Genomic DNA, 64,528 nt, shown 5'->3' on the forward strand with positions numbered 1-64,528 from the left:
CAACACTTTTACGATCTTAACATCCTTAGTTCGAGTGCTACGCACTTTGCTATCAAGTATCTTGACAGGTATTTCCTCAAAGGTCAAACTTTGGTCTAACTCTATGGTCTCCGATTGCAGTACATGAGACTTATCCGGGACATACTTCCTCAATTGGGACACGTGAAACACATTATGCACTCTATGCAAATCCATGGGCAAGGCTAGTCTATACGCTACCTTCCCTATCCGTTCTAAGATCTCATATGGGCCTGTATATTTTGGGCTAAGCTTTCCCTTCTTCCCAAATCTCATCACTCCTTTCATTGGTGAAACCTTTAACAACACTTTGTCACCTACTTGGAACTCTTTATCCCTACGCTTTAAATCTGCGTAGCTCTTTTGGCGATCTTGCGCGGCTTGGATTTTGGATTGAATAGTCCTAACCTGATTCATAGTGTCCTCTATCAATTGGGGACCTAGTACAAAGGTTTCACTAATGTCACTCCAACATAGTAGACTTCTACATTTTCGTCCATACAGGGCTTCGAATGGTGTCATTCCAATACTGGCATGATAGCTATTGTTGTATGAAAACTCAATTAGATCTAGGCTGTCTTCCCATCCACCTTGAAAATCAATCACACAAGCTCTTAGCATATCTTCTAGGGTTTGGATAGTCCTTTCGGTTTGTCCATCTGTAGCTAGGTGGAATGTTGTACTCATTTTCAATGTGGTACCAAAGTTCTTCTGCACACTTTTCCAGAAATTCGAAAGGAACCTAGAATCTCTATCTGATACGATATCCTTAGGAACTCCATGTAATCTCACTACATGTTTGATGTAAGCTTTGGAAAGTTGTTCCATTTTCCAGGTTTCTTTCATTGGTATGAACACTGCTGACTTAGTCAACCTATCGACCACTACCCAAATGGTGTCATTTCCACTTTTCGACTTGGGTAAGCAAGTAACAAAGTCCATTGAGATACAGTCCCACTTCCAACTCGGAATTTCTAAAGGTTGAACCTTTCCCTGAGGTCTCCTATGCTCAATTTTAACCTTCTGACAAGTCAAACACCTTGTCACGAATTCAGCCACTTTGTTTTTCATCCTTGTCCACCAATAGACCTTTTTCAGATCCTTATACAGCTTGTCATTTCCCGGGTGAACAGAATATGGCGTATTGTGACCTTCTCTCATCAACTTCTCCTTTAGTTCATCACACTTTTGAGGTACGCACCATCGTCCTTTATACCTCAAACTTCCATCCTCATGGATCTTAAAATCAACCTCCTTTCCTTGCGAAATCTTCTCCTTGATCCGCTCTAGCTTAACATCACCAGCCTAATTCTCCCTGATTTCATCAAATACTGACGACTGGATGGTTAAGGCATTCATCATACTCTCAAGGAATTCTCCACTTACTATTTCTAGATTTAGCCGTTGCATGTCCTTACACAGCTCGTTAGCAACTACTAACGCATTCACACCATGACTTGATTTCCTACTCAAGGCATCTGCAACTACATTGGCTTTTCCCTCATGGTACTGAATATCTAGATCATAGTCCTTGATCAGCTCCAACCACCTTCGTTGGCGCATATTTAAGTCTTTCTGTGTGAAAATGTACTTCAGGCTCTTATGGTCCGTAAATATCCTACATTTCACACCATACAGATAGTGTCTCCATATCTTCAATGCAAACACTATGGCGGCTAACTCTAAATCATGGGTAGGGTAATTGGATTCATATGGCTTCAACTACCTAGATGCATACGCAATCACTTTCCCGTTCTGCATCAACACACACCCTAAACCATTCTTAGAGGCATCACTATACACATCATAAGTACCGCTCTCATCTGGCAAAGTTAACACTAGAGCGGTTGTTAATCGCGTCTTTAAGGCTTGGAACGCTTCCTCACACTGGTCATTCCATTCAAACTTCGCTTCTTTCTTCATCAAGGTTGTCATTGGTTTGGCGATTCTAGAAAAGTCTTGCACAAAGCGTCTATAATAACCCGCTAAACCAAGAAAACTTCGAATATCGGTGACACTCTTAGGTGTAGGCCACTCACTGACAGCTTTTATCTTTGCAGGGTCCACTGCAACTCCTTCCTTAGATACAAAATGTCCTAAGAACGCAACTCTTTCTAGCCAGAATTCACACTTCGAGAATTTGGCATACAACTGATTGTCTCTAAGGGTACTCAACATTGACCTTAAGTGTTCCGCATGATCCTCCTCATTCTTAGAGTAGACCAGAATATCATCTATGAAAACCACTACAAACTTGTCCAAGAATGCATGGAATACTCGGTTCATTAAGTCCATAAAGATTGCAGGTGCATTGGTTAACCCAAAAGGCATAACAGTGAACTCATAATGACCGTATCTAGTCCTAAATGCAGTCTTTGGTATATCGTGATCTGCGATTCTCAATTGATGATAACCTGACCTCAAGTCAATCTTTGAAAACATTCCCGCTCCTTTCAACTGGTCAAATAGATCATCTATCCTAGGTAAAGGATACTTATTCTTGATTGACCTTATTGAGTTCCCTGTAGTCTATACAGAGTCTCATACTACCGTCCTTCTTCTTCACAAAAAAGACTGGCGCTCCCCAAGGCGATGCACTTGGTCTAATATAACCTTTCTCTAGCAATTCCTCAAGTTGACCTTTCAACTCACTCATTTCTGCTGGAGCCATTCGGCATGGGGCTTTCGAGATAGGTGCAGTTCCGGGTGCTAAATCTATGGTAAAATCGATTGGTCGACTGGGCGGCATTCCCGGGATCTCCTCCGAAAACACGTCCAAGAATTCACTCACCACTGCAATATCCCCTGGTTGCTCTTTCATTATATGGTCTAGGTCTCTCACATTGCATAAGAAGACAGGGTTCCCCTTGTGTATTAACTTCACGAGCTCCATTGCCGTGACGATTCCTACACTCCTAGGCTTCCCAAAACGGCGATACGATACCACCTTTCCTAGACTAGACTTCAAGTGAATCTTCTGCTTCTCACAGTCAATCTTAGCTTTAAACATGGCCAACCAGTCCATTCCCAAAATCACATCTAAATCTCCTAACTCAAACTCAATTAGGCTAGACAAGAATATGATCTTGGCTATGGTTAAAGGTACGCTCCTATGGATCTTGGTGCATTTCACGATCTCACTGGTTGGTATCACTATGGGTACTTCTATTTCTTCAGGTTCTTTCAGTTCTAACTTCTCTAAGATACCCTTTCACATAAATGAATAAGTCGTACTAGAATCAAATAGTACTTTAACTAAAACGGAGTTAATAGAAAAAGTACCAGCTATGATGTCAGACGAGTTTTCGGCTTCCTGCCTAGTGATCACATTCAGCTTTCCTTGGGCAACTCCCTTGTTATAGCCACTTCCATTGGCATTTCCATTGGCATTTAGGTTCCCATTTGGTTGATAGTTCCCTCCGAGCTTTCCATTACCCTGGCCACTATTGCCATTGTTTCCACTCTGGTTACCCCTTTTGTTTCCACCATTATTTCCTCCATTCCGATTTTGGTTATTCCGGTTGTTGTTCTGGCGGTTGCCTTGGTTACCTTGGTTGGGTTTCCCATTCTTGGCCCAACACTCAAATTCTATATGGCCTAGCTTCTCACTAAACCTACAGACAACTTGGTTTCCATTACAGTCTCGGCCTGGGTGATTAGTATGGCAACGTCTACACTCATAGACTCTCGTTCCATTCCCTGCAGACTGATTCTTATCTCCATTGTTATTGTGGAAGTTGTTCCTATTTCCACCATCGCTTCCCTTGAACTGGAAATGGTTGTTTCCCTTGTTTTTCTTAAAATTCCCTTGGTTTTGCTGACCACCACCTTGGTTATGGTTGCCAACATCCTTCCTCTTTTCACCAATCCCATTCTTTCTTTGCTGCAGACCATACAGATGGGCAGCTTTTCCATATAGGGTGTCAAGAGATGTAAAGGTCTCTCCAGCAAGCATTAGTTGCAAGTCCATAGTCAATCCACTCTCAAATCTCTGGGCTCTAAGCTCCTCCGTTGCCACCACTTCCGGTGCAAACCTAGACAACTCGATGAACTTCGAATAATACTTTGTCACAGGCATACCATCCATTTTCAACTCGATGAACTATTGAGCTTTCTGCTTCTTCAGGTATGGTGGGTAAAACTTGTTCCTTAAGGCTACCTTGAATGATTCCCATCCAAATCCAGGTGTAGCTCTCAAAGCATTCTCACATCTTTGCCACCATGGATCGGCTTCTCCCCTAAGGTAATAAACAACACTATTAACCCTAAGGTTCTCTGGGCAATTGACAGCTATGATAAACTTATCAAACTCCCTTAGCCAGTTCTCAAGTACAGTTGGGTCTATCTCCCCTTGGTACAAAGGAGGCTTACTTTGGGCCACCTTCTTAAACATCTCACCAGCTGGATCCACTCCCTGGTTATTCCTATTCTGTGCTAAGTTCTGCACTACTTCAGCCAGTTGCCTGACCACGTCAGCAATTCCTTGGGTAGTCATTTCCCTTCTCCTGGATAAAACAAAAGACTAACTTTAACAACTGAGGTTGGACACTGCCTTACTAACACATTGCACTAGCTAGTCATTCAATTGGTGCACATACACAAAGATTTTCGGACGCTAAGCCGGATAGGCGCCTGTTTATGGGCCGCTTTTCCCTTTAGTCCGCATCACAAAATTCAAGTGGTGAAAGATTGGACCACCTTGCAAGTACAATTTCATTGAAGAAATGCATAAAATTCCTTTCGCGATAATCGCTCAAAGATAGTATAGACTTAGAATTAAGGATATAAGAAAGAATTCTAGATTTTATTACTTCAAAAAAAAATACATCCTTTGGATCGTACTTTATTCGGAACCCACAAAACTGAACTACTAAAGACATTAGTGTGCTACTTTATTGCTTCACTAAATCTAGGCACTAGCTATTACAAGAGATTAAAATGCTACTCAACTATCCAGCCACCCTTACAAACAGGTGAAGAGGGCTCATGGTCTTCAAAATCATCAAAGTCTTCCTCTGGATCAGACTCATACTCCATATCCTCATTGTTTTGCTGTAACACACTGTTCACTTCATCACTGTTGATTTCAGGCTCAATTTCTGTGTCACTAGAGATCTCAATAGTGGGTTCAGGAATGATAGGGTTAGGGTTCTCAATCTCAACAACATCATCATCACTATCCTCATCCATCTGAGTCTCTGTATCATGATCTAATCATGTAAGGTTGATGTTCTCTACCGTCTTACCATCATCAAAACATTCCTCTGCGAGCTCTATAATCATAGTCATAATCTCCAAATCGTATCTCCATCTACCATCTGGAGTACCATACTTGTAGTAATTAGGAATACCATTTTCCATATGCATATCCCGAAATCGGTTCTTAAGCTGTATGTATGGGTTCTTGGAAGGTAAGCAATGAATAACCATCTCTGCCATAACATCTTTCTTTCTCAATTCAGGTAGGTTCTTCACTGAAGCAAAGTAATTGCAGGCAAACTCAATCTTCTTGACATAAATGTGTGGGGTCTCACAGTCTAGCTTCTCTAGGTTTCCTAGATTTGCGTACTTTGAAATCAACATCTTAATCCTGAAAGTTAACAACTACAAAGTCTTACTAAAAGTGTTCCAAAATAAAGTAAGTTCGTTGAGCCATACAATTTCAATGCACAAGTACATGCTTAATCATGAATCGTGATGCAATTAATCACATAAAGCAAAACAAAACATGATCAAACTTTAATTAAAAGATCGCAACATCAAGGCATAATCATATAAACACTTGATTAGAAAGGCATACTTAAACAACACATACTTAGACTAATTATACCCTTCTTATTCTACCCATTCCTCACTCAGAAAAGGAATAAAAATTTCGAAATTAATTTAAATAAATAACTTCAAATATACGCGAAATTATTAGAAATTAAAATCAAAAATTTAAAATAATGACTCGAATAATCTAATTAATTCGATTACTTTCAAAAATAATTAAAAGAATTAAGTAAATAAATAAATAATTTGGGATTTTCGAAAAAATTAGTATTATTATTATTTTTTTCGAAAATTCGGAAAAATCCGAAAATAAAATAAGTTCCTTTTTTTTTGAAAAATCCGAAAATATTTCGGAAATTCGAAAAATAATTCGAAATTTAAAATAATTTTCAAATACTAGAAATAATTGGTATTTGGCTTTTCAAAATTTTGAGTACTCATAAATAACGTTTTGACTTTAGGAAAATAGTTTTCAAAAATCCTAAAGTTCCGCAATCGTAGTTTAAGGAGTTACGACTTTGCACTATTAATTAATGCAAAGCAGCTCTCAAACTAGAGCTCTGCAAATACCACTTTGTAGTATTACTTACTACAAAGAAGGACTGGAACTAAGCTCCAGTATACCACTTTGTAACACCCTAATAATTCCTTGCTTTTTATAAAATATTTTCCGACTTAAAACACAGGAATTACCAAGATATTACTGCCACCGTGATAACGGCTAAGGCTATTTACCAGAATTACGCAGCGGAATTAACTAACTTTCAAAACATATATAATAAATAAATAGTTAATGGTAATTAAAACAAGTTGGAACCGTTGAGGCCCAAACTAAAACAAACCGTTTGAAATCCATTAACTGAAAATAGCAATATTAGTAGTAGTCATGACTAAATAAAAGTAGAGTTTATAAATTACAGAAGATTAAACTCTCGACATGAATCCCATGATAACTTCTCCCGCAATTTATCTCTACAAACCTTCTTTATTAAAAATCTACTCCCCAACAACGCAAATGAAATTGATGGATCATCATAGGGTCATTAAGGCAAAGGCCATGACCAGAAGACATGAAGCACGAAGTCAGCAAAAGCTGAGTACGAACAAGCTAGAATAACATTCTATCCTAACATGCTTCACTCGACAATTAAATAATCAACATGAAAAAGCCATGTAATAAACAAACAAACATGGAGGCAAGACTCGACACATGACATGACTCTTGACTCACAGATTAATAAAAAGTAGCTTCGAACAGGTAAAGTAAAGTATCCTCAAAAGGAAAGAAAGGGTGATGGGAGCCAACCATACACCAAAATAATTCGGGCTACTACCGACAGTCGGGCCATACCGACAAGAATTCCAATGCACAACGGCATAAAAGAGAATGAAACAACGTCTTGTATCATTCTAGGAGTACAAGTTTTCCGGCAAGACTCCCCCCATTGTTCATACTCAAGGTATATACGTTCCAAGAGTTTTGAAGCTCTTTGGGTTACACTTTACGTTAATTAATATATTATGTTCAAGGTGACTCATGACACAACATACAAACAATTGAACAATTAAACACTTCAACAATGACTCTTTAATATTTTACTTCTTTAGTGAAGGAAATAATGCCCTTGGTCCAAGTATGCATTCTATGTTAAGTCTAATAAATGCGGTTCAGTATTAATTAACAAGTTAATAATTCAGTGAGATCAAGTGAGCTGAATGCCTAGCTAGAGGCCGCTTCAGTTCAAGTGGAATTAATGATATTAATCCACAGCTTACTCTTGACTAAACCCGTAGGGTCACACAAATAGTACGTAAACGGATCAAGTATTTAATGGCATTAGATACTCCATCTATGGATATTCGGAATCGACGGATCTTGGTTTCAGTGGGAGCTGAGATCGTCACAGGCAAGAAATGAATACTCCGGAAACGATGATATTGCCGGAAACGGAAATATGGATCGTATCGGAAATATAAATATTATCCAAGTCGTAGATGTTGCCGGAAACGGAAACATGGTACGTATCGGAAAATATTATCGGAAATAGAAATATTACCAGAATCGGAAATATTGCCGGAAACGGAAATATTGTCAGAATCGGAAATATTATCGGAATCGGAAAATAATTCCGGAAACGGAAATATTAAATATTTGTTCGAAACGGAAATTGATTCCGGAATCGGAAATATTAAATATTGTTCGTATCGGAAATGAATTCCGGAACCGGGAATTTAATCGGAAGCGTATCGTACGAATTAGCATCGGACGAGGCCTGCCGGACGAAGGCCCAGCACGAAGTCGGGCCATCGCCCAGCAAGCCAAACGCGCGCCCAGCCAAGGCAGCGCCCAGGCCCACCGCAAGGCAGGCCCAGCGCGCGCCTAAGGCCATGGGCCTCGCTGCGTGGGCTGCTGCTCGCACGCACGCATGGGCGGCCCTCGTGGCTGCCGTGTGTGTGTGTGAGTTTGTGTTCATGCACGATTCCTAAAACTATTAGAATTAGTATATGATTAAATTCCTATTCCTAAAAGGATAAATTAATTAATTAGAGTTCTTGTAGGATTCTAAGTTTAATTAATTCGTATCCTACTAGGATTCCAATTCCCTTTCCATAACTCTATAAATACGTGCCTAGGGTCACATATTTTAGAGATTAATTCAAGTATTCAAAGTGAGTTTTGAGAGAAAAATTCAGTCATATTTCTTACCTAAGAGTGCCGAAAATTCTAGTACCTTAAGGGCGGCTTCTAGTTGGTCAATCTTAAGGCGGATCCGGACGTGCTGTGGACTATCTACGGAGGGACGACACTTGGAGTCCTAAAGACTTGTTCTTGTTCGGTTCGGGCGCAGCTAGGGAAGGCACGCAACAAAGAGTATGCATCTAAATTATGCTATATGATTATGTGTAAATAATATGTATTCCTGGCTAATTGGTTGTTTCCGCATGATTTATGAATTGTCATATGTATCATAACCTAACAGTGGTATCACGAGCCCCTTATTATTTTCATAATCTAAATTGCATGAACATGGTTAAATATTACAAATTTGCATGAATTAAAAGGGGTGATTAATTTTCGTAATTGTTAATTAATTGCAAATTGCGTTTATTTAATTATACGTACGCAGTTTTTCGGCAGTTTCTTCGTTACTCATCCAAATCGAGTGATTTTTGTGTCAATTCCGCATGTAAAAGGCATTCTAAAATTTTGACAAAAATAATATTTTTTTGCCGAACCCAGAATTCTCAAATTCGAAGCCTAACTATGACTTTTCGAAGGTTTTAGTTTTTCGAATGCAAAATTTCGTAAATTTAAGATGTTAAATTAAATATTTGCGATTCTTGTTGATAAATCTTGAATTTTTGATTGACCTACTCTATATGTTTAACAAGTTTGAATGCCTAGCCTTGTTAATTATGCAATCTAATTTGTAATTATGATTAATTTGTTGAAAATTAGAATAATTTAGAATTAATTTGATTTTCATAATTAATTATAATTTAATTAGAAACCTATGATTAAAAACCACCATAAAAATTGTAAATTTATGATAAATTTTAAATTTTTATGACCTAGACTTGAATCCATAACAATCGGAAATCAATTGAATAATAAATTTTCGATTTTTCGCCCTAAAATTATGAAATTAATATTATTTATTAATTTGTCATTAATTTAAATATAAATTTTAAATTTTTATGCGATTCGTTCATATAACTTGCACGCACAAAGCAATGGACGCTTCGTGTTACCCTTAAGGGGTGTTGTATAGTGCGGGCATGCGACGACGAGCAAGGGAGCTCGTCGCCCGTGCGGCACGAATGCAATGAGCAAGGGCATGGTGCACGAGCACAAGGCAGCAGCCCTGCCTTGTGTCGTGGGCCACGAGCTATGAACAAATGGGCATGGGCGAAAGGCAAGCCAAGGCAGTCGCGTGTGGGCAGCAAGCGAGCTGCGCCACGACGCGCACTGCCTCGCGCAAGAGCGCGCAGCCTCGCGCAGCGAGCGCAAGCTCGCGTGCCACGAGCGCTGCGCCCAGCGTTGATCGCGCGCGATGGCTCGCGCGCACAGCGAGCGATGTCGCGCGCACAGCGAGCAATGGCTCGCGCGCAAAGCGAGCGATGTCGCGCGCACAGCGAGCAATGGCTCGCGCGCACAGCAAGCGATGTCGCGCGCACAGCGAGCAATGGCTCGCGCGCACAGCGAGCAATGGCTCGCGCGCACAGCGAGCGATGGAGCGCGCGCAGCGAGCACCAAAGCGTGCGATGGCTTGTGATGGTAGATGCAGCAGCTATGCGACGAGCGCATGGGCTGCGCGCACATGGCCAGCGATGGCTGTGTGCGTGCGTCCCATGGGCGTGCAATGCGTAGGGTGTTTGCGTAGCGATTAAATCGTTTTGAATGTTTAAATTGAAATTTTTCAGTTTACGTAATTTTAATTAATTTTAAAATTAATAATTTAAATTATTTTCTAGGATTTTAATTTTGAATATTGTAATTATAATAAATTTTATTTATTCTAATTATTTTACTAAAATTAAAATCATGAATTAATTTAAATACGACTGAAATTAAATTAAACTTTTTGGATTCAATTATAAATTTATATGAGCTTTAAATTTTAATTAAATTTGTATGTTTCCGGTTAGACTAGAAATACATTTTTATGTTTAAAATTAGTAAAGCATATGAATTTATTGGTTTAAGTGGGAGCCCTTTTAGTCATAAACTCTTGATTAGGTCTACAAATCCTTAAGGTTAAAACAACTTGATTAGAATTAATAAGGACTGAATAATTGGTAGATTATTGGTGCCCTTGATTAATTGCAGCAAATGTTTACGTGATGCATAATGTGTTTTACTAACCAGCTATGTGGGCCATTCATGATAATGAATGGGTGAATGGTATATATTGTATATGTACTGTTTTGCAGGTTATGAAGTGACTAGTATGGCCCAAATAGGATAGAAAATATGGTTTGCGTACCATTAATTTGAATGTAATTGGTCTAAAGTACCAAAGTCATTTCTCAATTCAAATATGGTCTGCGTACCATCAAATAGTTGTAATTAGTTATAGCTTATCCTATTTGAAGAAAATGGTGCCTCCCACGGAGATTTTCAAGACGGACTTTGAAGTCAAAGCTTCAAGATGAAGTCGGGCCATACTAGATCACATTTATCTTATGCATGTTTTAAGTTATTTATTGCTTTTAAATATGTCTTAAAATGCATGAGATCAAAAGCTTGATTATGTTGCATGATTAAGGATTTTAGTTCACTTAAAATCTAACCAACATAGTAAGAGCCTTAAGTTCCAAACTTAAAAATTGAGTTAAAAGGTGCCATGCCAAAATATACACTTGCTTGGATATCCTTTACATCAATCTAGTAATAGTTTTCGCTCAGCGAGGTGTTACTTATTGGTCCTAAAGGGGCAAGGTACACAAATAATTGTGAGTACATGTTAGTTTTGGTGAAACTCAACGATATAAGTAAGGAGTCCTTTTATGTCGTGGCAAAATCGATAGGTTTACCTAACAAGTTCTTAGACGTACCTATCAACCAAGAATAGTTTCTAGACTATTAGCAAAAGGCTTTTGCTTACCTAAGATGTTCTAGGATTAAGTCGACAAACTGTGCTTAGTTCTTCAATGATTTTAGGATCTTGGAATCATTTTATTCACACTTGCCGGAACACATAACTTGAATAAAATGCTTAATAAACATTGAATTATGCATGTATGCTAGAATTTAAGTTTATTAAGAGAAACTGTGAATGATTATTTATTTGTTTATTCTTTTCAATTGTAGTTTTTAATATGGCAAACAACAATTCATTCAACATTCGATCAATTCTCGAAAAGGAGAAGTTGAACGGGAAAAACTTCCTTGACTGGCAAAGGAACTTGCAAATAGTTCTTATGCAGGAAGAAAAGGAGTATGTCCTAGATGAGGCGATGCCCGAAGCCGCAGGCGACAGGGTCACTCAGGCAGCCCTCAATCGTTGGATTGATGCCAACAAGGATGTGAAATGTCTAATGCTCGCCACCATGAGTGCGGATCTGCAGAAAACGTTCATCAACTCAGATGCTTTCACAATCATCAGTGAGTTGAAGAACATGTTCCAAGATCTGGCTCGAGTCGAAAGATTCGAGACTCATAGGCAAATTCTTGAGACCAAGCTTAAGAAAGGCGAGCCCGTAAGTCCACATGTTCTCAAAATGATTGGACTCATTGAGAATATGAGTCGGCTGGATCAGCAGTTTTCTCAGGAAATGGCTATAGACACCATCCTCCATTCTCTTCATAGCGGGTATGATCAGTTCAAACTGAACTACAGTATGAATAGTCTGGACAAAACGCTCACTGAGCTTCACGGTATGCTGAAGACCGCTGAAAAGACGCTCAAAAGTGATAAGCAGGATGTGCTTATGGTGCGTGGGGGCAAGTTCAAGAAATCTGGAAAGAAGAGGAATGCTAAGAAAGGTGGCAACAAGGCCAGCCCAACTAAGCAAACTGGCGCCAAATCTGTAAAGAGGAAGGTCAGTCAACCCACTTCTGAATCCGAATGCTTCTACTGCAAGAAGAAGGGGCATTGGAAGAGAGATTGCTTGAAGTTAAAGGAAGATCAGAAGAACGGAATAGTCGTTCCATCTTCAGGTATTTTCGTTATAGACTGTATACTTGCTAATTCAACTTCTTGGGTATTAGATACAGGTTGTGGCTCACACTTATGTTCCAATCCACAGGGACTAAGAAGAAGTAGAAAGTTAAGCAAGGGTGAAGTCGACCTACGAGTGGGAAATGGAGCACGGATTGCTGCATTAGCTGTAGGAACTTACTATTTGTCGTTGCCCTCCGGGCTAGTTTTGGAACTGGAAGATTGTTTCCATGTTCCAAGTCTTACTAAAAACATCATTTCAGTTTCTTGCTTAGATGCTAAGGGATTTACCTTTTTAATAAAAGACAATAGTTGTTCGTTTTATTTTAAAGAGATGTTTTATGGATCTGCTAGATTAGTCAATGGACTTTATTTATTAGATCACGACAAACAAGTATATAACATAAATACCAAAAAGGCCAAAAAGGATGATTCAGATCTCACCTATCTGTGGCATTGTCGATTAGGCCATATAAACTTGAAACGCTTAGAAAGACTTCAAAAGGAAGGAATTCTAGAACCATTTGACTTAGAGGATTATGGTAAATGCGAATCATGTTTACTTGGCAAAATGACAAAGAAAACTTTCTCTAAAGTTGGAAAAAGAGCAAATGAACTATTGGGTTTAATCCATACAGATGTATGTGGACCAATGAGTACAAATGCTAAAGGTGGTTTCAGCTACTTTATCACTTTCACTGATGACTTCAGTAGGTTTGGTTATGTCTACCTAATGAAGCATAAGTCTGAATCCTTTGACAAATTCAAGGAATTTCAGAGTGAAGTAGAGAATCAATTAGGCAAGAAGATTAAGGCACTACGGTCTGATAGAGGCGGTGAATATCTGAGCTATGAATTTGATGACCATCTGAAAGAATGTGGAATTCTATCAGAATTGACTCCTCCTGGAACACCACAATGGAACGGTGTGTCGGAACGGAGGAACAGAACCTTGCTAGACATGGTCAGGTCAATGATGGGTCAGGCCGAACTTCCATTAGAATTTTGGGGACATGCACTAAATACAGCTGCACTCACTATAAATAGAGCTCCGTCTAAAGCTGTCGAAAAGACTCCATACGTATTATGGTTTGGAAAGCCTCCAAATGTGTCTTTTCTTAAGATTTGGGGATGTGAAGTATACGTCAAACGATTAATTTCAGACAAACTTCATCCAAAATCTGACAAATGTATCCTTGTGGGCTATCCAAAGGAAACAAAGGGGTATTACTTCTACAATACATCTGAGAACAAGGTGTTTGTTGCTCGAGATGGTGTCTTTTTGGAGAAAGATCACATTTCCAAAATGACAAGTGGGAGAAAAGTAGACCTCGAAGAAATTCGAGTCGAACAACAAACTCTAGAGAATGCTCAAGATGACATTCAGGATGAAACTCAGAGATCTTTAGAAGAATCTGGTGAGAATCATGGTCAATCTAGAAATGTTACCCCGCGTAGATCGCAAAGATATAGATCTCAACCGGAAAGGTACTTAGGTATTTTGACGAACGAGAGCTATGACGTTCTATTACTTGAAAGTGATGAACCTGCGACTTACAAACAAGCTATGACGAGCCCTAGCTCCAAGCAATGGCAAGAAGCCATGCAATCTGAATTGGACTCCATGTCTGAAAACCAAGTATGGGATTTGGTCGATTTGCCAGATGGCTACCAAGCCATTGGAAGCAAATGGGTTTTCAAACTGAAAAAGGACAAGGATGGGAAACTTGAAGTTTTCAAAGCTAGATTGGTTGCAAAAGGTTACAGGCAAGTCCACGGTGTGGACTACGATGAAACCTTTTCACCAGTTGCAATGCTAAAGTCTATTCGGATAATGTTAGCAATCGCTGCATATTACGATTACGAAATATGGCAGATGGATGTCAAAACTGCTTTCTTAAACGGCGTTTTAACAGAAACCGTGTTTATGACACAACCTGAAGGTTTTGAGGATCCAAAGAATGCTAAAAAGGTATGCAAGCTAAAGAAATCAATCTACGGATTGAAGCAGGCATCCAGGAGCTGGAATATACGTTTTGATGAAGCAGTCAGTGACTTTGGTTTCATCAAGAACGCAGACGAATCTTGTGTATACAAGAAGGTCAGTGGAAGCAAAATCGCTTTCCTAGTATTATATGTCGACGACATATTACTTATCGGAAATGACATTCCTATGTTGAACTCTGTCAAGATTTGGCTTGGGAAATGTTTTTCGATGAAGGATCTAGGAGAAGCACAGTACATATTGGGCATCAAGATTTACAGAGATAGATCTAAAAGGATGATTGGACTTAGTCAAAGCACTTATATCAATAAGGTGCTTGATAGGTTCAAGATGGCGGACTCCAAGCGAGGCTACCTACCCATGTCTCATGGAATGACTCTAAGCAAGACTCAGTGCCCAAAAACACTTGATGAGCGTAGACGAATGAATGGGATTCCATATGCATCATTGATTGGTTCAATAATGTATGCTATGATATGTACACGCCCGGATGTTGCGTACGCACTCAGTGCTACGAGCAGATACCAGTCAGACCCAGGAGAGGCGATTTGGACTGCTGCCAAGAACATTCTGAAGTACCTAAAAAGGCACAAAGATGACTTCCTGGTCTATGGTGGAGATGATGAATTAATTGTTAAAGGCTATACGGACGCAAGTTTCCAAACCGACAAAGATGATTTCAGATCACAGTCTGGGTTTGTCTTCTGCCTCAACGGAGGAGCAGTAAGCTGGAAAAGTGCTAAGCAAAGCACCATTGCGGATTCTACAACTGAAGCGGAGTACATTGCTGCACATGAAGCAGCAAAGGAAGCTATATGGCTAAGGAAGTTCATAGGTGAACTTGGTGTAGTCCCCTCCATTAAAGGACCAATAGCCCTGTATTGTGACAATAACGGAGCTATTGCACAGGCAAAAGAGCCTAGACACCACCAGAGAGTCAAGCATGTACTTCGTAGATTTCACCTTCTACGAGAGTTCGTTGAAAGAAAAGAAGTCGAGATAAGCAAAATTGGAACTGATGACAACATATCAGATCCATTAACTAAACCTCTGCCGCAGGCGAAGCACAACTCGCACACTGCAGCTATGGGAATCAAGCATATTGGAGAATGGCTTTGATGTCTCTATTTAATGTTTTAAAGTTTTAGAGTTTAAATCTTTGTAAAACATTATTGGTTAATCATTCACAATAAATGAAAAGAATTCATTTTTCCATTTAATTTGTGGTTTATTAAATGATGAGTCCCTTCAATTTGACGATATATTCAAGATAGACTGTCAGGACCAGTCCTGTGACTAAGAAATGTCTATCAAGTGAACTTGAATGTCAAAGGTTGAAAATGGTCCCTAGTCGGAGTTTTCTATAAAATTGGACGCATAGAAAACATTAGACGACTAGAATGCAAGATGACTAGTAGTTCTGTTTCTTGAACTATGTGGACATGGCAATGTCATAATCATTTGCATAGATACTTACTTTGGGAAGACTAGTATCGGACAAGACCTATGAAACTTTACTGTAAGATATGAAAGTCTGTCATAAGTAAATTTCATTAAATTATTAGACACTAAATCCTCAATACCTGAGTGATTTGAGATTACTTGTTTGAGAACTGGTTGCTTTGACGTTGACCAACCGTCGCACCGTAAAAGGAGACTATAAAGGCAACGCTCAGGTAATCACCTATCAAACGAAGTCTAATCTCAAGATCGCAAGATTGGGATTGTCCTCCCATAAATCGGGATGAGATGCTTAAAAGTTGTACAAGGCCACTCGGAGAGCTAGAAACTGTGAAATGCATGGCCGTGCTCGGATGAATCATAGGCTATGATTATCTGTTTATTTGATCAGTTGAACTCTGAAACCGAGGAACACCTCTGGACATAATAAGGATGACAACTCTTACCTTATGTTCAAGAGCAAGCATCGAGCGACAAAGGAATTAGGAAATGCACACTTGTCCCTAAGGACAAGTGGGAGACTGAAGGAAAGAATGCCCTTGGTCCAAGTATGCATTCTATGTTAAGTCTAATAAATGCGGTTCAGTATTAATTAACAAGTTAATAATTCAGTGAGATCAAGTGAGCTGAATGCCTAGCTAGAGGCCGCTTCAGTTCAAGTGGAATTAATGATATTAATCCACAGCTTACTCTTGACTGAACCCGTAGGGTCACACAAATAGTACGTAAACGGATCAAGTATTTAATGGCATTAGATACTCCATCTATGGATATTCGGAATCGACGGATCTTGGTTTCAGTGGGAGCTGAGATCGTCACAGGCAAGAAATGAATACTCCGGAAACGATGATATTGCCGGAAACGAAAATATGGATCGTATCGGAAATATAAATATTATCCAAGTCGTAGATGTTGCCGGAAACGGAAACATGGTACGTATCGGAAAATATTATCGGAAATAGAAATATTACCAGAATCGGAAATATAGCCGGAAACGGAAATATTGTCAGAATCGGAAATATTATCGGAATCGGAAAATAATTCCGGAAACGGAAATATTAAATATTTGTTCGAAACGGAAATTGATTCCGGAATCGGAAATATTAAATATTGTTCGTATCGGAAATGAATTCCGGAACCGGGAATTTAATCGGAAGCGTATCGTACGAATTAGCATCGGACGAGGCCTGCCGGACGAAGGCCCAGCACGAAGTCGGGCCATCGCCCAGCAAGCCAAACGCGCGCCCAGCCAAGGCAGCGCCCAGGCCCACCGCAAGGCAGGCCCAGCGCGCGCCTAAGGCCATGGGCCTCGCTGCGTGGGCTGCTGCTCGCACGCACGCATGGGCGGCCCTCGTGGCTGCCGTGTGTGTGTGTGAGTTTGTGTTCATGCACGATTCCTAAAACTATTAGAATTAGTATATGATTAAATTCCTATTCCTAAAAGGATAAATTAATTAATTAGAGTTCTTGTAGGATTCTAAGTTTAATTAATTCGTATCCTACTAGGATTCCAATTCCCTTTCCATAACTCTATAAATACGTGCCTAGGGTCACATATTTTAGAGATTAATTCAAGTATTCAAAGTGAGTTTTGAGAGAAAAATTCAGTCATATTTCTTACCTAAGAGTGCCGAAAATTCTAGTACCTTAAGGGCGATTCTAGTTGGTCAATCTTAAGGCGGATCCGGACGTGCTGTGGACTATCTACGGAGGGACGACACTTGGAGTCCTAAAGACTTGTTCTTGTTCGGTTCGGGCGCAGCTAGGGAAGGCACGCAACAAAGAGTATGCATCTAAATTATGCTATATGATTATGTGTAAATAATATGTATTCCTGGCTAAATGGTTGTTTCCGCATGATTTATGAATTGTCATATGTATCATAACCTAACATTTAGGACTTGTGATCAAACAAGACTCAAGTGAAATTACTCCCATTGTTCCTTCTCAAAACACTGTTTGAGATAACCCGACATTGCCTATTAACAAGATGGGTGTGCCCTTAGCACGAATTGTCCTTAATTCAATTCACATAGACTCTCTAACATATTCTACCCCTTTGGTAGAATATATATTGCTCAATGGCAATATTCGACTGGCTCAATAATTATGCTAGACATCTTGTACTATAGCATAATAATAATAACAACTTGCATGCGCACTACTCATACATGCAAACCAACTTGAACAACATGCTTGACATAATTCAACGATTATAAAAGTCCATAACATGATAGTTCAATAGAATCTATAAAGCATAATTCAATTCATAACATGCCCGATCACATAGATTCAACAATAATAATAACATACTTGTTTCTCAACATTAAACATGAATCCATAATGACATATTCATTCCCAATCATCAAACATGAATTCATAATAACATACAAGTTCACATGATTCGCATTCAATACACTTCACAAAGTCCTCAAGGGATGGGTGGTCACCCTAGTCTTGTACTTACCTGGAATACCTAAATACGGGGGCCACTGTGCGAATCACGACTCACTAGAAATCAACTCCTATAAAACAAAATAAGAGAACTAAATTATTATCCATGTTTACTAAATTTCCAGAAACTATTTAAGAAACTAAAACGCTTAGTTTAATTAGAATTCAATCATTAATTGGTAATTTAATAGTCTCAAATAGTCAACTCAAGTCCTAGCATAAAAACATTGACTTTTTAACTTTAAAACCCTTAAAACCAACCTTTAAAAGCTTATAAACATTCTGAAAATTTTTATTGATTCCCAAAATTTAAATTGTCATTAAATTATGTAAATCAATTACTCAATTAATTTGAAACCAAAACCCTAGCAATAGTTTAATCCGAAAACATGTTTTGACTTCAAAAATCCACACTTTATAAACATATACAATCTGGAAATCATAATTTAAATCATCAAAACCAATCTCTTTAATTAAAACACAATACTAACCCAATACGGTGTTCATAACCGTTTCATTTAATCCAAACAATCCAATAATTAAATTTAATCACAATACTTAAATCAATTTAAAACTGAAAATTAATATTTTTGAAAACAAAATTTGATCTTTCCAATTGGCAACACACACACACACAACAATTATTTGTGTTGTGTGCGTGTGCGTCGCACGAACAATGCAACAACAACACACGCAACACGCACCGCAAGCAGCAGTGGCGCGCGCGCAAGGGGCGAGAGGGGCGACGAGGGCGCTGGGCACAGCAAGGCACACACACGCGGCACAGCGTGCGCGCAAGGGTAGGCGAGAGGTGCTGGGCATAGGCGGGACACAGCGCGCGCGCACACAGCACTGCTGTTGTGCTGCGACGCGACGCTGGACGAGGGCGAGCAAGGGACGAGTGGGCGCGCAAGGGACGAGGGGCGCACAAGCAAGGCACCACCGCACGGCACACAGGCACAATGTGCTACGCTGCGGCTGCGGGAGGCGAAAGGGATTGCTGCCTTGCGCCGCAAGCAAGGGCGACGAAGAGAGGGAGTGTGGTTGAGTGTGCCGCAAGGAGAGGGGAAGAGGAGAGAGAGAGAGATTTCTGAATTTTTGATTTTGGGGGTTTGATATGAGGTCTATTTATAGGTTTTCTCTCCCTTGTGGGCTAGGTTAGGGTAATTTTGAGTTGGGCTTGCTTTCGGGCTTAGTTCATTAATTTCCTTGGAAGCTTTGTTGGGTTTAATTGAAACAAAACGACCAGGCTTTAAGTTTATTAAATTCGTTTTTGAAATACGACCCAACAATTCCCGACTAAATAAATTCCTTGAATTTATTTAATAAAATACGGTTTTTGAAATAATTAATATTTAAATTAATTAAAATAAAAGCGCATTTAATTCTCATTAAATGAAATTAATTTGTAAAAATACAACGAAATGCTTTATAAATATAATAAAATATATTTATAATAATAGAAAAATACGAGGTATTACACCAGGCCCAACGCGCCAAGGCTGCGAGCATGGGCTGCGAGGCAGCGAGCTCGTGTGGGCTGCCAGCGATGGGCTTCGCGCGCGCGGGGGTTTCGGCTGCTCGCATGTGGGTCGTGCTCGTGTGCATGTTGGAGTTTGTGCATACTTCGAATCCTTAAGTGATTAGGATTAGATTAATTTTCTGAATTACTAGTTTTAATGGAATTCTAATTCTAATAGAGTTAGAATTCTTGAGTCCTAGTAAAATTCTAATTCCATATTCCTACTCTATAAATATGTGATGGCATTCAAAAATTTATGACAACATAATTAATTATACAACTAGTTTTAAGGATTAAAACTAAAGTATTTATTTGCCATAATATCCGAAAATTACATAGAACCTTAGGTGCAATTCTAGTTAATTAAATCTAAGGCGGATCCGAACGTGCTGTGGACTATCTACGGAGGGACGAAATTTGGAGTCCTAGGCTTGTTCTTGTTCGGTTCGGGCGCAGTTAGGGAGGGCACGCTACAAAGTGTATGTGTCCTAAATTATGCTAATTGTTATGTGGCAATTAATTTGGATTCCTGGCTTTATGGTTTTTCCGCATGATTTATATTCATTTATATGTATCATAACCTAACAGTAATCGTTCTTGCTTTGGCGGATTCTGAGCCACGTCACATGCGCCAGGCGCAGGGCCCTGCGCCAGGCGCAGGTGGCTTTTGGATTTTAGCCGGTTAATTATCTATTTAAGCCCTCATTTCCTAAACATTTGGGGAAGCAAATCAAAAACACAACGTCGTAATTTCAAAATCTTCTCTCAAAATCAAAATACAAAATCCAATTCTAAACTACAAATTCCTATACAATTTCAAGTATTTAAGCAATTGGGAGCACTAATCGGAAATCCAACCTAATCCTAACTAGGTAATTCCGAATCCCTACTTAAATCTACAATGTTTTCTACTCTTCTACCTTTCTAAATCCCAAATCCTATGATGTTATCATTAGGGTTCATACCCTTGATTAACTAGGAAAAACAATGCCAAAGGTGTAATCTTTGGGAGGTTTCACTCTTGAAACCCTCTCCAAATGATTGTCCAAAAACACCACTTCCATTATGCCATACAAGATTCAATCTTTATTTCAAAAATGATTAGTAAAGTTGACACTTTTACTCTTAAAAGTGTTACTTACAACAATCACACATTTTTACAGAATCAAAACCCTTTTATGATTTCAAATACAAGTTATGGATTCCATGATGTTTAAGGTTGTTTGTAATCACTTCCTTAGACTAGAATCAATGTCAAAGTTATGGAGCACATTAAAGTTGAGATCTTTTTCATATTAAAAGATTTGGACTTTAAGCGTTTAGCCTCCTAAGTTCAAGATTCAATATTCAAGATTCAATATTCAAAGTTCAATATTCAAAGTTCAATTTCAATAATCAAAATCTAAGACACCTTGGGATGAGCAACTTATCCTAAAGTTGATATTTTTAGAATTGAATCCGTGTCAGACGCACTTATTATTAAGTAGTCGTTTGGCGTTCGGATCTCAAATACAATAGTACAATTTCAATTTCGCAATTTCAATATCGTCATTTCAATACCGCATTTCAATATCGTACCTTTCAATATCGCACCTTTCAATAACGAATTTCAATATCGCACCTTTCAATATCGCAATTCAATATTGCACCTTTATTCTTGCTATTTCAATTCCGCACTCTTTACTCACCTTATTTTAAGGTGATGTGGTTTTGTACGCAATTTCAATAATTCCTTTACTTATTATGATGATGCTTTACTTTTTTATTGCTTTCATCACCTAACATGCTAAATTCAACAAATATACAAAAGGTCACATCACGCTTAACAAAGATAATTCTTGGACAAACCGGCCTTAGGTTCCTTTAATTAACTTTAAAGCAAGTGATCACATACAAGTAGCAATATTCATGTTCTAAATGCATGTTCAAACCAACATAGTGTCATGACTAGGGTTATCCGAAAATGCTTCTTGTCATGTACTCGAATACAATTTTAAAATCTCGAAAATTAAGCATCTCGTTTCCTTGCCCGGATCTCAACCATCCGTTTCTAAGATTCAATGCCTTATCCACAAAGAGTCAACCTTGGTCTTTCCAAACCAGACCCTTAAACATTGTTTGGTGGAGACTCCTTTGAAATTCAAAAACTTACAAAACCCCGTAGGGAGTATACAAAAAAACACCCCTACACCTTGATCAAGGAATTTACCTTGATGGGATGGAGGTTGATGGAGGTCGATCATCGTAGAAAAATTTGGATCCAAATCTAGGGTAAAATTAATTTTGCAATGACGAAGTTTAAGGTAATCTCAATTTCGCTAGTATGGCCGCTGCCATGAATTGAGGTCGATGGAGAAGGAGAGGGATTAGAGAAGGGGTAGAAGAGAGAGAAAATTAGGTTGAAAATTACCCAGGGCAAACGATCGTCTTTGTGAGTTACAAGAGATCGAAAAATAAGGTAATAGGATAGATAGCATGTGGCACAATCTTAGATGGAGGGTAAAATAGTCTCTATACTATTTATAAGGAAAATGACAAAAAAAACATGAAGGAAAAGGAGGGAATTTCGGTCATTTCACTATTGGATGAATAGTATACTTCCACTCCTTTCTTTTTAAAGGGTGTAAGATATTAAGTTTCACATTTTTTTTTGTCCCTATACCTTTAAAAACATGGGCCACGCTTTATTGTTTCGCACATGGGCCACCAAAACGTTAGGGACGACCCTGCTTGGGTAAACACAATTTATCCCAAGCTACCAATGCTCTTCTTGATTGTTCTGTTCCTCCGGTCCGGAGGTAGGTTATACAAACTTTCTGAACCTCTTTCAACACTTTTTTAGGTAGGAGGAAAATTCGACTCCAATATGTTTGCATATTAAACAAAACACTCTTTATTAATTGAATTCTGCCAGTATATGGCAACTGCTTAGAAGACTAGGATCTCACTTTATGCACCATTTTTTTCTATACGGGGTGTGCATTGGGTGAAAGTAAGCTTGGTGGAAACCAAAGGATCACCCAAATATCTGAACGGCAACTCAGAAACATACATACTAGTCTTATATGCATGCGATGCGTGCGAAATTATTAAAAAACTTAACATTGTGTTGTTACAACTAATATATCACAACGAAAAATCAAAATTTCATTACTGAAGTGGAAAATGTTCGCAATTGTTCCAACAAATCGAATTCAAAAATGGAACTCTACACAACGACTCTACTTCACAATGACTCTGCTTAGGGGTGATCATGAGTCGGGTACCCGAACCAATAACATTATCGGATCGGGTAACCGATAACCAATAAGGCTAAAATTGATATCCATGAACCGAACCGTTAAGTTCGTGTACCCGTACTTCGGGTACCCAAACTTTCGGATCGGATATCGGGTACCCGTTATGATATCCAATTGGAAAAAATAGACTTTATAAATAGATTATTGTAATATCATTCAACACTAAATACCAACATTAACACAAGATTTTGACTACATTACTAATGAAATTAGAATTTACTCAAATTATACATTGATTATTAACATTTAGGATTTTGAGCTCTTGGGAAAAAAATATTTAAATTGGGAAAAACATAAAAAAAGGTCTTATCGGATCGTTATTGGTTACTCATTATTTATACAATGATATCCGTAACCATATCCAATAACCAAATTTCGGATCGGGTACCTGAACCGATAAGTCGATAACCATATCGGTTCAGGTATCCACTTTTTTCCGATCGAATATCTGTTCGGGTTTCGGATTTTTGGTTTTCGGATAGTTTTGCTCAGCCCTAACTCTGCTGACACTGGCTTTTCGGCTATTCTTTTCACTTCTGCTTTGTTTTGACCTACTGCTAGCTTCAAGTACCCCTCTAAACAAACAAAGAAAACTCATGAGCATCCAAGGAGTGATGAAATAGATTAGATTCAAGCAAGGAATTTTAACTTATTATTAAAGTTATTGTCATAATACTACTAATTCATCATTTTATGTGCAGTCTAAATTCAAAGTGATGAACTAAAACGGAAAAGGGAGCTCCTAAGGATCACATCAAGTTTGAGCACAAAATACAAAGTGGGACTTGCTAAGTTGAATTACAATGACCATGGCTTAACCAACTGTTAAAATCAAGCAAACATTCATAAAAACTTAAGATGCCATATAGAATTAGCACGTTGTCCGAAAGAACACCTCCAATTATCATACTTCCCTTAAAATTATCTATTAAAAAATACGCTAAGTAGCCCCTAACAGTATCAATAAACATGAGCTCTCAAGACTTGTACCCCTATTTGAAACAACTATCTCTAATAAACGATAAAGGGTACATGATAAAAAAAATTAGAAAGGATCTTGAAAAAAACGTCAAAGCATAATCAAAGATATATAGTACAACATTGTTCATATTCCGCAACATCTATACTATTATTAAATCTCCAAGGCAAATCATGTCACGCCGCCATGTGTCACCTTATCTAAACATGACAAGGCGCCACATCAACAATGACATGGAGGATGTGCTTTTCTATATTGATACACAAAATGTTTGTGTTAGGGTTCGAACATGGAACCAACAAGAAATATAGTAGAAAGCTTACCATCTTAGCTATACTACTATTTATGCCTTTTAACTCTATTTAAATATATTTAAGTGGGATAGGATTAGTGTACATGTATTTATACTTTTTTTTCACATGGTTTATGTTCTTAATTTTCTAATTTCACCACATATTGATTGCAAGAAAATTTAATTTTGTTACCATTATTGAAAATGATTTTGAATAATGACTGCATTTTTAATTTTTCCATTTCTACATATAGTATAACATGTTTTTTCATTAATTAGTCAACAATTGTTTTAGCATATGTGGATCATAGCATATACACAAAACATTTATTAGTATTGGACATGAATTACAAATAATAACAACCCAGTTTGGCTTTCTTCTCCCCCAAGCTGAGAGGGTGTACGTTAAGGGTGTTTACTAACGTGCGCCACCTTCACCAATGGCGAAGAAGAAGAAGGCTAGCTTGATTGTAACTTCACCAATGGCTTCGGAGGATGTTTCCGCTCAGTCTAACCCTAGAAATGAGTCTCTTTTGGTTCCAGAAGGGGGCCAAAAATCGAACCCAGCTGCTGCAAATAGCGCGACGAACTCTGAGAATGAAGAACTTGTTTACTCCAATCTAGTGCACTCCTCGGCTGGTATGATTCCTAAAGCTCTTCATGACACCATTATTGCTTTGAATCAATCGTTGGGGCTCACTGGGGAGGGGAATTTGATTCCTCAGTGTAGTACGGACTCTGTTTTTCAAAACTCTGGTCATGTGGGTGTTATTGGTCAACCATTGAAGCATCAAGCTTCTCCTAGTGGTTCGACACAGGTTCCTAAGGAGGGGGGAACTGTTAAGGAACCATGGGTGAATCTATTTGCTGGGGCTAAGCTTGCTTCCAAAGGAGCTCCCCTGGAATTTGTGACACCTTTGGTTAAAGATGGGAAAAAAGTAGCACAACTGCAGCAATCTGAGCTTGCCACTATGGCTGATAAATGGCAAGCCTCTTTAGTTATGTATGTTGTAGGAGAATCACCAACTTTGGCCTCTGTAAGGAGATTTATGGCTGCTGTGTGGAGTGAAGTTTCTACTCCTCAAGTGTTTTTTCATGATGAAGGGTACTTTATCATTAGATTTGAGTGCATTGAGGATAAGAATCGCATTGTTGCAGGGGGTCCTTACACCTTTTATGGTAAGCCAGTGATCATTAAGCCATGGGCAGCAGATTTCAACTTCTATGAGGAGGTTCTCAAAGTGATTCCCTTGTGGGTTAAATTTCCTAATTTGCCTTTGCATTGCTGGGGGAGTGATTCTCTCAGTAGGATCAGTAGTTTGTTGGGGGTTCCCTTGTGTGCTGATGAGTGTACAACAAAGCAGGAGAGAGTTTCATTTTCCAGGGTTTTGATTGAGATGGATATTACTACTGTGTTACCAGACCATGTTTGGATTGAAGATGCTAGGGGAGTTGTGTTCAAACAGGCTGTAGTGTATGATTGGAAACCCCTCTATTGTAAAAAGTGCAACACAGCAGGCCATGATTGTACCAAGCCCTCTAATGTAGCTCCTAAACCAGCTGTAAAGAAGATTTGGGTGGCTAAGCCAACTCAACAGCATGTTTCAGCCCCACAGCAACAGACAGGGGGGATCCTTACTCCCCATCATGATCCACCTGTAGTTCAAACTAGTGGTCAAGATTGGAACATTGTAACAAGGAGAACTAGGGGACCTAGCAGGATGAGGAATTTGAGCCCTAGTAATCCTTTCACTGTGCTTTCTGGTGATTTGGGATTCAAGGAGATATCTGGAGAAATGGATAGTGATGGTGTGATTGTGCAGAATACCTCACATGAACCTCATGAAGAAGGTTAACTTATGTACTTGGAATGTGAGAGGCTTTAATGATCCTGTTAAAGCTTCTGAGGTAAAGCATCTGTTGCAAGTTAACAATGTTAATATCATTGCTTTATTAGAAACTAGAGTAAAAATAGCTAAATTTCCTAGGTTGTCTTCTAAACTTGGTAGACACTGGAGTTGGGAGAACAATTATAGCTTGAATCCTAGAGGCAGGATCTGGTTGGGTTGGCAACAATCAGAAGTTGATCTGTCAATTCTGCATACTCATGAGCAGTTTTTGCACTGTGTGATTAGGGATAGAACTGGTGATATTTCTTTCTTCTTTACAGCAGTCTATGGTTTGCATACCATTGAAACTAGGAAGGATCTTTGGCACTCCCTTGTGCTTATTCTCCCTAGTGTTGGTTCTCACCCTTGGCTCTTATCTGGTGACTTTAATTCCCTCTTGTCTGACACTGATAGGATTAATGGCTCTCAGGTTTCTATTGCTGAAACCAAAGATTTTAATGAGTTCATTTTGACTGCTGGTCTTTGTCCCCTACAAAGTGTGGGTCACTATTTCTCATGGCATAAAGGTTCTGGTGATGGGAAAACAGCTAGTAGAATTGATTGGGGGCTTGGTAATGCTGGTTGGATCCATAAGTTTAGTGGTGTTCCTGTTCAATATCTCAACTCTTCCATTTCTGACCACTCTCCACTCTTGGTGAACTGTTTACCTGATAAAATGGAGGGAGGCAAACCTTTTAGATTCCTGAATTACCTTGCAGATCATAGTAAGTTTGCTTCTCTGATAGAGAATAGTTGGGGTACCAGAGGGAAAACAGGTTCTGCTATGTTTAGTTTGTGGTCTAATTTGAACCTTGTGAAGCACAAGTTGAAAGCTCTGCATTCTGAAGAGTTTGCTGGCATCAAAGAGAGAATTGAAATGGCTAGATCTCAGCTAGAGATAGTTCAAACCTCTCTTCAAACTACTTCTCCTGAGTTGTTTGAACAAGAGAGAACTTTCACTGATAATTTGAGGAAATGGCTTAGGGTGGATGAAATTGCTTTGAGGCAAAAATCAAGAATTCAATGGCTCCAAGTGGGGGACTCTAATCACCATTTCTTCTTCTCTTCTATCAAGGAAAGGAATAGGCAAAACAGGATTACAGTTCTGTTTGATGATTGTGGAAACAAATTGGTTGAAGCTGATGCTATTCAGGGTGAAATTGTTGGTTTTTATAAAAAATTGCTTGGGTCAGCTGCTCAGTCCTTGCCTGCAGTTCACATTCCTACTTTGAGAAGGGGTAGTACTCTCAGTATTCCTGCTAAACAATGGCTATCCAGAGAGGTAACCACTTTAGAAATTGACCAAGCTCTTAAAGGGATTGGTGATGACAAAGCCCCTGGCCTTGATGGGTTCAATGCTGTTTTCTTTAAAAGAACTTGGCATGTTATTAAGGCTGATGTGTATAAAGTTGTACTTGAAGTTTTCAGAACTAACACTATGCTGCCTCAATTCAACTGTACTTCCATTACTCTTGTCCCTAAGGTTCCTAACCCTTCTAAGGTTAAGGATTTTAGGCCTATAGCTTGCTGTACTGTTATCTATAAGCTAGTGGCAAAGATTCTCACAACCAGGATGCAGAGTGTTATTGGTGATGTTGTGAATGAAGCTCAATCTGGCTTTATTCCTGGTAGGCAAATCTCTGATAATATTCTCCTAGCAACTGAGCTGATCAAAGGTTATACCAGAACTCACATCTCTCCAAGGTGTCTCATAAAGGTGGATTTGAAGAAAGCTTATGATTCCATTGAGTGGTCTTATCTGAAAAGTGTTATGGTGGAACTTGGGTTTCCTGTGTGCTTTGTGAGGTGGGTTTTCACCTGTATCTCTACTGTTTCTTATAGCATTTTGATCAATGGGAAGCCATCACAACCCTTCAGAGCAAAGAAGGGTTTGAGACAGGGTGATCCAATGTCTCCATTTCTCTTTGCTATTGGTATGGAATATCTTACAAGACACTTACAACAGCTGCAGAATTTGCCAGATTTCAATTTCCACCCTAAGTGTGAGAAGTTGGCCCTCACACACTTGATGTTTGCTGATGATCTTCTTATGTTCTCAAGAGCTGATACTCTGTCAGTTGAGATGCTTTTTGCTGCTTTCAATAATTTTTCAAGAGCTTCAGGTCTTGAAGCTAATTTGGACAAGAGTAACATTTACATTGGTGGGGTTTCTGCTGCTACCAAAGCTGCTATTCTTGATGCAGTTCATATTCCAGAGGGGCAATTTCCCTTTAGGTATCTTGGTGTTCCACTCTCTACTAAAAAACTGGTTTATAACCAATGCAGAACTTTGATTGACAAGGTGGTGGCTAGAGCTAAGTCTTGGACAGCTAGGCATCTCTCTTATGCTGGTAGACTTCAGTTGGTTCAAGCAATCTTGCTTAGTTTGCAAGCTTTCTGGTGTCAAATCTTTATTTTACCTAAGAAAGTGTTAAAGGAAATCCAGAACTTCTGTAGGATTTTCCTTTGGACTGGTCTTACTGATCCTTCCAAAAGATCCATGGTGGCATGGCACTCTCTTTGTCTTCCTAGAAGTGCTGGTGGGTGGAACCTTAAGGAAATGGGGTTATGGAATAAAGCTGCTGTGTCTAAGCTGCTTTGGGCTCTAACTCACAAAAAAGACAGATTGTGGAGCAGATGGGTTCACACCTATTACATTAAAAACAGGCCTCTTTCCACTCAATGGCCAGCTACAATCTCTTGGTCACTGAGGAAGATTCTGGATTCTCACACTCTGATTGATGATGTTGGTGGATGGGATGCTGTTGTGCAGAAAGGGAAATTCTCCATTAAATTGATGTATAAACATCTCCTTGGTGTTCATGACAAAGTTCCCTGGAAAAGAGTGGTCTGTAATAATAAAGCTTCCCCTAAGAGTGTGTTTATCACTTGGCTTGCACTGTGGAACAGACTTCCCACCAGAGATAGGCTGCTAGCTTGGAAGATTGTCACTGCTAACAGTTGTCCACTTTGCTCAACCATGCCTGAATCTACTGGTCACCTATTTTTTGAGTGCTCATATTCTGCTGCTGTGTGGGGAAAGATCCTTCAACAGTTGCAGTTTCACAGAAATCCTGCTCCATTTGATCAGGAACTTGCTTGGATATTGAAAGCTACTAAAAGAACTGGTGATAGATATAAATTGCTGCTGATGTTCTTCTCTGAAAGTGTTTATGGCATTTGGCTTCAGAGAAATGAGATGGTGTTTAACCAACAATGCAGAAGCCCTGCTGATTTAGTGCATGATATCCAGTTTAGGGTGGCTTGTAGGGCCACTGACAGTCAGAAGCTGCTATGCTGAGTTTGTGTTAGAGGTGTCCTTTTTTGCTAGTGTTTAGCTTTGTGCTTGGTGTTTTTGGTGTTCTGGTGGCTTGTGCCTAACATTGTGCTAGTTCTTTTACTAGCCCTCTCCTTTTGGTAATAAAATAACTTTATTTGCCAAAAAAAAAATAATAACAACCCAAAAAGGGAAGAACCTATTACTGAAAATTGATACGTACTATATACAATACTTCACATCCAAATAAAATAAACGATCTCCGAATAGTTATTTAAAAAAGGTCAAACTCGCATACGCAACACATGTAAACAATGCGTACAAATTTCGTATATTATCCAACATTGTAACCGGGGCCCAGGACACACACTAGTTCTTTATTAAAACTGCAACATCAGAGATGAGGATCATACGATAATGTCCTCAGCTACCAACATAACTACTTGCAATTTGCAATACAATCCATAAAGCCAACACTAAAATGATTATATCAATGAAACTAATCAACAACTAACTACTAAAAACAAAAAAGAGGGCCTTACTCTACAAACTAAAAAAGCCCTGAAATTTGTTTGTTCAAAGGAAATAGTTTCAATACCTCATTTGTGTCTTTCAACCGCAGAAGATCTAATCTCTCTGATGGCATTCTGCTTGTTAATGTGGTTAACTACAATCATAAGCACGCTAACATAATTGTTATACTTAAAATAAGTGACAATAGGATAGGAGAGAGGGTAAGATGAGCATACCCAAAAGTTGAAGAGCTCAAGATCTTCCTTTGTGGGCATCATCCAAACTTTACTCCTAAATTAATTTATAGAATAAAATTTTTAATACATCATCCAAAATGAACAACAAATTGACAAATTAAATTAATCTCAAAACCAAATTGATCACCTTTTATACCCCGTAAATCCCCTGCTTCCCATTTTATACAGTGTAATGGAGATATTTCTCAGCCCGAACTACACAACCGAACTTCTATTGTGTTGTAAAGAATGTCCAAATAAGTTATAAGATTTAGTTATGACCATTATTATTTATTAACTAATATTAAGTGACGAAGAAATAGATTGAATAATAGTTTCGAACTAATAGTATGTGAATAATATTACCGTCCTTTACGATTCATATGTTTAAAACTACGAACAATATTAGAGAAAATGGTTTTCGAGATGTCAATAAAATAAAATAAAAAGTCATAAATTTACTTGATATTATAAAAAATAAAGCCTAAATAGATTGACGATTACATTTCAATTTCATGAATAAAATCCTATTTAAAATTCCCCCAATAAATTTAAATGCTAATTGATTAGGGTTTCAATTGAAAAGCGCAAATCCAACCGTAATAACGATGAATTTCAATAAGCAAGAACCCTAATTAACAAAACTTCAATTAGAAATTACCCACAACAACACAAATTCTAATTGATTGGGGCTTCAATTGAAAATTCTGCAAGAAGTTGAATTGAATTGAAGTAAAACCCTAAAACCAGATTACGAATCAATTACTGAATTGAAAAAGTGGAGAGAGAAGCTTGAAATTAAACCTTAAAGGATGAAATTGAAGGTGAACTTCCATCGCCGACGCCTCCAAGGAGCCATCACCCACCATCGTTTTCTCTCTTTTCCATTATCGACCTTCAATATGTTCTTATATATAGTCGAATCCCCTTTCCTAAACCCCTAAATTCGATTATTTATTACGAAAATTTTAATTTCCCCCCAAATTTGAATCTCTCTCCTCCATTGAAAAAAATTCCTAGAAACCCTAAAACCCATTTCCATCTATAACTCGTACGCGCGTCGAATCGATTTCAGCACCCGAGTCAGTTCGTCGCGGCTGTCGAGGGAGACGTCGCCACCGAGGCGGTTGAGGATGGAGGCGATTGAAGACCATCTTTGCGGGACGACGACGAGGAAGTCTAACCCTAGAAATGGGTCAGTGTTGTTTGGTGATGAGGAGAGAGAAAAGTGAGAGGAGGAGAGAGGCTCAGCAAATGCATAAACAACGAAATAAGAGGGGAGATATGTGAGGGTATATTAGTCTTTTTGCTTGGGACACCAAAAGTGTGATTACCAAAAAGTCCTCAGCTCCTGGGAACACCACAAAAGTATATACTAGTCTTGTCTACATTAGGTTCAAAACCTGAAGCCTTTGAAAATTTCATGAAAGCAACAAATAGCATACACACAAGTTATCTATGTTACATTGTTGCCGACAAACCTTAAACTCTATCTATATTTCTCACAAAACTCTCATGTTTATCGTGCTTTTCCCCCAAGTTTCCAACATAAAATATCCGAAATTTTTTTATCACAATTATAACTCGAAAATCTTGAAGAAAATTCCTTGTCTCGCTTGAGACAAATAACAAAGGGGGTACTAAATGCAGGTAGCGTTTTACCTAAATGCAGAATAACTTAAACATATTTAAATATTATTATTCATATGTTTCCCTTGTTCTAAATCTATCTTTTTTCCTATCCAAAAGCTATATAAACACTTTAATACTCTGATTCAATAACTTGTATAATAAACTCACGCCTTGTGCTACAAATCGACGGACAGCAATGATGAATTACGCAAAGACGACTATTTTACGGTACATAATCGGATTTATTTTGGTCAAATCATATTGTACAACGAATAATTATTGAACGAACCAATACCACCGAAAAACATAGCCGACACCATTTTCCGGCACCTATACTAGACCGCCGGGCGGAATTTCCTGCACCCGTACTAGACCGCCGGAAGGAATTTCCGGCACCCGAACTAGACCGCCGGAATGCTTTTCCGGCACCCCTACTAGACTGCCGATTATGATTTTTTTTGTTCACTTTGACACTGTGTTTGGAAACCAAGTAAACTTGGAAATGTGAGGAAAAGTAAAATTATGGAAATCTGTAGAAAAGCAACTCTGAAGAAATATGTAGAAATCACAAATTTTAATTTGTTTGGCTAATTATTATGGAAAACAAGAAAAATGGAAATATCTCATATATTTCACTTCTTTAATTTTGTTTTCCTCATATTTCCACAGTTTTTCCATCACTTTTGAGGGGAAAAATGAGTAAAATAAAACAGGCAAAATATAACTAGTTGATTTCCACAGATTTCGACACATTTCATGAAAGAAGATGAATGAGAAGTAAAGGAGGCGGCAAACAGCGTAATTGTAAACGGAGGAGTTTTGATTATTGAGTTTCGGAGGTTATTAAAAAAAGGACGTTTTTGTCTTTTTTTTGTTTGTTTTTAAAGTCATTAAACAATTCTGTATTTAGCGTTTTTTGTACTGTATTTAGTACTTGCGATAACAAATTCTTTTGATGGCATTTAGTGATTTTCTTTACAACAACAAGGATAATATTCTCCTTAACCAAAATTTTACACGAGTCAATCTAACCCGAAGTCGAATCCCACGCAATTCAACCGAACCCGAGTGCGTATTTTTCCTCTATGGTTCGTCACTCTCTTACATTATCACCGGCACCGCACTGTGTAGTTTCTACTCCGTACTTGCTGGTAGTCTCTAAGCCCAACCCAGTCAGCTCAAATGGCCACGCGTCACCTGACTACTCTCCCCTCATTCACGACTCTCTCGAAACAACCCACTTTTCCATTTCCAACTTCACTCAAATTATTCCCCAGATTTTCTCTCTCTTCTCTCAAATTCTCCACTATCTGTGCTTCTTCTTCTGCGTCATCCATGGCTTCCGATGCTAAAAGGGTAATATTTCTTATCTGTTTTTCTTATGTGGTTCATGTTGTTCAAGGTTTTGTTTCATTTTCTTTGACATGATTCCAATTTCGATTGAAGTTTTCTTAATATGTCTAATTATATTCAGAATTTGCTTTTTGGATTTTTGTGGGTTTTAGATGTTGATAGTTATGATTGACGCTAAATAACCCTACCTCAACCTCACTTCCGCTTTAATTGATAATGGTATCATGGTTTCGGTACCATGACGCGGATACTGAACATATCTAGCTCAATTATTACGAAAAAATTCAAAAATTATGAACATTTAGTTTAAAGATTACAAAATATACTAGTATTACATTTCTATTTTGCCATTTTGTGACAGTTCGAAAATAAGATGCTTGTTCACAACGATTGTAGAGTAAAACTTATTAAGGGAAATTATGGTAATTCAATGACAATTACCCAAAATTTCCCTATTAAACTGGGTTGAAGGGATCGGATCCTTTTTTTCCTAAGAAAAATTACCCTTATTTAATATATGAATGATCATGTTTAATTCTGAGGATATTTCTGTTACAATTGCAAACTCTTTTGTGAATATGATGAATATATGTAATTTTATTCTTAATTTGGTTACTGCGGTTTTTAGGTCTTAGTTCCAATAGCAAATGGAACAGAGCCTATGGAGGCAGTGATCACCGTTGATGTATTGAGGAGAGCTGGTGCTGAAGTGACTGTAGCTTCTGTTGAGAAGGAGCTTCAGGTTGATGCTTGTCATGATGTCAAGATTGTCGCTGATGCGCTGATAAATGACTGTAATCAGACGGTTTTCGATCTCATTTCTCTTCCTGTATGTACTTTTCTTCCCCACTCTCTTATTTTCAGTTATTCATGTAGGGAATTTTATGTGAACTTTTGTCTTCACCCCTTCCACAACATTGATTAGATTTTCCTAGTACGTTATATGGTTATGTTTGGATGTTTATGCTTTTTGAAGCAATAGGCGGGGGATCTTTATCTTTTCGAATTGATGTCTTTCCCCTCGCTTTATCTATTTTTTGTTGCATGATTGTGAAATTTCTGTCTCTTTCAGCTCCATTGGTAGGCAGTGGTAATTGACGATAATGGATTACTGGTAAGGGTGCAAAGTCATTAATTTAGCTCAGTAGCTCCATTTTGAACCTACATTTACTGCATTGTGAGATCTGGAGAAAAGAGACAGATAGAATTATCTGGAAAAAAGAGACAGATGGAAATATCTGGAAAAAAGACACAGATGGAAATTGAGGTTATTTCCAACATTTGTTGTGGTGTATTAGATTTTGGGTGCTTTCTTTGGATGTGTTAGGATATATTTTAGGAGTTATATTGTAAATTGATTATGAGTAATTGTGATCACTTATTATTTCCTAAATTTGTGTAAATGTTATCCAAGTTAAGCGTTAAGACTCATGAAACAATAGTCTTATATGCACGAAGAACTGTTAGAGTTATATTATGTCCAGGGTTCTAGTTTGTTAGGAAAGTAGAGTTGTGTTAGTTTAGGAATCTAATAAGAAAAAAATTATATTACGTAGAAAAAATTATTCGCAAATTTTCTCTAAAGAAAAAGTGGACATCAAAATAATTGGAGTATGGATTTTTATTATGTTTGTAATGATTGGATTTTGTTTAAAAATTCATATTAAAATATGATTTATTTGTGATAATATCAAAATGTGTCTTAATGAAGTACTTGAAAGGAAGAAATAATTATGTGATTAATATGGAGTATATTTTGCTGTAATTAAGTATTTGATTGTCACTTTCCTTTTTTATTTTTGACTTTTTGTTGGCTGTGATTAAATTTGATTGTCTGATTGTCTGATTTTATCTTTATATCTTTTTATTTTATTTTACAATTAATGTTAATATAGTTTGCAAGTAGTAGGGGAGTTTTGGACTATTCTGTAGGGGGACACCATAAAGTCATTTACGATAATGACCTCAGAGTTCCCTTATAGAATAAAGATATGTACAACCAAGGAGGCCAATGAGAAAGTAAAGAAATTATATCCCTTATTACTTCTACATGGTATGTTATCAGCGTGCTGGAGGCTCAACGCGACCCAATGCAGTTAGAGAAGCAGTTGGCTAGGCCGAGTGTGCTTGTTGGGCCGCTTGATCCTGTTGGACTTGCATAGTGGGATGCCCATCAATATTCTCCATATTATCAAAAGCTTCCACATCTAGAAAATCCAAATCAGCATCTTCATTCAATTCAACCATTTCAGCCGGAATTTATTGGCTTTTCTTGAGTCTCGGAAGGGATATACTGCATACACATCCTCAAAAAAATTCAAATCACAAGAGAGAAAAAATTCCTAACAGGGTGAAGTAACGTCATTACTTTCTCGGAAGGATGTCTCATTCTTCTATGCCAGAACTCCAAGTTGGATGGTTACCTTTGATAGGGAGGTATTGCACTGACTTCGTTTTGTCGAAGTAATAGAGTCCATCCCGTCTTAACACTCGTTCCAATCAGCTCCCTCAACTGGTCCTGCATAGCACACATATAAGAGTTAAATTGTACAGTGCATTGCAAATCATCATTCGTTCGTGATACCAAAATTAAATTGCAACTAAGTTGTGGAACATATAGAACATGTTTGAGAGTGATTTTGTCTGACAAACAAACAAAGCCTTCTTGAGTTGCATTCACCATTTCACCATTAGGAAGACCAACCTGATAATCAGAAAGTCTTTTTATCAATCAATCAAGACATATCTCTAGTACATGATGATTAGCTCCTGTATCCTCAATCCATAATTGAGCAGTAAATGTACCATTAAGACGATTCTCTAGAATTTTACGTTACAAAAGAACCTTTCCGTTGATCGGCTGAGAAGACTTGTTGTGAGGAGCTGCCATCAGTACCTCCTGCTACCGTGTTTGCAGCACCCACTGCAAGAATTGTGACAGCCGTGTTGGCTCTAGCGGAGCTCCTGCCACTTTTTCCCCTACCTCTAGCACCTCCATTGGTCTTCAAACGATCATCATCCCGCTCTGGACAACCATGTAATTCGAAGCATTGTGTAACTTCGTGCCTGGATTTCTTGTAGTGTAAAAACAAGGTGTGACCTATATCCACTCGTCCACGCTCCCGACCCGTGTCTATGACTCCGTAAGGAGCGTGAACCCCAATGCAATGTCAGGTGAATTGCAGTGTTAGGTGTGCTGTACTCCTTGGCGAGACGAACACCTCATCTTGAATCTGATACGCCTTATTGTGGGATGGCAGTGGTTCCCGTGAGAGAATGTTTGCACGTGTTTGTGCAAATTATTCCAAATATAAACCCATGCGAAACTGATAAAGCACGCCGGTCTCACGACGAGACGTGCTGGACACTAGCAGTGCCTTCCCACATTCAGTTTTGCAAAATAAGTAGGCATAAGCATGCTTTTGGTTTGTTCACATTTTGCAATGGAGGTATGTAACTGCTGAATTCGAGGACCATTCACAACAGTTAAGCGAGATTTAAGATTGTCCCATAAACACTTAGCATCCTTATATTTGGAGAGAGAAAATTTTACCTCCGGGCTAATGGTGTTTGTTATCCGCGAAACTAGCATGGCGTGAATTGTATTAAGGCGGAGTTGGTACTGTGAACTCCAATTTACGCCTAGCCTGAGTAGCCTTTAATGTCGTCCGCACATCGCTAGACCAACCATCATAATTGTCTTCACGAAGACGAGTCGGTGTAATGAAATCCCATGGTCTGTCTTGCAGACCAAGGTAAAAGGGTCTACTTATTTTCGATTTTTAATGGTGGTGGCGGCGGCGCTTTGTCGACTGCCATGATTTTGTTTGTGTAGGTTTCTAGCCTGATACCATGTAGAACTAATTAGGGATGTAACTGCTTTACTTTCTCTTTGGCCTCTTGGCTGTATTATATTACATGGGTCTAACGCTTAACTTAGATAACATTTGCACGGATTTAGGAAATAATAAGTGATAAGTGATCACAATCAATCACAATTAATCACCACAAATTTACAATGAAACTCCTAAATAGGATGCCATGTATGTTATCAAGCCAGTGCTACATGGAAGAAGCAAGCACATGCATTGATATGACATATGTTTAGCGAGTGATATTTGCAACAACTGAACAATTAATCTGATGCCCTTGGAAAGTGAAGATCAACTTGTTGAATATATTGAGCAAGGCACTCAAAATGAGATTACTTTGTGCAACTTAGAAAGTTACTAGGTGTCTTCACATGGAATTCTGTTGAAGACACCTAGTAACTTTCTAAGTTGCACAAAGGAAAAAAGGAAAAGAGTTTAGAGTCGACATTCTCTCTACACTAACATCAAGAAGTCCTTATACTTTCTAACTAGATAATTCACGCTAAAGACTAAAGAGAATTTTTGGTACAAGAGTAAATAATGGAACCCCTTAAATGTTCTTCCCCTTTATGCTGCATGAAGCGATGAACTGACTACTCAAGTTCTACTTCCATGTCCCCGGCTCTGTGAATCTAAAGTTACTAGGAAAGACCTTTTGAGTTCCATTAGTACAATATAAGTCCTTGAACAGAAAGGAGTAGTTCGATTGTTGTGGTCCGCTGCTAAGTTTTTAATTCACCATTACTTAAATGTGACGAAGGTATTCCAGAAAGTTTCAGATATGTTCCCTTGGTATTCTCTACCTTTTGGACAAAAATCTCCAGCAATGTTGATTATTGACATATCTCTCTTCCGTTTCTTCTTCTTCCTCTTCTTTATAATAGCCTTTTTGCATCCTGTTTTTTCTTGGAAAATTTCACTTAAGTGATTTAATGAGTGTATTTAATTATTGGCAGGGGGGGATGCCAGGTGCTACTTCTCTGAAAGACTCAGCAACTTTAAGAAGCATGGTGGAGAAGCAGGCTGCAGATGGTCGTCTTCATGCTGCAATCTGTGCAGCACCAGCAGTTGCCTTGGGTTCATGGGGCTTGCTTGAAGGTTTGAAGGTAAGATCTGACGTTGCCATTACATGTGGTCATCTGATTCTGTTACTTAGCTAATTTGTTTGATGAAAAATTTGACATTTGTGCTTCTTATATTATTATTATTATTGTTGTGGTTTTGAATATGTGGCATATAGGATATAATATTGCACTCGTGGGTTTTCATAGGCAACTTCTTACCCTTCCTTTATGGAGCAATTGTCATCTTCAGCAATTGCAGTTGAATCAAGGGTTCAGAAGGATGGTAAAGTGGTGACAAGTCGAGGGCCAGGTACTACCCTGGAATACTCCGTGACACTTGTTGAACAATTATATGGGAAGCAAAAGGCTGATGAAGTTGCTGGGCCACTGGTATGCTTTTTTATTTGAACACCATTTTCCAAATCATATTTGATCAGGAAAAGGAATGACTTGGCTTGTCTATGCTGTACGGAGTATAAAAAATCTTAGTTTTAAACATATATACAGCTGTATACTCTGTACAAGAATTTTAGGTTGTGTACTTGTGCTGTCTATGTCTACAAACTAATTGTGTGGTAGTTGGTGCTCATAGTTCATAGACTTGTTGGTGGTGACGACTGATGAGGTTATATGAAGCCTAAAGTTCGAGAGTCTATAGTCGGAAGTAGTGCCAACATTCTGTAATATACCACAACAAGTGGCACATAGTATTGCTTAAATATAGTGTTTTTTTACATGCTATAAAATTCTGCTTACTTAAGTGCTGTGTTACGATGCCGCCTTTCCTTTTCCTTCTTTTCCTCAGATTTTTGTTTTACCCCCCCCCCCCCCTCCCCCTCCCTCCCTCCCTCTTTGGGTTAATTTTTGAGATGGTGCAAAAATATTTTGCAGAGTCAGCTGTTCATGTTTTGTGTTTGAACGTCTGTGTTTCTCTTGTCAATTAGCTTGAGCAGCTGTATTCCTAAACCATGCTACACTTTAATTATTATTCTTCTCCCTACAATTCTAATTTTTTCAGTTTGTCAAAAGAATGAATATAACTTGATCAACAAATGTTATGAAATCTGTAAGGTCTTTTATGCATGCATAAACTGCTTTTATGTGTTAAAATCACAAGCCATGAAGACTGTGCTGTAAGTTCTGGGTTTGCTCCCTTGTTGGATTGGACAAAGTAGCGATTGAGGACCTGGGAATCTGGGATATTACTCTGGGTCAGTTAATAGGCATAATTCTTAACCAGTGGGTTGCAGTTCTTATAATTGTGTCTGCATGGGGAGTGTTGCATACTATTTTCTTGGTTGATCAATATCACATGCATACTTGCGTTGCCAACTCATTCTATTCTTCAATCTCCTTTTGGCAATTTACATTTGTTGTCATTTTTGCTTGATTTTCTTATTATATTTGTGATTTTGTTTCTGAAACTATATGTTCAGATCATGCGGCCCAATCATGGCGAAGAATATTTAATCCGGGAGCTGAATCCGGTGGAGTGGACATTTAGTGATTGTCCACAGGTGAGATCCCTCATCCCTATGTTCTAAGCATTTGTCTATGATGCTCTATATCATCTGCAAACCTGTCATTTTCTTCTAGCATATCAACTATTTAAATTTGCTTCCATTTCACTGGAGTCTTCGTTTCTATTTCTGGCTGTTTATGGGGATCTGGAAAGAGATTTTTGTGCAACTAAAAGCCTCTTTGCTGCAACTACATATATTTCTTTTTTACTGAAGTCATGACCCTGTTTGTAAGCTAATTGATTAAAATCAACTTATTACATTACGTTCATGCTATGAAGCTTTTAAGGGTGATAATGAGTAATGCATTTCTCAATTTTCCGCATATGTTACGAGTTAAGTTGATCATTCTTGGCTGGAAGAAATAATACTGTTTTTTTTGGTCTAGATCACCCAAATTGATTTGTTAAGCCTTTTCGCTGGGGCTCTGATGTTATGTCTTGATATGGGTTTGTGGATGTGTACTCTGATTCTGTTCACTAGAATTACTGAGTAATATATTCAATGTCTTCTAAAATTAGAATGGAGACTGGATTTAGCCAATTACAGGAGATAATCTGCTTAAGAAATCAAGGAAAGCTCAATATAATAAGCAAATAACTGAGACGAAGTTGAGTGAAGATTTTAGATAAAGAGTTGGAGTAACAGAGAGAACTTCATATATCATAATGATCCTTACAACCAGAGTTGGCTTTTTTATATCAACAATTACCATTGACTGGAATTAAATGCAAAATGTAACTCATTAACAACTGCCAAAATGTCGGAAGTATTCTATTAATATGTCTAATACAGCTCCTTGCCAGCGGCTATGCATGATTTCAAGAGAGTTAGTTAGGCTTTCTCCGATCATTCCCTTCTTTGTCTTTCTCTGCACAGTTCATTTCCTTCACAGTCATCATGCTGATTCATGCAATAGAATAGTAGACTCATTTCCGTTATCCATTCTCATCCATTCCCACAATTGCATCATACTCCGTATCCATGGGAAAAGAAATTGGATGTTTTGTGCCCAAACATGTAACTGTCACATCATATGTTCAGGATTTTAATTGTACGTGCCCCATTTTTGTGTCTTTCTTTTTTACATCGTGGTTCCACTTCATGGAAAAACTGCAGTTTGGTGTGTCATAGTAGTTCGTGGCTTCTGTTATTGTCCTCTATAAGGTCATTGCAAGATAGCTTCTGATGGTACCCAGTCTTGGAGCTTTTAGTTATTTTCTCACTGATTTTAGATAGTAGCAGGCGTAGCTGTCGAGCTTTCAATTAATAAGTTGAAACTGACAAAACAAAAAAGTTACTATTAGAATAGAGGTGGATCTACACCCCACACTCTATCAACAAACAGCAAAAGAGGCGATAGGGCACTGAATTTGAATGGAAATGGAGGATTGAGTTCAATGTTGTCATTGTTTGTTCATGCTAGTTTCATTTGTGAGTGTAACCAAGATGCTCTGAAAAGAGAAGCCAAATTATGAGTCAATACATCATACATAAGTTTTGTGTCTTCTGAGTTTTGACATTGCTAGGTTTTTGTCGTAAATGTGCATCTCCCCTTGTGGCATTTCCCTCTGACTTGGAATTTCCATTTTGTATTATTGTTCACCTGTGCAGGTGACCAATTCATACTGCATTTCATTTAGTAATTTCTAAAGAAGTATTCCCTAACACCATTTACAAGCTAAGTTGTATCATATCAGACTCTGCTTTGTAGTAGCTAATGTCCTATGTCCCGGATCATGTGTGTTGTACCAGATTGAACCGAATCACTTCCTTGTAACATTGGAAATGCTTTTGAGTTAATTGCTAGAAGTGTGGGTGGTAGAGCTTGTTTTCGACTTCCTTATCTGTTAGTTTATAAATTTGAGCTGAATGTTTTAGTATGATATTGATTGTACCAAAGTAAGAAAATGAAAAGGGAGCGAGTATTTCCATTATTGTTTGGTTTTCGTTACCCTCACTAAGTCACTATCCTTGAATCCCCTTCTTGCTCCATATAGAAGCTAATTTGATTGCTTCGGGAATAAAACTTCAACCTAAAAAAGAGAAAGAGACGGCTAATCTCCGAATTGTTCACGTTTTTCCTTTTCTGTTTTCTTTTCCTTCATATTTTAAGGATTGTGTCAAATATATGCTAAATCAGCTGTGAGAGGGTTTTAAACAGTTCCTATGGTTTGTTTTCTTATGTAAGTTATAACTTGATTTGTACTGACATGGGAAAAATGCTCTAGATTGGGAATAGTACTTAGGAGAGATGACATTCGTGAGATGTATAGCTGGTGGCGAATACTAAAAAATCCATGCAATAACAATTCTGGTTTAGGTTACTGAAAGTGCATAATCCACCAGCTTATTTTTCTGGTTTATATATATACTGCTGGGAGTTGAGATATCTTTTTCATACATGTCAACTTTTTTTTATTTTTTCTCTTTCTCCAAATGATTGTGGTTCTGCTGCTGTTAGATTCTTGTGCCAATAGCGGATGGTTCAGAGGAAATGGAGGCTGTTATTATAATTGATGTCCTGCGACGAGCTAAAGCAAAAGTTGTTGTGGCCTCTATTGGAGGAAAACAGGAGATATTGGCTTCTCGGAAAGTGAAACTAGTGGCGGATACACATCTTGATGAGGCTGCAAAGTCCTCATATGATCTTATTGTCTTGCCTGTAAGTAGTGCACGTACATTTGAACTTATTTTTTCCCTGTCCCCCTCCCCCCAACAAGAAAAAAACAAACAAACAAACCAAGAGATACTATTTAGGTCGGCAAAGAACATAAAATGGTCTACATGTTGGCAGGGTGGACTTGGTGGCGCCCAGGAGTTTGCGGCCTCGGAGAAGTTGATTGAGATGCTGAAGAAGCAAAGGGAATCGAACAAACCTTATGGAGCAATATGTGCATCTCCAGCTCTAGTCTTTGAACCTCATGGCTTGCTTAAGGTAATTATTTGAATTCGGGTGCGTGGGATTGGTGTCTCCTAGGAATTTGATTATTTTAATTATTCCCTTGTCAGTTTTATGATATGAAATTATTAAAGAGCGCTCTGATGTGATTTGATTTGCTTCTCTTCTGTTTGTTTAAGGATATTTATGTTTTTGTTGTTTGATTTATAGGGGAAGAAGGCAACAGCATTCCCTGCTCTGTGCAATAAGCTATCAGACGAAAGTGAAGTTGAGAACAGGGTTGTGGTTGATGGCAACCTTATAACTAGTAGAGGGCCAGGCACCACCATGGAATTCGCACTGGCCATAGTGGAGAAATTTTTCGGTCGCCAACAAGCAATTGAACTTGCAAAGGTGATGGTGTTTGTTCATCCATAGACTTGACTAAATTACTGAGAGACGACGAGCTTTGTAGTTGAGCAAGCACTAAACTTGTAAGGTTTCTGTCTGTTGTTACACAAAGAAGCTTTTCTGAAATAACAAATAATGTCTAAATCTAATGCAAAATTAACTTATGTATACCGGGTTATATCTTGATATCTTCTGAATTGCAACTTCCAATACCCTTGTGAGTTGTGATGCCCACTCTCCTCCCAACACAAGGAATTAGGGTGCCCGGCACTGGCACATTGGCATACAGCGTCTGCCCGGTTGGTGCCAGTTGAGCCTTGGAGCTCTAGTCAAGTCAAATGTTCAAACAAGAGCACTTCTCATTATTTTGAAACGTGAAATATAATTGTATAGTATGAATTTGCCAAACTCTGGAAGCTCACTTTAAAAAGTTCCAAATCTTTCTATTGGACTTTACAAACGTTATGGGATGTAGACCAAGACCAGGCTGCTCTTTGTCCTTTGTTGCAAGGTTTTGGCCTTTTGTGTGTTAGGCAAGGCTCTATAACGTTTTGACGACATGACAAATGGGTTATTCGATTTGGGTTCCGTTTTGTTTGACTTATTTCTGACAAAATTAGTTTTTTTTTTTCAAATGAAAAATAAGTCCAGTCAAAAAAAGTCTAATAGAACGAAGCTTTGGTTTGGATCAGTATTGCTGGGTTCATTTTGTTAGGTTATGACAAATATAAAACATATATCTCAAGCGGAAAAACCATAAAGCCAGGAATTCAAATTAATTGTCACATAACAATTAGCATAATTTAGGATGCATACATTCGAAGCGTGCCTTCCCTAGCTGCTCCCGTACCGAACAAGAACACGTTTAGGACTCCAAGTGTAGTCCCTCCGTAGATAGTCCACAACACGTTCGGATCCGCCTTAGATTCAATTAACTAGAATTTAGCCTAAGGTATTATGTTATTCGTTTATAATTGTGTGGCAAATTATTAACTTTAGTTTTTAACTTAAAATTATATGAATACTTGAATTGGTGTATTATAAATTGTGATTGTCATCACCTATTTATAGGGTAGGATTATCGAAACTAGAAACCTACTAGGTTCAACTTATCAAATTAAATCTATTAGTTTTAGTGTTTTGCATAACTAATTCTAGTAGTTTCAGGAAAATATTATAATCGGATAAATCCTAAACACTTAAGGATTCGAAACACGCAAGAACACAACGACACGCACGAACAACCCGCAAGAGGCCTGACCGCGCGCGCGGTGGGTTGGCTCGGCCCAGCAGCTGGTACGCGGCCTACGAAGGGCGCGCCAGCATGCTGGCCTCGCCACGCTTGCTGGGCCTGGCCTTGCACATTGCTCGGCTGGGCCAGCTTGCTTGGCGGGCTGTGTTGCTCGCCTGCTCGCCTGCTGTGCTTGCGCGGGCTTCGCTAGGCGGGGGCCTAGCTTCGTGCTGGGCCTTGCGTCTAGCAAGCTCGTCCGATGTTTATTTCGTACGACGCACTTCCGATTAATTTTTCGATTCCGGAATTCATTTCCGATTCGAACAATATTTAATATTTCCGATTCTGGAATTAATTTCCGTTTCGAACAAATATTTAATATTCCCGATTTCGATAATATTTCCGATTCCGACAATATTTCCGATTCCGGCAATATTTCCATTTCCGATAATATTTTCCGATACGTACCATGTTTCCGTTTCCGGCGACATCTACGACTTGGATAATATTTATATTTCCGATACGATCCATATTTCCGTTTCCGTCAATATCATCGTTTACAGAGTATTCATAATTTGCCTTTTGACGATTTCAGCTCCCACTGGAACCGAGATCCGTCGATTCCGAATATCCATAAATGGAGTATTTAATTCACTTAAATATTTGATCCGTTCACGTACTATTTGTGTGACCCTACGGGTTCAGTCAAGAGTAAGCTGTGGATTAATATTACTAATTCCACTTGAACTGAATCGACCTCTAGCTAGGCATACAGTTCACTTGATCTCACTGAATTATTAACTTGTATAATTAATTAATACTGAACCTCATTTATTAGACTTAGCATTGAATGCATACTTGGACCAAGGGCATTATTTCCTTCAGTCTCCCACTTGTCCTTAGGGACAAGTGTGCATTTCCTAATTCCTTTGTCGCTTGATGCTTGCTCATGAACATTATGTAAGAGTTGTCATCCTTATTATGTCCAGAGGTATTTCTCGGTTTCAGAGTTCAACTGATCAAATAAACAGATAATCATAGTCTATGATTCATCTGAGCACGGCCATGCATTTTACAGTTTCTAGCTCTCCGAGTGGCCTTGTACAACTTTCAGCATCTCATCCCGATTTATGGGAGGGCAATCCCAATCTTGCGATCTTGAGGTTAGACTTCGTTTGATAGGTGATTACCCGAGCGTTGCCGTTATGGCCTCCTTTTACGGTGCGACGGTTGACAACGTCAAAGTAACCAGTTCTCAAACAAGTAATCTCAAATCACTCAGGTATTGAGGATTAGTGTCTAATAATTTTAATGAAATTTACTTATGACAGATTTTCATCTCTTACAGTAAAGTTTCATAGGTTTGTCCGATACTAGTATTCCCAAAGTAAGTATCTATGCAAATGATTGCGACATTTTCATGTCCACATAGTTCAAGAAACAGAACTACTAGTCATCTTGCATTCTAGTCATCTAGTGTTTTCTATGCGTCCATCTTTATAGAAAACTCGGACCAGGGACCATTTTCAACTTTTGACATTCAAGTTCACTTGATAGACATTTCTTAGTCACAGGACTGGTCCTGACAGTCTATCTTGAATATATCGTCAAATTGAAGGGATTCATCATTTAATAAACCACAAAATAAATGGAAAAATGAATTATGTTCATTTATATGAATGGTTAACCAATAACGTTTTACAAAGTATTAAACTCTAAAACTTTAAAACATTAAATAAGGACATCAAAGCCATTCTCCAACATGCTTGATTCCCATAGCTGCAGTGTGCGAGTTGTGCTTCGCTTGCGGCAGAGGTTTAGTTAATGGATCTGAGATGTTGTCGTCAGTTCCAATCTTGCTTGTCTCGACTTCTTTTCTTTCAACGAACTCTCGTAGAAGGTGAAATCTACGAAGTACATGCTTGACTCTCTGGTGGTGTCTAGGCTCCTTTGCCTGTGCAATAGCTCCGTTATTATCACAATATAGATCTATTGGTCCTTTAATGGAGGGGACTACACCAAGTTCACCTATGAACTTCCTTAGCCAAATAGCTTCCTTTGCTGCTTCATGTGCAGCAATGTACTCCGCTTCAGTTGTAGAATTTGCAATGGTGCTTTGCTTAGCACTTTTCTAGCTTACTGCACCTCCGTTGAGGCAGAAGACAAACCCAGACTGTGATCTGAAATCATCCTTGTCGGTTTGGAAACTTGCGTCCGTATAGCCTTTAACAATTAATTCATTATCTCCACCATAGACTAGGAAATCATCTTTGTGCCTTTTCAGGTACTTCAGAATATTCTTGGCAGCATTCCAATGTACTGGTATCTGCTCGTAGCACTGAGTGGGTACGCAACATCCGGGCGTGTACATATCATAGCATACATTATTGAACCAATCAATGATGCATATGGAATCCTACTCATTCGTCTACGCTCATCCAGTGTTTTTGGGCACTGAGTCTTGCTTAGAGTCATTCCATGAGACATGGGTAGGTAGCCTCGCTTGGAGTCTGCCATATTGAACCTTTCAAGCTCCTTATTGATTTAAGTGCTTTGACTAAGTCCAATCATCTTTTTAGATCTATCTCTGTAAATCTTAATGCCCAGTATGTACTGTGCTTCTCCTAGATCCTTCATCAAAAAACGTTTCCCAAGCCAAATCTTGATCGAGTTCAACATAGGAATGTCATTTCCGATAAGTAATATGTCGTCGACATATAATACTAGAAAAGCAATTTTGCTCCCACTAACCTTCTTGTATACACAAGATTCGTCTGCGTTCTTGATGAAGCCAAAGTCACTGACTGCTTCATCAAAACGTATATTCCAGCTCCTTGATGCTTGCTTCAATCCGTAGATTGATTTCTTAAGCTTGCATACCTTTTTAGCATTCTTTGGATCCTCAAAACCCTCAAGTTGTGTCATAAACACAGTTTCCGTTAAAACACCGTTTAAGAAAGCGGTTTTGACATCCATCTGCCATATTTCGTAATCGTAATATGTAGCGATTGCTAACATTATCCGAATAGACTTTAGCATTGCAACTGGTGAAAAGGTTTCATCGTAATCCACACCTTGGACTTGCCTGTAACCTTTTGCAACCAATCTAGCTTTGAAAACTTCTAGTTTCCCATCCTTGTCCTTTTTCAGTTTGAAAACCCATTTGCTTCCTATGGCTTGGTACCCATCTGGCACATCGACCAAATCCTAAACTTGGTTTTCAGACATGGAGTCTAAATTATATTGCATGGCTTCTTGCCATTGCTTGGAGCTAGGGCTCGTCATAGCTTGTTTGTAAGTCGAAGTTCATCACTTTCAAGTAATAGAGCTTCATGGCTCTCGTTCGTTAAAATACCTAAGTACCTTTCCGGTTGAGACCTATATCTCTGCGATCTACGCGGGGTTACATTTCTAGATGGTCCTTGATTCTCACCAGATTCTTCTAAAGATCTTTGAGTTTCAACCTGAATGTCATCTTGAGCATTCTCTAGAGTTTGTTGTTCCACTCGAATTTCTTCGAGGTCTACTTTTCTCCCACTTGTCATTTTGGAAATGTGATCTCTTTCCAAAAAGATACCATCTCGAGCAACAAACACCTTGTTCTCAGATGTATTGTAGAAGTAATACTCCTTTGTTTCCTTTGGATTGCCCACAAGGATACATTTGTCAGATTTTGGTTGAAGTTTGTCTGAAATTAATCATTTGATGTATACTTCACAACCATAAATCTTAAGAAAAGATACATTTGGAGGCTTTCCAAACCATAACTCATATAGAGTCTTTTCGACAGCTTTAGACGGAGCTCTATTTATAGTGAGTGCAGCTGTATTTAGTGCATGTCCCAAAATTCTATTGGAAGTTCGGCCTGACCCATCATTGATCTAACCATGTCTAGCAAGGTTATATTCCTCCGTTCTGACACACCGTTCCATTGAGGTGTTCCAGGAGGAGTCAATTCTGATAGAATTCCACATTCTTTCAGATGGTCATCAAATTCATAGCTCAGATATTCACCGCCTCTATCTGACCGCAGTGCTTTAATCTTCTTGCCTAATTGATTCTCTACTTCACTCTGAAATTCCTTGAATTTGTCAAAGGATTTAGACTTATGCTTCATTAGGTAGACATAACCATATCTACTGAAGTCATCAGTGAAAGTGATAAAGTAGCTGAAACCACCTCTAGCATTTGTACTCATTGGTCCACATACATCTGTATGGATTAAACACAATAGTTCAGTTTCTCTTTCTCCAACTTTGGAAAAAGGTTGCTTTGTCATTTTGCCAAGTAAACATGATTCGCACTTACCATAATCCTCTAAGTCAAATGGTTCTAGAATTCCTTCCTTTTGAAGTCTTTCTATGTGCTTCATGTTAATATGGCCTAATCGACAATGCCACAGATAGGTGAGATCCGAATCATTCTTTTTGGCCTTTTTGGTGTTTATGTTATAAACTTGTTTGTCGTGATCTAATAAATAAAGTCCATTGACTAATCTAGCAGATCCATAAAACATCTCTTTAAAATAAAACGAGCAACTATTGTCTTTTATTAAAAAGGAAAATCCCTTAGCATCTAAGCAAGAAACAAAAATGATGTTTTTAGTAAGACTTGGAACATGGAAACACTCTTCCAGTTCCAAAACTAGCCCGGAGGGCAACGACAAATAATAAGTTCCTACAGCTACTGCAGCAATCCGTGCTCCATTTCCCACTCGTAGGTCGACTTCACCCTTGCTTAACCTTCTACTTCTTCTTAGTCCCTGCGAATTGGAACATAAGTGTGAGCCACAACCTGTATCTAATACCCAAGAAGTTGAATTAGCAAGTATACACTCTATAACGAAAATACCTGAAGATGGAACGACTGTTCGTTCTTCTGATCTTCCTTAAGGTTCAAGCATTCTCTCTTCTAATGCCCCTTCTTGTTGCAGTAGAAGCATTCAGATTCAGAAGTGGGTTGGCTCACCTTCTTCTTTTCAGACTTGGTGCCGCCAGTTTGCTTAGTCGGGCTGGCCTTCTTGCCATCTTTCTTAGCATTCCTCTTCTTGCCAGATTTCTTGAGCTTGCCCCCACGCACCATAAGCACATCTTGCTTATCACTTTTGAGCGTCTTTTCAACGGTCTTCAGCATACCGTGAAGCTCAGTGAGCATTTTGTTCAGACTATTCATAATGTAGTTCAGCTTGAACTGATCATACCCGTTATGAAGAGAATGGAGGATGGTGTCCACAGCCATTTCCTGAGAGAACTGCTGATCCAGCCGACTCATATTCTCAATGAGTCCAATCATTTTGAGAACATGTGGACTTACGGGCTCGCCTTTCTTAAGCTTAGTCTCAAGAATTTGCCTATGAGTCTCGAATCTTTCGGCTCGAGCCAGATCTTGGAACATGTTCTTTAACTCACTTATGATCGTGAAAGCATCTGAGTTGATGAACGTTTTCTGTAGATATGCACTCAAGGTTGCAAGCATTAGACATTTTACATCCTTGTTGGCATCAATCCAACGATTGAGGGCTGCCTGAGTGACCCCGTCGCCAGCGGCTTCGGGCATCGCCTCTTCCAGGACATACTCCTTTTCTTCCTTCATAAGAACTATTTGCAAGTTCCTTTGCCAGTCAAGGAAGTTTTTCCCGCTCAACTTCTCCTTTTCGAGAATTGATCGGATGTTGAAAGAATTGTTGTTTGCCATAGTAAAAACTATAATTGAAAAAGAATAAACAAATAAATAACCATTCACAGTTTCTCTTAATAAACTTAAATTCTAGCATATATGCATAATTTATTATTTATTAAGCATTTTATTCAAGTTATGTGTTCCGGCAGGTGTGAATAAAATGATCCCAAGACCCTTAAATCATTGAAGAATTAAGCACATTATGTATTTAGACTCAATTTTAAAATATTTTAGGTAAGCAAAGCCTTTGCTAATAGTCTAGAAACTACTCTTGGTTGATAGGTACGTCTAAGAACTTATTAGGTAAACCTATCTCATTTGCCACGACATAAAAGGACTCCTTACTTATATCGTTGATTTTCACCAAAACTAACATTGTACTCACAATTATTTGTGTACCTTACCCCTTTAGGATCAATAAGTAACACCTCCATATAGCGGAAAACTATTACTAAGATTGATGTAAAGGTTATCCAAGTAAGTGTTATTTTGGCATGGCACATTTTAACTCAATTTTTAAAGTTTGGAACTTAAGGCTGTTGGTTAGATTTTAGGTGAACTAAAATCCTTAATCATGCAACATAATCAAGCCACAATCTCATGCATAATTAAGACATATTTAAAGCAATAAATAACTTAAAGCATGCATAAGATATAAATGTGATCTAGTATGACCCGACTTCATCTTAAAGCTTCAACTTCAAACTCCGTCTTGAAAATGGATTGGAAACTCCATCTTGAATTTCACCATGGGAGGCGCCATTTTCTTCAAATAGGATAAGTTATCATTGAAACTAATTACAACTATTTGATGGTACGCAAACCATATTTAAATTAAAAACTTTGGTACTTTAGACCAATTTTACATTCAAATTAATGGTACGCAGACTATATTTTCTATCCTATTTGGGCCATACTAGTCACTTTCCATAGCTGGTTAGTAGAACATATTATGCATCACATAAATATTTGCAGCAATTAATCAAGGCTTCCAATAATCTACAAACTAGTGTGTGGCCCGGGCGATGCCCCGGTTGTTACATTGAATAACTGAAGTTTTAGATTTTTCTTGAGCTCAATATTTGACCAAAATACTTGTCTTCTATAGAATGAAAAATATCCGTTAAGTTCATCAACTATACAGACACACTAAGTCATTTATCATGGCAAGTAAGTTTTCAATCATATCATTACCATTTGTATAATTTGTTTTCTCGTGGAACTAAGTGCGTCAAATTTATAAACACCAAATTAGATATATATATACAGCTATGTAAGGCAATCCTATAGTTGATTCTTATGAGACTTATGACATCATGTTTCTTCATGGTTGTCATAATGCTTAAATTTTTCTTCTTTTCAAAATAATCCATAGAAATTAAAAAGTCATATAAAAATTTATTTGTTTTAGATTTCATGTGAACATTTATTTATAAATTAGTGTGAAGAGATAAACCACAATTGGTAGTTGGTTAAGTTGGTAATGAGAATTATCATCCACACTTGAGGTCTGGTGTTCAAACCTCATTGTATTGATTTTTTGTTGTCCATTACATAATACTTGGTGAGTGGATGATGTGGCGTGAGGAGAGTACTACGTAACACATATACATTTTCCACAACGCCTTTTAATATATTAGTATAGATTATTCAATCCTTATTAATTCTAATCGAGTTGTTTTAACCTTAAAGGAAAGTAGACATAATCAAGAGTTTATGACTAAAACGCTCCCACAAAAACCAAGAAATTTACATGCTTTACTAATTTTAAACATAAAATTGTATTTCCTAGTCCAACCGGAAACATACAAATTTAATTAAAATTTAAAGCCATATAAATTATTATTTAAATCCTTTAATTTATTTTCGTTGAATTAAATTAATTAATTTAAATTTAATCAAGGTTTTAATTTTAGTAAAATAATTAGTATAAATAAAATTTATAATAATTAGATTATTCAAAATTAAATTCCGAGAAAAAATTAAATTACGAATTTTGAATTTAATTAAAATCGTTTTCCAATCGAAAAACAAAATTAAAATTAAAACGAACCAATCGGGCCAAGACAAGGCCATGGGCTCGCGCCCATGCCTCGTCGAGTCCAACTAGTGGCTACACCCAATGGGCTTCCACTCGACTGATCGTACAGCAAAGGCCGAGCGACCACGAGCAAACGCAGAAAGCCCAACAAGCCACGCTTGCGCACATCCCACTCGCCTACTGCCGAGGCACGCTGCTGAGCAACGCGGCTGGACGAGCCAGCCATCGTTGTGCTCGTTGCCTTGCCTTCTCGCCCACCCCACCCACTGGTTGCAGCACACAGCGCTAGGAAGGGATGCTTCCTTGCGCGCATGCCACGCCCTTGCTCGCTGCATTTGTACCACATGGGCGACGAGCTCCCTTGCTCGTCGTCGCATGCCCGCACTATACAACACCCCTTAAGGGTAACACTTAGGGTCCTTTGCTTCGTGCGTGCAAGATTCGTGAACGTCTTTTATAAAAATCAAAACTTTATTATTTAAATTCATCGACGAATTAATAAATCATATTAATTTCATAAATTTAGGGCGAAAAATCAAAAATTTATTCAAATTAATTTCCAATTATATTTATTTTCATGGAGTCAAATCTAGGTCACAAAATTTTAAAAATTTTCAATTTTAACGAATTTTATGGTGGTTTTTAATTATAGATTCCTAATTAAATTGCTAATTAATTATGAAAATCAAATCAAATTCTAAATTATTCGAATTTCAACAAATTAGGTTGTATAATTAACAAGCTTAGGCATTAAAATTGTTAAACATATACAGTAGGTCAATCATAGATTCAAGATTTACAAACAAGAATCGCAAATATTTAATTTAACATCCAAAAATTATAAATTTTGCGTTCGAAAAACTAAAACCTCTGAAAAGTCATAGTTAGGCTTCGAATTTGGGAATTCTGGATTCGGCATCAAATCTTTGATTTTAGTCAACATTTTAAGACGCCGTTTACATGGGAAATTCACTATAAAATTATACGATTCCGACCATTATTGACTAAACTGCCGAAAATCATGCGAACATATAATTAAATAATCGCACGAATTCGCAATTAATTACAAAATTCGAAATTAATCACCCCTGTAATTCATTGCAAATTTATAAAATTTAACCATGTTAACTATAATTGATTATGGAATTAATTAGAGGCTCGTGATACCACTGTTAGGTTATGACAAATATAAACATATATTTCATGCGGAAAAACCATAAAGCCAAGAATCCAAATTAATTGCCACATAACAATTAGCATAGTTTAGGATGCATACATTCGAAGCGTGCCGTCCCTAGCTGCTCCCGAACCGAACAAGAATAAGTTTAGGACTCCAAGTGTAGTCCCTCCGTAGATAGTCCACATCACGTTCGGATCCGCCTTAGATTCAATTAACTAGAATTTAGCCTAAGGTATTATGTTATTCGTTTATAATTGTGTGCAAAATTATTAACTTTAGTTTTTCACTTAAAACTATATGGAAACTTGAATTGATGTATTATAATTGTGATTGCAACCACCTATTTATAGGGTAGGATTATCGGAACTAGAAACCTACTAGGATTCAACTTATCTAATTCTATTAGAATTAGATTCAAATTAAATCTATTAGTTTTAGTGTTTTGCATAACAACTAATTCTAGTAGTTTCAGGAAAATATTCTAATCTGTTAAATCCTAAACACTTAAGGATTCGAAACACGCACAAACACAACGACACGCACGAACAGCCCGCAAGGGGCCTGCCCGCGCGCGCGGTGGGTTGGCTCGGCCCAGAAGCTGGTACGCGGCCCACGAATGGCACGCCAGAATGCTGGTGTTGCCACGCTTGCTGGGCCTGGCCTTGCACCACTGCTCGGCTAGGCCAGCTTGCTTGGCGGGCTGTGTTGCTCGCCTGCTGTGCTTGCTCGGGCTTCGCTAGGCGCGGGCCTAGCTTCGTGTTGGGCCTTGCGTCTAGCAAGCGCGTCCGATGTTTATTTCGTACAACGCGCTTCCGATTAATTTTCCGATTCCGGAATTCATTTCCGATTCGAACAATATTTAATATTTCCGATTCCGGAATTAATTTCCGTTTCGAACAAATATTTAATATTTCCGATTCCGGAATTTATTTTCGATTCCGATAATATTTCCGATTCCGACAATATTTCCGATTCCGGCAATATTTCCATTTCCGATAATATTTTCCGAGACGTATCATGTTTCCGTTTCCGGCAACATCTACGACTTGGATAATATTTATATTTCCGTACGATCCATATTTCCGTTTCCATCAATATCATCGTTTCCGAAGTATTCATAATTTTCCTTTTGACGATTTCAGCTCCCACTGGAACCGAGATCCGTCGATTCCGAATATCCATAAATGGAGTATTTAATTCACTTAAATACTTGATCCGTTCACGTACTATTTGTGTGACCCTACGAGTTCAGTCAAGAGTAAACTGTGGATTAATATTACTAATTCCACTTGAACTGAAGCGGCCTCTAGCTAGGCATACAGTTCACTTGATCTCACTGAATTATTAACTTTTATAATTAATTAATACTGAACCGCATTTATTAGAATTGGAATTGAATGCATACTTGGACCAAGGGCATTATTTCCTTCAGTCTCCCACTTGTCCTTAGGGACAAGTGTGCATTTCCTAATTCCTTTTTCTTTTCTTTTCTTTTTCTTGGTTTGTTTTCCTTTTAGGTCTTGCCTTGATTGAATTTTTGGAAGAGTTATGGGTGTTTCCCTTTGGAAACCCTTGCGAGATCCCACTCGCCCTCATGAGCGAATGTGGGGTTTAAAGAGCTTGTTGCATGTGCTTAAATGCAACTGTGATTCCTACGAAAGTGAGTTAGTGTGCATTCTTGTAGTACTTATTTTCGTAATTTTGATTTTTAATAAATAAGCTCATTCTCCTCCCCGTTTCTCATTCTAGCTTTGCTTGAGGACAAGCAAAGGGTTAGCTTGGGGGAGTTTGATGAGCGACATTTATGTAGCTCTTAGCTTAGGATTTTAGTTCATTTTATTAGCATTTTATTATAATTTTCGCTTAGTTTTATCGTTTTTAGTTCGTTTATTTCATTTTTGCATTTATCGTAACATTTTCTCGTCTTGCGTATATTTTAGTCGTGTTTGCTCTAAACGTGCCTTTTGTGCGCATTCTTATTGCGTATGGTTCTAACGTATTATTAATGTATCATTATGCTTGTCGAAGAGTTATATGTTTCACGATTTGCAAAAATGTTAAACGAATTAATAATAATGTTTTCGATTTTTAATAACGTGCTTTGCGATTTAATAATGCTTTACGGCACCTTGCTCTTGCGTGTGTGTGCAGCCAGCAACATTCGAGCTACCTCAGTGGCTTTGCAGCTCCTCTTGTGCTCACCAACGAGCTCCTTTGCATTGCCTTGAGAGCAGCCTTGTAGCTCCATGATAACAGCAGGAATAGAGAAGAATAACAGCCATGTAGCAGAGCAATACAAGCAGCAACACGAGCAGAACCGCAACAGCTGCTGTGTGCGAGCACACAGCTATTCTGTGCGAACACACAGCTTCTGTGCGAGCACATAGCTCTGCCCATGCGACCACACAAATCTACAAAAATGGATCAGGAACTCAGTGGTGTTTTGTGCGAGCGCACGACTTCTCTTGTTTGATTGCACGTCTGCGCGGAGCAGTTTATATACGAGAAATCGCAGCTTTGTAGAGAATTAGTTTTTACGTAATTTTTCATTTCTTAGGATTAGCTTAGAATTCTTGAGAGAGAATTAGATTAGGGCTTAGATTAGAGATTAGGATTAGGATTCTTAGCTTCAAATTCTTAATTCTTAGTTGAATTCAATCATCAAATTTCAGATTTCTTTTCTCCTTCACTTGAGTTTTGTTCTTCAATTTTGTTCTTCAAGTTTGATGCAATTTCAATGATTCAAGGTATAATTCTAATTCTTCTTTTGATTTGTTCTTTTAATTCTTTAATGCTTCATTAATTTCGTTCTTGCTTTGATTTTATTGTTGAATTCTAGAATTAGTTTCACATTTTGAATGTTCTTGATTTTTTCCCCAATTTTGGATGTTTGAATTTTCTGAACTTCTTTAATTCAATTAGTTTCATTGTTGCAATTAGTTTCATGATTAGGATTAATGTTAGTTTAATTTTGATGTTAATCATGCTAATTGAGTAGTTTAGTCTAGAGGTTAGGGTTGAAGCCTTGGGATTGAATTTGGGAAATTATAGGGAAATTCATGATTGATGTTGTGATTAAATGTGATTTGGTGATAGGATATCCATGACTAATTGAGTAGTAGTTGCAAATACTAATTGATTAAGATTTGATTGGAATGCATAGTTTAGGTTTGGCAAGACATTGTGAGCCTATTTTATGCAAGTGAATAGTAGTTCCTATTATATGCAAGTTGTCTAGTTTAGGATTAGGCGAAAGCTCTTCCATAGATTAGATGCTTTGCGTGCTATATCCGAGAGGCGGCGAGCACGTCATTCGATTCTATCCCCCTATACACCAAGTCGTTGCATAATCATGATTGTTTTGACCTCGTTCTCCCCTTAATTCAATTTCCATTGCTGATTCCCGAAATCTCTAGAATTTCTTTAGTTGTTTGTATTTCGTGCTTTTCTTGCTTTTATTAGATTAATACAAAACTCAATTTCCAATCAAACTAGCTTTTGAACACATTAGATTGAAAATTCAAACATATTCATTCTCTTGGGACGATCCCTATACTTGTCGCTATAGCAATATAGCCGGTTAGTTAGTGGTTTATAAATTTTGTTTGGTCGGGTGGATTTCTTTTCAACGACGGAAAAACACCTTATCAAAATGGCGCCGTTGCCGGGGAATGGAATCATTGTTTGATTTTTCATTCTAGTTCTCTAGACTAGTTCATTTTTCTTTTTCTTTTTCTTTTTCTTTGAAAACCAAAAAAATGGCAAATTCCTTTGTTCCTCAAAATGACGAATCGATTACACTTGATGATCTTCTCTTTCTCCATGATAATTTCCTAAGCTCTTTGAATTTTGAATCTCCAAAATCATTGTTGGAGAGGCTCCTTTTCATAAAATATCAAAGAATAGATTCTAGTTTGAATTCATTTGAGGTCATGTCCCAACAAGTTGTAAAAGGCTTTTTTGGAATTTCTAACCTAATGCAAGAATCTATTAAGGATGTTTCGTGGAGAAGAGATGAGTTTGAGGCTACATTGCCACCTATGACGCATGACATTGAGGAGTTGAGTATCGGAGAGTTTGTTCCTACTCGTTCCTCTTTGAGGGAATGCCTCGATGATGGTGATGAAAATCTATTTGCTCCTTTTTGCCTTGAAGTGCTTAAATCGATTCAAATTGAGGAAAAAAGTGAGTGTGCCAACCAAAAACTTTTAAAAGTGAATGAAGGATCTTATGTTGAGATTTCTTGTGCTCCTTGTGATGTGAGTGAAGTTGTTTGTGAATCTCTTGTTCCCACTCCCTTCCGTCATTCCCCATTCCGAAAGAAGAAACTCAACATTTATCCTTCATTTCCCATTTCTTTTCCCTTTTTGTCCCAACTCCCGCCGCTTGAGGATTCTTTTTCCTCTATTGATCCTAATGAATCTCCTTACCAAAAGGAGCATGAAGAAGGGAGTATTTCTTTTGTTTTTTATTTTGATTTTTCTTATTTTTGGTTCCCCACCTCTTGTAGGCATAGAGTTGCATTCTACTTTGTGCTTGCTTCTCATTTAACTCTTGCCTACTTGCTATTCTCGGATATGTTTGCCATTGCATATGACAAACTATTACGATCGTTGTCGGGGTACTTACTAGAGGTAAAAGTCGTCAAGCTAATGACGTAAAAAGAGCGCTTCTCGGGAGGCGACCCGTGGGTGTTGGCCATTTGGCCCATGTATACTAAATTTTCTTGATTTTTTGAAGTTTTTGTGCCTCAAGCTTTCTTGATGTGGAAATCTTTGCATCCATCTTTGCCATGTCTGGCTATTCCTATTGGCGAGTTCGTTCATTATTACGGTTCTTTGCGGGACTTGCTCCCACGACATTTCCGGTAATATCATTCTAACTCTCTTGCATTCTTTGGGGTCGGGCATCATTCATGCGGGGCATTGGTTGGATGGGTAGTTGTGCCCCTCCTAGTTTCGTTTTGGGCCTTGAGGACATGGCCTAATTCAAGCTTGGGGGGAGATTTTATTTTTTGGATTGCTACTTTGATCTCCATGTGATGGATTGCTTGATTTTGTTAATATTTTGGATTTTGTGCATATTTCTTGATTAGTTTCATTGATTTTCTTTATTTTCTTCATTTTCATTTTCTTTTTATTTCCTTTTCTTTTCCTTATTTTCTTTTTCATTTCTTTTTCCTTTTCGATCTTTGTCAAGGCAAGTTTTTCTAATTTTTAGGATTTATTCTTGATTTGGGAAAATAAAATTGGAACTTGTAGGTTAGAATGCTTTTATTCCTAATTAGTAGATGTTTGCACGATTTTCAATGTCTTGGGTCGAATCTAGGATTTAGGTGTTAAGAATGTTGGTTGAACTTTGGGTAGCATGCGTCTTGAACCCTTGGCTTGTGGTAAGATGGTGTCGATCTCTCTAGTGACTTGAAACCGGAGAGAGTAGTATGTGCTCCCATGTGAGGATCATGTTCACATTAGCCCAAACACATTGTTTACACATATTGAGTGGCATGGATCCTTAGCATTGACTTTCTTATCTCCCGAATTTGACTTTTTCCTTCCTGAGACCGCGACCGAACTACTTAAGGGGACGAAAGAGGCATTTCTTTCGGTGACTATTTTTCTTTTTAGTTTAGGACTTTATTTTCTATTTTTCTCATATATTTTTGTTTGCATTTGCCCCCTTGCTAGCCATTTGAGCCTTTCCCCTTCATTTCTTATAAGCACATTACAAGCCTATTAGCCTTTGTTTTATTTTCACCCTTAGAAGTGATAGTGAAGCTTTGAGTTATGATGCTTGATGGTTTTGAATGATTATGCAAAGTTGAGGAATGATTGTTGATTGGTATGAATGGCAAAGTTTAGGAATTATGTTGTATATAGTGATTAAATAAGCAAAAGCAAAAGAGAAAGGAAAGTTTTGAAAAAGCCAAAAATAGAGAAAAACAAGGCAATGAGAAAAGTTTCATTTGAAACACAAAAAAAAGAGAAAATCAAATCAAGAAAAGTTTAAAAAAATGATATTTAGTTTAGTTTTGTTGTTGAATAAGCTTGGGGGTACCCCAAATAAGTGGTATGAGTTTGTTTTGGTTCGATTTGCTTGAGTTGAGTTCATTCATTGCGCATCACTTTAGGTATGAGCAACAATTACCAAATTTGTTCCACACCTTACCCCTAGCCTACGATACACCCTAAAAAGTCCTCTTGACCCTTTTGAGTTGAGTCATTGTCGGTGGAGGGAGGATTTGGTCAAATTTATGTAATGCGATTGTCATGCTAAGATGTCGGGTAACCTTCTCTTCTCCCTTGCAAATCTTGTTTTCTGGCGCCTTCGCGGCGTCATGAGACACTATTCTTAAGGGTGGATGGGATCTAGAGAATTGACGTGGTATGCTCGGTTGAAGGGGAATTGATAAGTGCTTACCCTTAGTTCTCTTTGCTTGGCATTTGAATCCTTCACTCGACTTAGGACATTGGTTAGCGTGCATTCGTTTATTTGGTTAGTAATATTAGCATTCTTTGGCGCTCGTTCCATAATAAAGGCCCTTTTCTTGAATTTTGTAGTTTCATTTTTCTTTCTTTTCTATTTTCTTTTTCTTTCTATCTTTTTCTCTTCTTTTCTTTTTTTTTCTTTTCTTTTTCTTGGTTTGTTTTCCTTTTAGATCTTGCCTTGATTGAATTTTTGGAAGAGTTATGAGTGTTTCTCTTTGGAAACCCTTGCGAGATCCCACTCGCCCTCATGAGCGAATGTGGGGTTTAAAGAGCTTGTTGCATGTGCTTAAATGCAACTGTGATTCCTACGAAAGTGACTTAGTGTGCATTCTTGTAGTTCTTATTTTCGTAATTTTGATTTTTAATAAATAAGCTCATTCTCCTCCCCGTTTCTCATTCAAGCTTTGCTTGAGGACAAGCAAAGGGTTAGCTTGGGGGAGTTTGATGAGCGACATTTATGTCGCTCTTAGCTTAGGATTTTAGTTCATTTTATTAGCATTTTATTATTATTTTCGCTTAGTTTCATCGTTTTTAGTTCGTTTATTGCATTTTTGCATTTATCGTAATATTTTCTCGTCTTGCGTATATTTTAGTCGTTTTTGCTCTAAACGTGCCTTTTGTGCGCATTCTTATTGCGTAAGGTTCGTTTTGAGTATTAACGTATTATTAATGTGTCATTATGCTTGTCGATGAGTTATATGTTTCACGATTTGTAAAAATGTTAAATGAATTAATAATAATGTTTTCGATTTTTAATAACGTGCTTTGCGATTTAATAATGCTTTACGGCACCTTGTTCTTGTTTGTGTGTGCAGCCAGAAACATTCGAGCTACCTCAGTGGCTTTGCAGCTTCTCTTGTGCTCACCAACAAGCTCCTTTGCATTGCCTTGAGAGCAGCCTTGTAGCTCCATGATAACAGCAGCAATAGAGAAGAATAGCAGCCATGTAGCGCAGCAATACAAGCAGCAACACGAGCAGAACCGCAGCAGCTGCTGTGTGCGAGCACACAACTATTCTGTGCGAACACACAGCTTCTGTGCTAGCACATAGCTCTTCCGGTGCGACCACACAAATCTGCAAAAATGGATTAGGAACTCGGTGGTGTTTTGTGCGAGCGCACAGCTTCTCTTGTGCGATCGCACGTCTGCGCGGAGCAGTTTATATACGAGAAATCGCAGCTTTGTAGAGAATTAGTTTTTACGTAATTTTTCATTTCTTAGGATTAGCTTAGAATTCTAGAGAGAGAATTAGATTAGGGTTTAGATTAGAGATTAGGATTAGGATTCTTAGTTTCAAATTCTTAATTCTTAGTTGAATTCAATCATCAAATTTCAGATTTCTTTTCTCCTTCACTTGAGTTTTGTTCTTCAATTTTGTTCTTCAAGTTTGATGCAATTTCAATGATTCAAGGTATAATTCTAATTCTTCTTTTGATTTGTTCTTTTAATTCTTTAATGCTTCATTAATTTCGTTCTTGCTTTGATTTTATTGTTGAATTCTAGAATTAGTTTCACATTTTGAATGTTCTTGATTTTTTCCCCAATTTTGGATGTTTGAATTTTCTGAACTTCTTTAATTCAATTAGTTTCATTGTTGCAATTAGTTTCATGATTAGGATTAATGTTAGTTTAATTTTTATGTTAATCATGCTAATTGAGTAGTTTAGTCTAGAGGTTAGGGTTGAAGCCTTGGGATTGAATTTGGGAAATTATAGGGAAATTCATGATTGATGTTGTGATTAAATGTGATTTGGTGATAGGATATCCATGACTAATTGAGTAGTAGTTGCAAATACTAATTGATTAGGATTTGATTGGGATGCATAGTTTAGGTTTGGCAAGACATTGTGAGCCTATTTTATGCAAGTGAATAGTAGTTCCTATTATATGCAAGTTGTCTAGTTTAGGATTAGGCGAAAGCTCTTCCATAGATTAGATGCTTTGCGTGCTCCATCTGAGAGGTGGCAAGCACGTCATTCGATTCTATTCCCCTATACACCAAGTCGTTGCATAATCATGATTGTTTTGACCTCGTTCTCCCCTTAATTCAATTTCCATTGCTGATTCCCGAAATCTCTAGAATTTCTTTAGTTGTTTGTATTTCGTGCTTTTCTTGCTTTCATTAGATTAATACAAAAACTCAATTTCCATTCGAACTAGCTTTTGAACACATTAGATTGCAAAGTCAAACATATTCATTCTCTTGGGACGATCCCTATACTTGCCGCTATAGCAATATAGCCGGTTAGTTAGTGGTTTATAAATTTTGTTTGGTCGGGTGGATTTCTTTTCAACGACGGAAAAACACCTTATCAGTGCTTCGTACTTGACCCGTTTCCGAATAGCCGCATCAGTCACAACCCGGCCCGGAGAAAAGCCAGACAACCCGAACCAAAACGTTACATGCTTAACAAGCTACAAAGATCAAGTAAACTACAAGAAGTTGGAGGGGAGCCGAGATACAATCTGGGCCCCCACTCCTCTAGCTATGGCGAACCCGATCCTACTGAAAATGTGGGCAGCTTCCCGTGCCCCAATGTCTTGAGCCCTGGAGTACGTCTTGACCCGCTTCAGCAACGAAACAGCCCCTTTCTCTAATCCCCCAAAAGAAGAGAAGGAAAAAGGAAAGAAACCGTAACCCAAAGCCCTACAACGTGCCGCATACTTATCCTGCTTCCTCTGCGCTGCAACCGCCACAACCCGACCCGGAACGAAGTCTGACAACCCAGATTGCATCATAGGGGAAGACCTAGTCAAGTCAACACACATCTACACCGCCATCCCAAGAATAAAGCAATATATCTGCAGGACGAAGAGCTCCATCACTCTCACTAGTCAGCCCAACATCAACCTCCTTGCGAGCAGAAATCCCCGACCGATAGCAAATATCCAAAAGGGTATCACGAACAACATTATGTCGATGTTTAATACCCACAATCCCAGCACAAGACACGGCATGATCCCCATAAATGTCCCCATCGAAAACCCGAGAGCAAGCAGAACACGGCGTCGAATCAGAGAACAACGGAATACCCAACCGATAGCAAAGAACCGAACGATAAGTCTTACTGTTCATAGTCTGGCCTAAACCTGAGATGGGGACTGCCCGCAACCAAGCTGAGGCGTGATCCCCCTGCTGTGATTTCCATAGGGCAACATGACGGGAAGATAAGGAGAAGGCGGATTCCGCATCAGCAGTAACCTTCGTGAAATATATGTTTGCCAATTTCTTCATGAGAGTGGGGGCAGCGATCTCACTAGGGCTACTCATAAGGTCGGTCTCCACGGTCCTACTGAAAAGACCAAGAGCATCATCAAAGGCCGACCCCGGACCATCAACACCTGAAAGCCGAAGAAGCGAATCCTGCAAACCAGAAGACTGCAAACGGGATGCAAGAAAAGCATAAAGCCGAACATCACCAGCTGAAAAAACACCCAATCCTCCATAAGAATAAGGCAAGGTAGCAAGACGCCATTGCCAGTCACCGAACCCAGGTCCCGAAGCAGTCACGATACGCTCTAAAGAAGCCCGAAGAGCCACATCAAAAGATAATTGTGCCGCTTCAAAAAGATGAGGCGGACAAGTGCGCATAGCAAAGTAGAGTTTAGAAACTCCAGTGCACGCACGAAGAAGTAACAACTCACACTGGGGATCATTAAGCTTAGCTACAGCATCCATCAACACAACAGTCTTCAACACACGTCGTGAAACCAACTCCTTACAAAAAGAGGAATCCGTACTGACTGGACCACCAAGCAACTTAACACCAAGCGCAGGACGAGCAATATCCGTAGGAAAGACACCCTCTAGACGACTGCGTGGGTCCTCCGAAGGCCAGAAAACCTCAGTCTTCTCAACATTAACATGGAGACCTAAATAAGGACCCACCTCCAAAATCAACTCCAAGACCTTTCCAACCACCAAAGTGTCACCAACGATAGTGCCATCGTCCAAGTACCAAGCCTGAAGAGATAGATCAAAAGAGTCTTTGATTCGACACACCAATGGATGTAGAACCAAAGAAAAAAGCAAAGGGCCGAGAGGATCCCCTTGCTGCACACCTTGACAAGACCACAAGGTATGCTCCCCATAATACAGCCGCGCTGGAGAAGAGTAGCAGAATTCAACCCAACGCGAAAGAGCAGGACAATGTAGCCGAACCTCACGCAACAAAGCCGATCGATCAACTAAATTGAATGCGTTCTGAAAATCCACCAATAACATAGAGAGGCCAACATCGGCCCCACGAGCCTCAACCAAACGATTGACAGCATGGAGAATGGCCTTACCACCTGCTGGAACCCCAACTCCAAACTGAAGCCCTCCTAAGTAGTTTCCTAAACGCGGACCAATCATAGCAGCCCCGACCTTAGAAACAAGGCGCCTCCAAATAGTGCCCACAGCAATAGGCTGAATACCACCACCAGGCTTAACAAGTGGCGTAAGAGGAGCACTAGCAATATATCCTCCAAGCTCAGCAGGACACTTTCCAGCAAGAAAGAGATTAACTACCTGAGTGATAGAGTCCACCAACTCATCAGAAACAGCTACAGCAGCACCACCCAAGCAATCCAAAAGGTGTTGAGCACGCAAGCCATCTCTACCGCACGAAGTACCACGCGGAAAGCCCCTAATCTGCTCCATCACAACAGCGGAGGAAGCAGTAAGGTGATGATCAACAGGGATATCCGGTAAGGTAGGGACCGGAACTGAAGGATGCTTTGCTTGAAAATCTGCAAGAGTAGCATCATTGTAAGGGGCAAGACCTGAGGACGAAAGAACTCTAACGG

At 38.5% G+C, this 64,528-nt stretch overlaps 1 protein-coding gene across 1 annotated transcript; it reads left to right on the forward strand.

Annotated features, from left to right (window-relative positions):
- Positions 1-33,041: 33,041 nt before the first annotated feature.
- On the forward strand, positions 33,042-43,286 carry LOC110788529 (protein DJ-1 homolog A). Its single transcript, XM_021993168.2, has 8 exons — positions 33,042-33,373; positions 33,999-34,199; positions 38,199-38,348; positions 38,514-38,696; positions 39,743-39,823; positions 42,291-42,491; positions 42,624-42,764; positions 42,939-43,286. Exons 1-8 carry the CDS (start codon positions 33,200-33,202, stop codon positions 43,143-43,145), a joined length of 1,338 nt encoding a protein of 445 aa, XP_021848860.1. The 5' UTR covers positions 33,042-33,199; the 3' UTR covers positions 43,146-43,286.
- Positions 43,287-64,528: the final 21,242 nt, after the last annotated feature.

Source organism: Spinacia oleracea, chromosome 4 (genome assembly GCF_020520425.1).
Source record: "Spinacia oleracea cultivar Varoflay chromosome 4, BTI_SOV_V1, whole genome shotgun sequence".
Lineage (NCBI taxonomy): Eukaryota > Viridiplantae > Streptophyta > Magnoliopsida > Caryophyllales > Amaranthaceae > Spinacia > Spinacia oleracea.

Coding starts and splice junctions, on each gene's coding strand:
- LOC110788529 (XM_021993168.2), top strand. CDS start 33,200: ATGGCCACGCGTCACCTGACTACTCTCCCCTCATTCACGACTCTCTCG. Junction 33,374..33,998: donor TGGCTTCCGATGCTAAAAGG/GTAATATTTCTT, acceptor TGCGGTTTTTAG/GTCTTAGTTCCAATAGCAAA. Junction 34,200..38,198: donor TCGATCTCATTTCTCTTCCT/GTATGTACTTTT, acceptor AATTATTGGCAG/GGGGGGATGCCAGGTGCTAC.